This window comes from Dromiciops gliroides, chromosome 1 (genome assembly GCF_019393635.1).
Source record: "Dromiciops gliroides isolate mDroGli1 chromosome 1, mDroGli1.pri, whole genome shotgun sequence".
Taxonomy (NCBI): Eukaryota; Metazoa; Chordata; class Mammalia; order Microbiotheria; family Microbiotheriidae; genus Dromiciops; species Dromiciops gliroides.
Genome location: NC_057861.1, coordinates 146,063,238 through 146,135,326, shown reverse-complemented (window position 1 = coordinate 146,135,326; position 72,089 = coordinate 146,063,238). Strand labels below are relative to the sequence as shown.

Genomic DNA, 72,089 nt, shown 5'->3' with positions numbered 1-72,089 from the left:
GTTCAAATCTGGCCTCAGACACTTGACACTTACTAGCTGTGTGACCCTGGGCAAGTCACATAACCCTCATTGCCCCACCAAAAAAAAAAATAGAGAAAAAAAAATAAGAAGTGACCTACCCTACTTGGAGATCCTTCATAGTAGCATATGTCATAGGATGCTATAGGAAATATGTTTTGATGGAATAGACCAGTTCTGGGCCAGCTTCAGAAAAAAAGGGGGAATTACAGAGACACAGAAGAAAAGCTGATATGAGGGACAACAAAAGTAGGCAGCCTCCTTGGAGTTGAAATTAAGAAACACTCTATACTTTTTTATTTAAATAAACATGTCTCTTTTTTTTCTTTTTTGTATTCTATTTGTGGGTTTTGTGAGTGTGTGTGTGTGTTTTGTTTTGTTTTTTGGGGGGGCAATGAGAGTTAAGTGACTTGCCCAGGGTCACACAGCTAGTAAATGTCAAGTGTCTGAGGCGGGATTTGAACTCAGGTTCTCCTGACTCCAGGGCCAGTGCTTTATCCACTCTGCCACCTAGCTGCCCCCTATACTTTTTTTTTTAATAAAGAACCATATCTTAGTCATAGAAAATTCCACTCTCCATGACACACTGGGTTTTATTTAGTCTCATGTGTCAAAGTAAAAGCTAAAAACCTCTAGTGAATGATCACATAGGGAAGCAAATCTGAAACCTTGTCTAGGCTGCACAAATGCCTTATTATGGAAGCCACACCAGACTTGGAGACAAATAAGTAGCTAGAAATGCAAGGAGAGAGAAGCATAAGAAGAGAGACACAAGTAAAGATGGCAGTCTATTATTTAAGGACTAGAGAGGAAAACTCTTTCTAAACTGATACCTCTTTTATAATTATAATGTGATGTACTGGATGGAAAGCCAGTTAAAGAGCCAGCAAGACTTGAGTTCAAGTATAGCCCCTGACACATACTCTCTGGGTGACTCAGAGCAAAACACTTAACCACTCAGTGTTCTAGGCAACTCTAAAATCATAAGTTATAGAGAAGGCACTTATGTGCACTCTTGAGGAAGTTTTCTCATCCAGGAGTCCCCTGTGCCAATGAATAATAAGTTCAGCCACTCTCCCTATCTGACTTACATGACACCTCCATCCTCTCTATTGGGACCCCTTCTGACTCTAGATCTAAGTGCCCATCAGTAATAAAATGTTACCAAAAAAATGATTAATGCTACCTGACTGAAAATTAGACAAATATGACAGCAGGCAAACAAAAAGACTTCATTCATAATCAATTGTAAAAATATTTCACTTATCTAGAATTTCTGTCTCCAAGATCTCCAGCAAGTCTTCTTCCATAATCATTCGCCCAATAAAATGCAAGGTACTTGAGAGCAAGAACTATCTCATTTTTGTCTTTGTATGTGCCTACTATGTGCTAAATGTTTCTGGGGTTAACATTAATTTAAATGCAAATTATTAAATAAAGTTGGTCAGAGACCAACAATATAAATAACTTGTTGCCCCTGTTTTCTGGATGGAAAAACTAAAAAAAGCAAAGTATAGAAAATTACTTTGCCAAAGTCACTCAAAAATTCACTGGGAGAGCTAAGGATTGGTCCAGTTGTTGCAGTCCCATGTTCCATCAAACTATGTCAGTATTTGTCAAGAGCATAAGTGATGGCCAGATTGCTGGTGAATTTCATGTTATCAACACAAACTTTTGACTGCTGGATCCCACTGTTGAGTCTGTACCTTTTGCTTGTTTGTGTTTGTTTTTAAGAAAACATACAACCCCTTCTGCCCCTCACTCTACATCCCGCACAAAAAGAAGTTCCCTCTTGCTTACAAAAATCACATAGCTATGTTATGAGGACCAATAAAACTATTAGCTGCTGGCTCAAAGCCAAGAATCCATTAATGACAGACTGGTATCTCTCCAGGAATGTAAAATGTTTTACTAAATAAACAGTAAAGCAGGAAACATTCAACTTATGTCATTTTTGTCATTATGTAAAACTAATTGTTATTCTTTCCTGAAGAAAAAGAAAGAAAAGGAAGGAAAGGTAAGAAAAGGCAAGGCAGGAAGGAAGGAAGGCAGGCAGGAAGGAAGGCAGGCAGGCAGGCAGGCAGGCAGGCAGGCAGGAAGGAGGGAGGGAAGGAAGGAAGGAAGGAAGGAAGGAAGGAAGGAAGGAAGGAAGGAAGGAAGGAAGGAAGGAAGGAAGGAAGGAAGGAAGGAAGGAAGGAAGGAAGGAAGGAAAACATTTCTATCGAACAACATTTTTTAGCTCCTTGGTTGTGAGAGGAACCAACAAATCACAAAGTACAGTATTCTACAGGGGTTTAATATTGTTGTTGAATAGCCGCAATAGTGGTATTTAAAGAAGAAATGAAAGCCGGAGAGCTGTTTAGAAGGAAGTGGTGTTAGCCACCGGGGATAATGGTTAGTAATTAAACTATAATGACTGAGTTTTACAGCTTCTCTTGGCTATGCAAACAAAAGATTAAGGCTAATTGAAATATAAGATTAAAATACCCGTTATTATTTGTTACTTGGGACTAACTGTAGCTTTCTTCTTTCTTTCTTTCTTTTTCCTTTTCTTTTTTTTTTGGGGGGGGGGAGGGACAGCCATTTCTTTATTAAAACAAACTTATATGAAAAAATTTACCAAAAAAATTGTAATCAGTTCCCCTAAGGTACAAAGCAAAATAAAGAGTAAAAATAAATCCTCACTCCTCTAAACAAAGGTGTGCCAAAACAATTACTTTTCCATATGAACTTTTTCTGACTCCAGTGTCAGTTTTATTGAACATTTTTCTTTTTGATAATACCTTAGGTATTATTAGATTTCATCAGAGAATTTCACATTTAACTGGCTATGTAAAGACCAGAAAAAACCCAAACCCAATAATTAAAAACAAATTTTCAAAAAATAAATTATTAATGGGGAAATCTACAAATGAACAATGAAGGACATTTGCAGAAACACTGCAAAATTCTGTCACCAGGGAATTTTTAAAATCTTTCTCATGAATGGTATTAAAGAAGACAACCTGACTCAAAAAGGGGGGGGGGGCTCATTTAACTTGAAAATATCCAGTTTGCAGCTTCCCCAGCTTAGCCTTTCTCCTGTCCTCTAAGATTGAGTCTGTCATCTAATTTTGTGCTTCTCTCCACATCTTTCATCCTCAGGAAACCAAAGTGAATGGTAGGAAGATGACAAAGACATGAACTCCACTCTTAAAAGCACCTTCGATTGTCAGTCAATGATGACCCAGCTCAGACTTCACTTTTTGTAAGGCAAGGCCATTTTCAGGAGATAGTTTTTCAACCCAGGTTGTCAGATGAAAGCCCAGTCACATGCTGTATGACTTGTAGGAAAATGCGGCACTTAGGTACAGCCTTCAGACCAAAGAAATGAAAGGGAATCACACAAAACGTCCGGACAGCAGCTATAGCCCCAGTTTGACAGCAAGGTATGGCCCATTAAGTAGCTAGGAATTTAAGGGGTAGTTCTTTAGAATGCCAGGGTCAAGTTACTAAAAGTAAGACCCTTGATCTTTTAAATATTGTTACCACCTGTAGATAACACACAAGCAGGAAAAGCTCTGTGTGATGGCACTGAACAAAGGTCACTGGCATAAGAGAACTCACCTGAATTATTTTGCTAAACTCTCTCTATTCCTCTTACAGAGTCTAATTTTCTGGAAGTTTTTTTTAATTTTTAATTTTTTAATAGTCTTTTTTTAACACACCATTTCCAAAAAGGAATATGAAGGATGCTATCTGCATCTAGAGAAAGAACTGATAAATAGAAATATGTATAGAATAATTTTACACACACACACAAACACATACCTATTTGTATCTAATGGTGGCTATCTCTAGGGTAAGGATGGGAGGAGGGAAGAAAAAAGAGAAATTTACATGATAATTTTGTTGTATACTTGAAAGGAATAGCAAGTTTATAGTAGATTTGCAGTTTTGTGTACTATGAAAGAAAGATAAAGACTGAAAGAGAGGGAAAGAAAGAAAAGAGAGAGAAAGAAATTGTACTGTTATGGAAATGCTTGTTTTATTCCATGAATTAAAAATAAAATTTATAAATGCCATTTCCAAACATATCTCTGCTCCATCTTCCACACAGCAAACCATCCCATGTAACCTTTCTTTTTAATTGAGGCCAACTGGGATACAGTTCAGTAAAACTAACCAACATATCAAATAAGTCTGGCAGTATATGTGATATTCTATAGCCACAGTCTCCTACCTCTACAAAGAAGGGGGAGAGAGGAATTTTCTCTATTCTGTGGGTTTAACTTGGGTGTTATAATTACTCAGCATTTAAGTTTGGTTTTTGTCCTCATCTCAGTCTCCTGGCTTAGTTTAAGTGCCAGCTAAAATCCCACCTTCTGCCTTTCCCCATCCCCCTTAATGCTAGTACCTTCCCTCTATGATTATCTTCAATCCTGTGTATATTTTGTTTGTGCACAGTTGTTTTCATGTTGTCTACCCTATTAGACTGTGAGCTCATTGAAAGCAAGGACTGTCTTTTGCCTTTTTTTGTATCTCCTGTACTTAAAACACGGCCTGACATGAGAGTAGGTGCTTAATAAATGCTTGTTGACTTGCCTTAACTTGTTCTTTCCATTTATTGTTATAGGGCAGCTAGGTGTCGGAGTGGATAGAGCACCGGCCCTGGAGTCAGGAGTACCTGAGTTCAAATCCGACCTCAGACAAATAACACTTACTAGCTGTGTGACCCTGGGCAAGTCACTTAACCCTAATTGCCTCACTAAAAACAAACAAACAAACCATTTATTGTTATAGCTGGAATTTTTAATGAATCTTTTTTTAATGCTGTGCCAAGAACACATGCAAATCTTTTTTGTGAGCTAAGGTTTTTACAATACTCATCAATTTAAACTGAGGGAGATAAAAGCCTGAATGGGGGGGGGGCTAAATTACAGATTTTAAAAAAGAAAGTAAATGTTTTCAATTCTTTCAGATAAGTATAATAAAGTAATTATAAATTTCACAGTGTTTCCAAATAAAGGTGCTATCTGCTTGATTTGTCAAGAATAAATAACTCAAAGAAAACCTAGAAGGAAGCAAAAAGAAAAGGCTGAGTAGCTTTGAAAACAATGTGTGGTATTTATTACATAGCTTTTCTTGAAATGGAAATTTATTGTTTTATACTGAAGTCTCTCATGTTCTGCTGTGTACATGGCAATGTTTTTTCCTTGTTTTCTATTTAAGTATAAAATGAATAAAAACTTACACCAAAAAAAACCCTTCATAATTAGTAGCATCTATTTGCATATATGTGACTATAGTAAAAACCTATCATGAATCTGAAACCTCTACTAAGCTCCCCCCCCCACCGTTTCCCCACTCTTATGAGAAAAGACAATCACAACAAAAAACAAGCTTATACCCATGACTTATTCAGAGAAAAGATGTCCAGTTTATATCTTAGAATACTTTCTGCAAGCACACCTACAGTCTAATCACATACTATTAGACATTTGTTAAGTACCTACTATGTTCAAAGGAATATGCTAGATACTGGGAATACAGGGCCAAATCAAAACACAGTCCCTGACCTCAAGGAAGTTACACTCTCCTAGAATGGACAAAGATTGCTGCTGTTCTCAACTATAGCCCTGAATTCTCACAATCTTGTCAAAGGAATATTCACTTATGCCCAATGTTCTCAAGTGGCATTGGAAGGAAAATATTGGGAAAGTGGATTAATTCATTTAAAAAATATCTTCAACAAAAGCAGTTGAAAAAACAAATGGTGGGGTTTTTTGAGACTTTGATTAATTGGAAAGTTAAATTAACCAGAGCACTTCCCTCCATGTAAAAAGCAATTTGTTCTCTGAAGATACTCTCTACAATTAAAGATACTCTCTATAATTTTGTTTCATTTGTTTTAAGGAGTAGTTAATTAATTTGCTTAGCAAACTCATCCTTCATAAAAAGTGCAAAGGTAAACTTTTGCTTTGGTGGGAGAGGGAGTTATTTCAATACAACATGCAAGATGTATCAGCTAAGGGAATTATCAAAAATTCAAAATTAACTATATTTTATTTTTAAAATTCAATTTGACCAATCAATTGTTAGGTACCTACTGTGTGACAGGTAGTGTCAGAGGTGTGTATGGGTGAGTATAAAGACAAAAAGCAGGATTGGGAGCAAACAATCTTTACCCTCAGGAAGTTTACATTCAATAGGGTGTGGGGGTGGAAGGGGAGGGTTGTTTGGTAAATGACTGCACCAAAGATTTTTCTAATCAGAAACTAGTGTGTTTGCACACATACAAAACCACATACATATACATATATGTGCGTGTACATATATGTGTATGTATGTACCATTATCTCACTCATACTTAAGGCAGACTCAAAGCTGAATGAAAACTGACCAAATCCTGTAACATGTTCAGGGTACCTATTTGAAAAGAAAAGAAGGAAAAGGCAGGACAATAACCTGCCACTCTAAGAATAATACCAGAACTTGGGGAGGATAGGTACTGTTTTTGACAGGGTACAAGAATTGGCAGTAGAAAAGTACAATTTTTAAAAGGAAAGATTAACCTAAATACCAGGAAAACCTCTTGACAAGAATGCCTGTTTAACACCAAGACTGGAAGCAGCCTTGTCATCTGAAACATCAGGGTAAAAAAGAAAATACAATTCTATGACACAAAGTAGTTATGGAACAATTCAGAACTGACAAGAGGGGCGAGGTCGCCTAATTAGTTGGTTTTTTTTTTTAATCCTTAATGGCTCTGATCCAACTATTAACTCAAAAGCAACATTTAACATACAGATGGAAAAAGAAGTATGTTGTATACGGATGTGAGGCATGGATCGATGCCATGAGGTCGTTTTTTGTTATTGTTGTTTTAATTATTCACATCAGAACATGCATAAAAGACTTTTTGCTGATGTTATTACATAGGAAAGCCTTTTGTGAGTATGTGTGCATGCACATGAGTGTGTGGCTAAACACCGTCTTCCACAACTGGCCAAAGTGTTCCTAAAACATTTGGAAGCTAAAAATAGGAAAAGTGAAGGGGGAAAAGAGTGATAAAGTCCTTATGACTCCTCTTAAATAGAGTTAAGACCTATTAGGTCAAATCCCGCTGGGCAAATAAACTACTCCCTGGTGTAAATTGGAAACTTTTGGAGATGCATTAACTTCTTCTGGCCTCTAAGGTACTATTTAGTAAATTACTGCTTCAGTGAATTCAATGATACCCTAGGGGTCTGAAAGAAGTAATACACCTTCCAAAAATGAGCAATTGACTCAGTTCTCACCAGTAGGACATCACCCACCTGCATGCCCTTACCTCATCCCATCCCACATTACCCTGACTTAGTGAGCAGACACCTCACCTCCTGGTAAAAATAAAGGAGGTGGGGGTAATGAGTTGTTAATTAATCAGCCAGAGAAATAGTCCGTGAGCTATTTATTTATTGAAAGCCTATCATGTGTCATTATTGTGACCTCAAACTAAATATGGAAAGAATTCCCTCCAACTGAAATTACTTTGTATTTTCTTTGCATATATTTTGTATTTCTTATCTATGTACATATTTCCCACCCTCATTCCCTCTTGGAATATCATTTCCTTGAGAGCAGGAACTTTTTTTGTCTTTGTATCCTTAGTATCTAATATAGTATCTGGCTCATAATAGGTCCTAAATGTGAATTGAATTAAATTGAAACTATACAATAGGAAATTAAATCCTAGTAACTTGTGTCCGTGATAGCAGTTCTAATACTACATATCTTCTACAGTTTGGGAATCTTACTAAAGTTCAATTCCAATGGCTCATCATGGAGGAGAAGTAACCATGGATTCTCCAAGACTTCAACAGTGGAGTGAAAATTCAGACAAGGTTTACCAAGCTAGAATGTTGTCAAGTATAATCCCAGTGATGATACATTGTCATCTCCAAGTAGGCTCATTAACAGAAAGTTGGCCACAGGATGCAGATTTGGTTGTTTAGCCCCAGTAACGAAATGAGGACTACAAACTACAATGTATAAGAGTTGGCAACTTCATTGGGAAAAGGCATAACCCTGTAAGCAAAAAGTATAGACCCCCAAAGTATCAGAGAAGTATGGAATTCACCCACCCTTCCCATTATTCTCACAATATCACATATCAGAATGCAGAAAAATAAACTGGATGACAGTTGCTAGGTAGATTCAATAGGTAATCATTGCTGACCTTAAAGAGGTAGGGGTGTCTCTAATGATGTGCTAATTGGACTCCATCCTTGACCCTATTTTAGCCAACATCATTATGGATGATTTTAATGAAGGCATCGATGGCAAGCCCGCCAAATTTGCAAGTGGCATGAAACTAGAATGGATAAACATTACTTGGGATGGAAGAATAAGGGCCCCAAGAGATCTCAGGATGAAACGGAATACACTAAAGATAAATCAGATGAAATTTAACAGAGTCTAATATAGTCTTGCACAGTTTACAGGAAATATCATCATAGAAAGGATATGCAAAGGGGCACCAAGCTTGACAAGAGTCAAAAATGTGATGGAAGCCAAAAGAATTAATGCAAACTTAGGCTTTATTGAAAAGGGTCTTGGGTCCAGAATGAAGAAGGTGATCATTCTAATTCATTTAGTCCTACTCAGGCCACATCTTCAGTCTTGTGGTCAGCTCTATAGGCCACTATGCAAAAAGAACATTAACAAGCAAGGGTTCATCCAGAGAATGGTGAGGGAACTGGAAAATGTGCCTGACAAGAATCAATAAAAACAACTAAGGGGGGCAGCTAGATGGCGCAGTGGTTAAGCACCGGCCCTGGATTCAGAAGTACCTGAGTTCAAATCTGGCCTCAGACACTTGACACTTACTAGCTGTGTGACCCTGGGCAAGTCACTTAACCCCCATTGCCTGCAAAAAAAAAAAAAAAAACAACTAGGGAGGATTTTTTTTTTTTTTTTACCTTTTGTTAAAGAATGAACCCTGGAAGATCTATGATCACCCTCTTCATGCTTGGGGAGATTGGGGGGAGGGGGAAGCTATCATGTGAAATGAGAACTGAACTTGTTCAGCTTTTCTCCAGAGGACAGAATTAGGAGCAATGGGTAGAATTAGATCATTGTCTTTTTTCATATCCCCAGAGCTTAGCATGGTTTGAGGAACATATAATAGACACTTAATAAATATTTATTGATCAATTGATTGATTAAAATTCTAAAGAGGCAGATTTGGGCTCAAAATAAAGAAAAACTTCCTAGCAATTGGACTTGTCCAAAAGTAGATTATTATTATCATTATCATCATCATCATCATCATCATCATCATCATTATTATTATTATTCTAATGGTAACTACTACTTCATGGGGTTGTTGTGAGGACCAAGTAAAATAATGTATGCAAAGTACTTTGCAGACCTTAATGTACTATATAAATGCTAGTTATTCTTATCATTATCATGTCCTGGAAAAACAGTATTTACCCATAACAATGACCTACTCAGAACTTCTATGAGCAAAGAGCAGCCTGAGGGTCCAATGTTGCTGTTTAGTCATTCCAGTTGTGTCTGACTCTTTGTGACCCCGTTTGGGATTTTCTTGGCAACAGATGGAAAACTGAGACAAACAGAGTTAAGTGACTTGCCCAGGGTCACAGGGCTAGATTTGAACTCAGGAAGAACTCAGCAATGATAACTCATGTCTACCCAATTAACAAAAACTTGAATGAAATTTCTGGTAGGTGCTATCTCCTCTGGTAGGATCTCAAAGCACACAAATTTCTTTAAACTCCTCAAGTATTCAAAACTGTGTAATTATTATATCTTTGTTACTGAAAGTAGTTTAAAAGCTTCAAATAAAATATGAGAAGTCTCAATGGAGAAGTAGAGGAGGGGACTATTTGAACAGAATGTTACATCAGAGGTGTCAAAGTTATGGCACATAGGTGGCATACAACCCCAATACTCCTGGAGAATCAGATTAAAATGTAACAGGGAAAGATTTAACAAAATGAATTTTTAAAAATAAAATGTTGGGGCAGCTAGGTGGCACAGTGAATAAAGCACTGGCCCTTGATTCAGGAGAACCTGAGTTCAAATCCAGCCTCAGACACTTGACACTTACTAGCTGGGCAAGTCACTTAACTCCCATTGCCCCACAAAAAAATAAAATAAAATAAAATGTTGATAATGTTCATGTGTGGTTTTCTGAGTCAATGTGCACCCTATATATTTTACTTTACGACCAGTGGTATATACTATGAGATGCTATCATCACATGGAACTATTTCTTTGTACAATTCTCAGGACAGAGGAAAGACTGACAATATCTGAAAATTACTTGTGTAAAGGAAAGGGGAAATAATGAAACTTATTCTTAAATATAATGGGAGAGTATGTCCACATGCACAAATAAAATGTATATTACAGGACATAAAGATCCTTGAAATGTTGTGCTTATTATTCTGATAATAAGTTATAGACCAACAGTGCATGAGGAACTACAAGCACAAAGTACCTGCTGTATGCCAGATGCCATCATAGATATTGAAGATACAGGAGAAAAGCAAAGGCAGTACCAACTCTCAGTGAGCTTATAGTCTAGTTTAGTCTATCTAATCTAGAGAAGCAGATAGCCCTGATGATCTATGATTCCTGTTTAGTATTGTGTACTTGTGTGTAATTTAAGATTCTAAATGTGGATTCTAATCTGTTCCCCCAGTTTTGGGGGAAACTGACTAAAATCACTGATAAAACGAGTTTAGGTTTGTAAGGGTTTATTGGAAAATAGAAAGAAAAAGATTGAGAACAGAATTCCAACAGCCTGGCATTCCTATCTTTCCTCAAATTTCCTGTGAAATCCTCTGCCGCCACCACCATCAAGTCAGGAACCCAAAAAGCCCCAGAGCTCTCTGCGCAGGCTCCCTTTCCTCCTTCCTGTCTCCTCCCAGACCATAGGAGGCTCCTCAAGTTGATTGGCTGGTAGCCTTGATAGACAGCACCCATGAGCAAACGTTATTTCCAGACGCCAAGGAAAAGTCACAATGCCTCTGAGGCATTTTCCTCATGGTGGAGCTTTCCCACAGCAAGTCTCCAGTAGGTGGCATCATTCCAATCATTACACTTGTATTATAAATTTCATTTATTCATTTAAAAAATTTAATAAAATCATGGTGAGGACAGAGCATTGTACTAGGTGCTGAGGAGAATAATGTTTAGATAAGACGTGGTCTCCATGGGGGCAGCTAGGTAGTGCAGCGGATAAAGCTCCAGCCCTGGATTCAGGCAGACTTGAGTTCAAATCCAACCTCTGACACTTGACACTTACTACCTGTGTGACCCTGGGCAGGTCACTTAACCCCCATTTCCCCGCAAAAACAAAACAAATAAACAAGACATGATCCCTGCCAGGAGATATATACACATGCATATACATGTACATATACACATACATACATGCGTACAAGTGTGTATATACATTTGCACGCACATATGTGAACTATATGTGCATGTATATGAACTATATGTATAATGTATATATTCACACACATACATGTACACTATATACACATACATACATATAATTTGGAACTCAAAACTTTAAATAAGAATATTTATTATTATTTATAAAATAACAATAAATATCCTGGAAGAGATGATGAAAGAGTTTTCAGTGTGGGGTAAGGGAGTTAAGAGTTTTAAAAAATTTTAATTAAATGAAATGAGAGCACTAGAAGAAAAAGCAGGAAAAGAAATGAGAGGTTATGGAAGAAAGCACTAAAAAGGAAATTAATTGTTTGACACAAAAGGTAAAAAATTTTGCCAAAGTAATAAATTCTTTGAAAAATTAGAATTGATCATATAGAACCTAATGACTTAAGACAATAATAAATATTCAAACAAAGTCCAAAAAAGGAAGGGAAATGTAAAGTATATCTTAGCAAAAACAACTGACCTGGAAAAAAGAGGAGAGATAATTTAAACATCATTGACTACTTGAAAGTCATGACAATGAAAGGAGCCTACACATCATATTTTAAGAAATAATAAAAGAATACAGCCTAGATCACTTAGAAGCAGAAAGGGAAAAAATGTAAACAGAAGGAATTCCAAAGCAAAAACTTCTAGAAACATTAAAGCCCCAAACTAGAGTTTTTAGGTCAAAGAAAAAATTTCCAAGCAACTGGAAAGAAGGAATGCAAGTACCAAAGCACAAGAATCAGGACCACACACAATTTAGAAGTCACCAGTATAAAGGAGCATAGAGTTTGGATTATGATTTCCCAGAAGGCAAAGGATATTGGCTAAGAAGCAAGAAAAACTTACCCAGCAAAATTATGTATAATCCTGCAAAAGTATAAAATGAACTTTTAATAAGAGGATTTCTAAGTATTGCTGACGAAAAGACCAGAGCTATGTAGAAACTTTGACAGGCAGACAAAGGTGTCAAGAGAAATATAACAAGGTAAATACGGGCAAAAAAAAACATATGGGATTAAGCAAGAATAAATTTTTTACATTCTTATATAGGAAGATGATATATGTGCCCTCAGTATTCTATTATCATTAGGGGTCATAACGGGAGTCTAATTAAAAAGAGGGTCTGAAAGTGGTTCTGTAATGTCTTAATGATCTAAAAAGAAGAATGGAGAGAGAAAGAGGTATACATTGGGGGTGAGAGGAAGTAATGTTGGGAAAAATGAGGATGTGCAAGGAGAGATATATACAAAGAGGAAGGTTTGGGGTAGTGGCTGACACTTGAACTTCACTTTAATATGACTTGATCAAATGAAGAAAGAATACACACAGAGAGAGTTGGGTACAGAAAGACATGGTCCAAAAGTAATATATTTTCTAGAATATGAATAAGAATCCAATTTTAGTCTCACACAATTCTGTACAAACAAAATATCTGCACCATAGATTGGGGATAATCTAGGGAATTACTGTATTACCATTAAGGAGGATCAGGGAAAGAAAAAAGGGTGAAATCTCAAGGAGAGAACACTGCAGTCACAATCATTGCATCTATAAAAGAGAAAATGAAAATACCACTAAAATCTCCAGAGTGGTTTAGATGTAAAAAAGGAGATATAAAGGAAAGTCTGGCATTCACAATGTTGGAATTGTCACTGCTCAATTATAATAAGATATAAAATAAAAGACTGGAATGTGACACACTGAAAAGCAAGAGAAATCAGTCTGGAACTTAAAATTACCAATCTTACAAAGGTAAATGTAATCTTTCAGGATAAAAGATGGTTGTTTTTTTTAACAAGGTCAGAAAATTTCATTCTTTTCTACTGAGAAACACTGACATTGGAAGGGCTTTCAACATGCAAATCGAGTAGGAAAGTAGTTTTATTTGTTTTCTTTTCTTTTTACCAGAACTCTGATTTCATCAGTGTAGTGATCTCCTGGTGAGAACTTGCCTCTATCAGTGCAATACAGCACCTTCTCTGCAAAATATAATCTTAAAGGATTGCCTAGCATACTGTCAAGTTAAATAATTTATATAGGGTCACGTTGTCTTTATGTGTCAGAGATGAGACTTGAACCTACTTTTTTCCTAATTCTGAAGCCAGCTCTCTATCCACTATGCCATGCTGATTATCTGTGACACAATGAAAAAAATTAAATTTAAGATGGTAATAAATATTTAAGTTAATTTCTTAACAAGGAAGATAGATTTAAAGGTAAGTAATGAACAAAGAATCATTAAACAGTTATATGTTTAAGGAAAGTGAAGAATCTACTACAGCTTTTAAGTCACAGTTGGTACAGAGTTTACTGAAAGCACAAAAGACAGAAATCTGAGGAAAAAGTCCCTTGAAAGCAGAATAAACAGAACTAGGTCATTTAGTGGAGTGAAGAAGAGAAGTGAAATATTATTTCTTGAAATCAGACACTACAAATAGAGATCAGTCCAAAAGAAATATGTGGTGGGTTGGGAAAAGCAGGTAATTCCTAGATGATACACTTATCTGGGCTAAGCTGACTAGGGCAAATATGTATGTGGGTGTGTTCTATCAGTAAAAGTCATCTGTCTGTTGGTAAAAGAGAACAGGAAGAATAAGAGTTAAACTGTTACAAAGAAAGATAACCTTTACCTGTGTTTGGTTTGGGGGGAGGGGGTCAGGGAAGAGGGGGGGAGTTTTGGGGAAGTAAGACTGAGTAAGACAAAAAAAATAGCTAATACAATGCCTTGTGCTTATGATGGTGGTAATGACAATCATGATAATATAATGGAATCTAGAGGAGAAAAAACTGTCAGGCCAGACAGAGATTTTAAATGACTAAATATGAGGGGGGGAAATAGAACTAACTGCAAAGGAGCTATCAAAGAAAAAAAATCCTAATCCTGATGGATTCACAAGAGAATTCTCCCAAATATCATTAAAAGAATATATTTTAAAACAAGAGTAAACATCATATGTAATAGGGATACAATAAAAATTTTCCCCCAATAAATAAGAGAGTAAAGCAAGATGGCCACTCCCTCTGCTATTATTTGATATAGTTCTGGAAGTGCTAGCAACAGCAATTAGACAAGAGAAAGAAATTAAAGGCATAAAGATAGGTAAAGAGGAGATAAAACTATCCCTACTTGCTGATGATATGATGTTTTACTTAGAACATCCTAGGAAATCAGAAGATCTATTAATTGAGATAATAACTTCAAGAAAATTGCAAGATATAAAAATATTCAAAAATCAACAGCATTTTTATGTAATAATGGTAAAATCCAAAAGGCAATAAGAGAAAGGAAAATCCCTTTCCAAATAACTATAATATTCATATAAATCTGGGGATCAGCCTACACATGCATCTACACATATGTGCATACACATACAAAACAAAGAACTAGTGTTATTCATCAAGGAGAAACACTAGAAGTTTTCTTAATAAGATCAGAATGAAAGCAAGGATGTACACCAGAATCATTGTTTCTTCACATAAAATTGTAAACACTAGCTATAGTCATAAGAAAAGAAAATAGATTAAGAGAATGAGGGAAAAAGGGCAGGAGGGGACAAAATTATCTCTGTGTAGCATATGACTTTCTATTTTAGAAAAAAACAAAGAAGCAATTAAGAAAATGGCTACACCTTTCCAAGTTCTTGGCTCGCAACTGGCAACATGGCTAAATGCACCAAGAAGGTCGGAATTGTTGGTAAATATGGAACATGTTATGGTTCATCCCTCAGAAAAATGGTGAAGAACATTGAAATTAGCCAGCATTCCAAGTATACCTGCTCCTTCTGTGGCAAGACCAAAATGAAGAGATGGGCTGTGGGTATATGGTATTTCTATATGAAAACAGTAGCTGGTGGTGCATGGACCTACAATACCACCTTTGCAGTCACAGTCAAATCTGCCCTTAGAAGACTGAAGAAATTGAAAGACCAGTAAAATCTTCTCCCCATCAAATATCTATAGCCCATAGTCCAACAATAAATGGATTAATTTATGGAATAAAAAAATCACAAAATGCATTAAATATCTAGGAGTGGCAACCTCCAACAAATGATAGAGAAACAGCCTCAGAATCAGGAATACCTGGGTTCAAGACCTACTCTGACACATACTGTCTGTATGACCCATGTCATATCTGGGCAACTCTCCAAGAACTATAACTTGTGAAGGAGGTATTGAGTTATAATTGGTAGAGGGGGTTTCCTTATCAAGTATTTCCTATACCAGAGAAATAAATGCCAATCCCATGTCAGTCTCATCTTGGAGTTAAACTACTAAAACACTACCTAAATACAACAAGAAAACTTTTCACAGAAATACAGGCCGACTTAAATAAGGAGATAGTCAAAGATTGTGTCTAGGTTTTGCCAATATAGTAAAATTGATGATACTGTCCAAATTAATATATAAATTTAATTCTGAACCAATCAAATTATCACAGGGGGCCTTTATATAGTAGCTAAAATAATAGCAAAATTGAAAGGGTAAAACAGATGAAGAATATCACAGGTATTCACTGGGGGCAGCAATAAGAATAAAAAGAGTTTAGCTCTACCAGATCCCAAAGCATATTTTAAAGTAAAAATAGTCAAAACTAGCTGGTACTGAATAACAATTAGAAATATTCATTAGTATAATAAATTAGATAAGAAACAAGTATAAAGAAATGTATACAGGAGTGTACTCTTCATAAAACCCAAGAATATAAATACTGGGAGCAGAACTTTATTCAACAAGAACTCTAGGGAAATTGTTATAATTTTGGCAACAATAAAAAAAAGTATTTAGAACATCATCTCACAGCCTATGCAACAATAATTTCCAAAGTTGTGAATGAACTAAATATAATTCCTAATGTTTTTTAAAATGTAATGACAGGGGCAGCTAGGTGGCACAGTGGATAGAGCACTAACCCGGGAGTCAGGAAGACCTGGATTCCAATCCAGCCTCAGACACTTGACACTTACTAGCTGTGTGACCTTGGGCAAATCACTTAACCCCAATTGCCTCACCAAAAAAAAAAAATGTAATGACACAAAAATATAAAGACTTCAATGAAATATGAGAAGATCTTTATGATGTGATACAAAGGGAACAAAAAATAAAACATACACAATTGTACAACCATGTAAATGAAGACAACTTTAAAAAGCAACAAAGCTCAGGTCAAAATCTTTGGACAACATTTGGTACTAACTTAAAATGCACCTTCCCCTTTCTTCTTTTATAACACAGTAGATTAAAAGTTCAAGACTATGAATTATCGGTCAAAATCACTCTTTTGTGCTTTACTTAACCATTCTGGATTTCTCTTTTGCAGGACATTTAATTTTAATTCTCTTGGGGGTTGTATGATGTGTCAAGGCAATAGTCATCTAGGTTCAAAAGAAAGAATTTTTAAAATTTAACCACCAGGTGGCACTGATAGCTACTCACTATGGAGTCCAACACTCACCCTAGTGGTTTGCACATGCCTTGCTAGTAGGAAAGTGTTTAATAAGAATAAGAACAAGAACAAGAACAAGAACAGTAATAAACATATTCTCTAAGATTACCAGAGTCAGCGACTTTCCATCTCTCATCTGTGCCTCCCTATTCAGAGCTATAACACTAGCTGCTACGTAGAGGTTTATGGATTTGTAGATATACTAGCTTGAACTTTTCTCTGAGCCCCACCCACTAGGTAATCCCACCTCCTTTTGACCAAGCTATATGTTAGTGAGCACCCATCAAATCACATCAGTCACATGACCTTGACATCATAAAATTCATTCCCTCAGGAAGCAGACACTGGAATGCTGCAGATAGTACATCTTGTTGCATAGAATCGGTAAGCAAATAAATAGTGCTTAATGACGAGACAAAGTATAAGGATAAACAATAAACTTCAACCAAGAAACTCTAAACTGCCACTTTTCTAGATCCAAAGAGAACTCCCAGGGACAGGACTTAGCAGTCATGAGTTCGATAATATAAACATGTTGAGTCCTCCCTTGAGCAGTCAAAGCACAAAAACAAAATTCTTAGAAGATGTCAAATTCATATTTCCCTTAGGATTAGTCATTAACTTGTATGAATTGATGTACAGGGAAGGGAGCAGAACCAAGGGAATGTTGTGCACAGAGACAACAATGTTGTTTGATAAAGAATTGTGATGACTTAACTCTTCTCAGCAATACAATGATCCAAAATAATCCCAAAGGACTAATGATGAAGCATACTATCCACCTCCAAAGAAAGAACTCATACTGACTGAACACAGACTGAAGCATGTTATTTTTCACTCTTTGATTTTTCTTTTATTCAAGTTTTCTTGTACAAAATTACTAATACGGCAATGTTTTATATAATTGGACGTGTATAACCTACATCTGATTGCTTACTGCCTCAGGGAGGGGACAGGGAAGGAGGAAAGGAGGGATAGAATTTGGAAGTCAAAATGTGAAATAAAAATGTTTATTATTAGAAAAAAAGAGTAGTCATCAAAGAAAGAAAAACTAGAAATAGTGTCTCAGTTCACTCACGACATGGGGCACAGAACATAAGATCTTGTGTGAGATTCAACTCAAGAGAGCTGGTTGGCAGAGACCATTGACCTCATCCAATCACAGCTAACACAACTTTGGGTAGGGGGAGGGCAATCAGTAGCTGGACCCTTCAAGGAGCCAACACTACTGTATGTTCCTTTCACTACAACCTTGACCACTGCTTTTTTCTTTTATCATTCCAAAGTCCTCCCTCATTGCTCCTTGGAGGACAGGGGTGAGACAGCTCTAGAGACAGATGGTATCACATCCATAAATATAAATGATGAAAAAGAGACTTTCTCAAACCTTGGTTTAAATAACTGGACTTGCTGAATCTGTGCAGCTAAAGACACTTTACTAGATATAAACTGTAAATGAAAGAAAAGGTGATGTTAATAAAGTTTTAAAATAGGATATAAATATATACATATATGTGGAAAGAAGCTATAGAAAGAGCTCACATTTCTTTGGACTTTATAGTTTTTTGTTTGTTTGTTTTTAATTTCATTTATTTATTTATTTTGCGGGGCAATGAGGGTTAAGTGACTTTCCCAGGGTCACACAGCTAGTAAGTGTCAAGCATCTGATGCTGGATTTGAACTCAGGTTCTCCTGAATCCAGGGCCAGTGCTTTATCCACTGCACCACCTAGCTGCCCCCTGCTTTACAGTTTATAAAGTTCTTTCCTCAAGCAATCCTAGGGCATAAATAGTATAAGTATCCTTATCCCAATTTACAGATGCAGAAACAGGTCATCACAAAGTGTCACCGTGTCATTTTAGAATATTTTAAAGGCACACTAAACAAGAGGGGAAAGACACTGACATTGTTTTATGAAGGCTATTATAATGAAAATACAAGAAGCTGAAAGCTTCAAATCCTGTTGCTCTGTCTCTCTTGCTGGATTAAATGACCCAAGAGATACAATTCATATCCTTCAATCCTTTCTTTGACAGGGTACATCGGAGATAGAAAACAATGTTTCCTTGGCCTCCTGAGATCAAAGACCCCACATTCTGCAAAATGCCCTTCTAAACACACCTATCAGTGCCTGGCCTCAGCTTCCAGGTATTCTTCAAATAGGAGAAATATGCAGCAAGCTTTCAGGAAGAATAGAAAACTTAGAATCGGGTAACATAGAATAGATGATGTTTGTGGAGGATCCCATCAGAGCTGAAAAACAAAATTTATAGCCATGCTAAGTGCTACTGGCCTGTTACAGGCTCACCCCCATGATGTTCCTTCAGACTCAACTATACTTTTAACTTTTTTTTTTTTTGCTTTCTATATTGTCAGGTTTATAGCATGGATAATATACTGCAGTTTAATTATATGCTGAACAAAACTGTCTTCAAAGAAAGGAGTTTCCTAATTTACTGGAGCTCTGTTATTTAAAATTTTTTTTAAATGGGGGCAGCTAGGTGGTACAGTGGATAAAGCACTGGCCCTGGGTTCAGCAGGACCTGAGTTCAAATCCAGCCTCAGACATTTGACACTCACTAGCTGTGTGACCCTGGGCAAGTCACTTAACCCTCATTGTCCTGCAAAAAAAAAAATTTTTAATTAAAAAACTAGAAAAATAATCTGTAATTGTTGAAGAAATAATATTTCTATGTTGTTCTAAGGCTTGCAAGCATTTTATATGCCTAATCTCATCTGACCTTCACAGCGAATAATAATATCCCTGTAAGGTTTGCAAACCATTTTACATGCATTATCTCATTTGACCTTCACAAAGAACTCTGAATTTTCAGTTAGAAATCCCAGGTTCAAATTTCTCTTCTGATACTGTGCAACACTGGGAAAGTCACTTAATGTCCCTGGGCCTCAGTTTCCTCATTTGTAAACTGAGTGGACTAGATAGATAGCCTCTGAAGTGCCTTCCAGTTTTAGATCTGTAATCCTAAGAACAACCCTGTGAGGTAGATCTTAACTCTAGACTTGGAGTTAGAGTACCTCAGTTCAATTCTCACCTTTGACACTATCTGCGTAACCTTGAAAAAATCATGGACCTCAGTTTCCTCTTATGTAAAACAAGGATTTCAGACTTCTGAAGTCCTGGGGATCTACCATTCTCTGTAAAACCTCTAGAGGTGGATAATCTCATAAACACCACTTTAAAGATAAGGAAATTTAGGCCCAATGAGAATAAGAAACAAACCAGGAGCACACAACTACTAAGTGTCTAAGATGGAATTCAAATCTAGGTCTCCCCAACTCTCAGTCCAGCACCTTATCTCCTTTCTACCCCATATTGACTCTCAGAGTGGGAATAGAAGAACATGCACGTACAAAGCGGTTATGTCCAAATCTCCCTTCCCCTGACGAGGCCGACTTTATTAGACAGCTAGTTTCACAAGCCGAACAAGTATCTTCTCTGCTTTCACCTTCAGCTCCATCTGAAATGATTGAATAAGCCAGCTATTAAAAGAAATCCTCCCTCTCTTTCTCTCTCCCCCCTATTTCCCTGCTGTCCTCTTGTTATGCTTCCATTCCCATGCCCATTTTTTCCTCTTTCCTTTTTCTCCAATGCCCAGCCTCTCTCAGATTGCAGAGTCTCAGTCTGCCCAGCCATCTCTGCTTTATGTTGCTCAGGTCCACAATCATCAGTTATTTAGCTCCCATTGTTTCAGTATAGGACCACACACTTGGGCAGGGCTCAGGTACCTCTCATTTCAAGGAGGCCTGTGGGAATCTTCCAGAAAGGAATGAAAAGGACAATGATTGAACAGGACTTTGGAGGGGGCAGTTAAATGTCAACCCCGATTAATGATAATGATAATTTAGAATCTACTTATGGTTTCCATTGTTAAAACATTGTCAAGAAGTTGGAACATGCTATTTGCAGAGCCCCACTGCTGGCAAATGATGGCAACTTACTCTGGGGGCTGTAGCTGAGCAGGGCGTGGAACCTTCGGAGGCAATGGCATACTTGACACAGAGTTCCCTGTTATTAAAGCTTGTCCTGTCTGGTCAGGTGGGTCTGTGAACACAGACACGTTAATGTTTGCTATTACCTCCTCTGGAGCTGCTTTCAGGGTGGTAGCTTTTTGGAGGAAAATAAAGGAACTTTATTTATTCCCATTACAAAGGAAAGTTATTGGTTTCTTCCCTCCCACTTTGCTATACTTCCTCACTCCACCCTGTCCAAAAAAAAAAAAGAAAAAAAGACATGGAACACAGCTAAGGTATTTCTATACCAACAAAATGGAGAATCCACCAAGTCAATGGGGATAAATCTCATACCTTTAGTTTTACAGGTGATAAAGGGCCAAAGAGCCCTTCTAGAACAGGGAATCTTAACCTTTTTTTGCATCAACCTTTGATTCCTACAGACCCCTTCTCATAATAATGTTTTTAAATGCATAAAATAAAAGGCATAGGTTTACAAAGGAAACCAGTTATAGTGAAAATACAGGTACCATGGGGCAGCTGGGTGGTGCAGTGGATAGAGCCATTGGCCCTAGAGTCAGGAGGACCTGAGTTCAAATCTGACCTCAGACACTTGACACTTACTAGCTATGTGACCCTAGGCAAGTCACTTAACCCCAATTGCCTCACCCAAAAGAAAAAAAGAAGAAGAAAAAAAAGAAAGTACAGGTACCAAAATATTTTAAAACAAGTTCATAAATCCCAGGTTAACAATTTCTGTTTAACTGTGCATACATTTTGACCCAGCAATACCCCTACTAGGTCTATACCTCCAGGAGATCTTTTAAAAAAGAAAAGGACCAAAATGTATAAAAAATATTAATAGCAGCTCTTTTTGTGATGGTAAAGAATTGGAAACTGAGGGGGCAGCTAGGTGGCAAAGTGGATTCAGGAGGACCCGAGTCCAAATTTGACCTCAGACACTTGACACTTACTAGCTATGTGACCCTGGGCAAGTCATTTAACCCTCATTGCCTCACCCCAAAAAAATTTTTTAAACAATTTTTAAAAAGAATTGGAAACTGAGGGGATATCCATCATTTGAGGAATGCCTGAACAAGTTATGGTATATGTATGTGTATATTTGCCGTAAGAAATGATGAGTGGAATCATTTCAGAAAAACCTGGGAAGACGTCTATGAACTTATGCAAAGTGAAGTGAGCTTGAAGTGTGATACATGGCCCCACAGAGCATGAATGATTCTTTCCAACCAATCACAAAGTATTTCTTATGTGGCATCATCTGCTTTCATCCAATGTTCAAAGCATTTTAGTCCTTCCAAATTAAGAATAGGTTAACACTTTGTCCATACTTTTGATTGACTAGGTCTTTCATTTAATTGGACTGGGGTTGGACCCACAGCCTTACAACTCTCCCCCTCCCTCTGGGCCCCTTTTAAAATTTTGCTGTCCCAGCAAATAAGCTGGAGTGCTTTGAGCAAAGTCCAGTCACAAAATCTGTGCAGCTCTCAAATGACTTGGAGGTATTTATCATGAGCCTTTCTGAATGCCTTCCTCAGTATCTTGTACTAAAGTATTTTAGGAAAGTCTATGTGGCATAAATCTACTGCCACCCCCAAATATACAGGCAGAAATAGCAATTGTCCCAAACACAGAATTATACAGATTCAGCCAACAAAGAACACTTTACAAAGTTCGTCACAGGTTACTTCTTGTTTAGGTGTTTGAAAAAGGCCAACCACAACTCAAAATAAAATGTTAAAAGGAAAAGAAAATCAAGCCTCCCTTCTCAGAGATTCCAGATAACATGGGGCTCTCCCCACAGGGTTAAGGAACTTAGGGTGACTGAAAGTCATGTCTCATATGACAGATGAGAAGCCAAATTGTGCTAGACGAAAACTCTTCTCTGATTTTCTTTACCACACAGGGAAATCCAACTAAAGGTCAAGACACAAATTTTCACTGGGTCTGTGTACCAAAAGGCCCCATGTTTTCCCAAAGGATCCCTGCCAATACATTAAGATGATCCAAATGGAGTTCTTAAGTCAACTCTTACTAGGACAAAAAGGTTAACAATCAAAAGAAAATTTCAGAAAAGCATCAAAGCTCCCCAAAAGGGATTAAGTACTTTAAGGTTGATCACTCAGCTTTTAGGCCAACAGGCAAACCTTATCCTATGGACCTTCAGTCCATAAAGATCTCAGGCAAGCTGTTTGGACTCTTATCACAAAGCAATAAAGTGATACAGGTCTGCTTTAAAAGAAAAAGAGAGTTTCAGGGGAGAACATTAATGACCTAGACACCAATACCTTAGGAGTGCAAAATCTACACTTCTCATAAGAGCTGCAATGCTCATATTATGTATGGTAATAGAACAGATATGAGTAATACACATTCAAACAGTCAAAAGTTTTCTTAAAGAAACTAGTCTCGTTCATAAGGGAACCTGCCAGAAAAGAGACTATCTGATTCACCCTAAAACAAAAGAGAAGGGGGAAAATATGATTTTTCACTAGTTGGGAAAGATTGAAAATTAGAGAGAGATAATTGAGGAGGGATATCTACTAAATGAGATGATGGGAAGGGACAGAGAAGGAGGCTTTGTCAAGCATAAAAGCCACCTCATTATCAGAGATGAAAATAAAGGAAAAGCAAGTAAGCAATTAAAGTCAAGGGATTTTTGAGAGGTGAAAAAAGGGAGAGGATTGAGTTCAAGGGGAAGGCCCCTTTTTCTCTTAGCAGCAGTAAAAGTGAAATCCAATAGCACCCCCATTGGAAGTGCTTAGTAAATATTATTTGATTGTGGCAAAGAATTCTGAGATTCTGATTAAAAGGTACTAAATAATATATTATGCTATATCTGTAAGAATATTTTTCTGCATGGCAATGAAGGTTAAGTTACTTGCCCAAGGTCACACAGCTATGTAAGAATCATCTTAATGAACTCACCCCCCCTTCAGAAGTCTGCTCTAATTCTCAATTGTCTCTTTAAAGCAGCTAATAATAGTCTTCAGTTAGCCTCCCTGTGCCTCAAGTAAGAGAGTTATTGCAAGAGACAAGTAAAGTGGTACAACAGATAGAGTATTGGGCTTCAAGATAAACCTGAGTTCAAATCCTGGCTCAGCCATTTCCTACCTGTTTGACTCTGGGCCAGTCATTTTGACTCTGTGTACCTCAGTTTCCTCATCTGAAAATGAAGAGGTTGGAGTCAGTGGCTTCTTGGGTCTCTTCTTTCTCTGAATCTATGATTCTAAATAGATAGCAGTTTATTACTTTATCATTTAAACCTATTTCTATGATTTAAAATGCTCATCTTTGACTCAGAAAAAAAAAACTGTAACATCCCCTGCTTATAACACATTCACTATTTAACCTTCAAGTCTTTGATAACACAATTTGTCTTCTCCTCCAAAGCCCCTCTTTGTCCACTAGATTATATCCCTCCATGCCTACAAAATATTCAATCCCATTTGACAAATGTTTGTCAAATATTTACTCTGTGCAAAATAATGGGCTAGATACTAAGGAAGACCCAAAGTTTTTAGAAGGCATGTTGCATGTCCTCATGGAGTTTATAGTCTAGTAGGGGGTTATGATATATAGATAATCATAACACAAAATAATATTCAGTCAATCAGTAAATAAACATTTATTGAGCACCTACTATGTGCCGGCCATTGTGCTAAGTGCTGGGGATACAAATACAAATCAAAACAAAGACAATATCTGCCTTCAAGGAGTTTATAATCCAATAACAATTAACAAAAACTGAGAAAAGTGAAACTAAATGGTATGTGACACCCATAGGGGAAAATGTCATTACTAAATGGGAGAAGCAAGAGAATCTTCACAGAAGTGCATTTGGGTTTGGGCTTTAAAAGATGATTTAGAATTCAGCAACTAAAGAGCCAGAAGAGGATGCTTGGGGCAGGGGGTAGGGGGTAAGGGGCAAGGGGGAAGGTGTTCAGGGGATGGAGTTTCCTATTCCTAGTTTGTCTAGAGCAGAGTTTCTCAAAGTGTGGTCCAAGTACCCCTGGAGGTAACCAAGACCCTTTCAGGGAGTCCATGAATTCAAAACTATTTTCATAATAATACTAAAACAGAATTTGCCTATTGAAATACTCCTTCCTTTTCTAACTACAAATGTGTATGAAGCCAGATTTTCTCCTTATACTTCACCTAAAAGAATATATTGCAACAGATTGAATGTAGAAGAGGATAGGAGAATCTAGCTATTTACCATGAAATCAGAAAATAAAGAATTGCAAAAAATATATAAAACAATGCCACTCTTTTCAATGCTTTTTGTTTTGGAAAATAAAGTTATTTGTCATAAATATATTATTTGTTAATAGATAGTGAGTTTATTGCTATTTTTAAATTAATTCATGATTTTTAAAAATATGTTTTAATTTCTAATATGATAAATATCCATAGATATAACCAAGATAAACAAAAGTTCATTAGGGTCATCAACAATTTTTAAGAATGCAAAAGAGTCCAAAGACCAAAAAGTATAAGAATCTCTAGTTTAGAGCATAGAGAAAATGTGGAGAATAGCCATGTGAAATAAGACTAGATGAGTAGCTGTACTGCTTTGCAGTCCTTGTGAAATGTCTCTAGGTGAGACTGAAGTTCTGTAGGGTCCATAGGATTTATTAAACCCTCTGCAGTTTGTGGACTTGGAGAAAAGGTCCAACAAGTGTTCCACCAAGATCAGGGTACAAATACTTCATAGCTTCAAAGGACCACAGGACTACAAGACACTTTAGAGTCCATCTGGTCCAAATCCTTCATTTAACAGTTGAATAATTGAAGCCCAAAGAAGTTCAGAGGTTTGCCAATGCATATGGCAGTTTCATCCTTTCTTGCCCTCAGAGGTGGTGGAATCGATTTTTTTTTTAATCTTTACAAAATTTTAGAATGTAAAGATACTTTGGGACCAACCAGTCAAACTCACATCTGAAAGGAATCCCAACTCTAACAAATAGAAAAGTGATTATTTGGCCTCTACTTAAAGACCTCCAAGAAATGGAAACCCACCCTTTCCTCAGGCAGCTCATTCCACACTTGGACAGCTTTGAGTGTTAGGAATTTTTTCCTTGATATCAAGACTAACTTTGCCTTTCTGCAACTTTCAACCACCAAGATGTGTTGAATTTGAGGTACTAATGGAATGTGGTGGAAGGTGGGGAAGTTATCCTATGTTGTGGATGAAGGTCTCATGCTCTGAAGATTATCACAGTAGAAACAGATATTTCAGAGTAATCGACAAAGAAGTGATAGTTGAAGGTGGGGCAATGAATGAAAGATGAATACCAAAAAAAATGGACAGTTCCTTTTAGAATACTAACCCTAAAGAACTGGTAAAATAAGATTAGAATATTGGGCCAATAAACAAGTTGTGGTATATGAATGTAATGGAATATTATTGTGCTGTAAGAAATGAGGAGCAGACAGATTTCAGAAAAACCTGGAAAGACTTACATGAACAGATGCTGAGTGAAATGAGCAGAATGGGAGAACATTGTACACAGTATCAACAACATTGTGTGATGATAAACTATGATAGACCTAGCTCTTCTCAGCAATTCAATGATCCAAGATAATTCCAAAGGACTCATGATGGAACATATTCTTCACATCCAGAAAAAAGAACTGTGGAATCTGAATGCAGATTGAACCATACTGTTTCTACATTTTTTGTTTCTCTTTTCTCTTTTTTGAGGTTTTCCCTTTTGTTCTGATTCTTCTTTCACAACATGACTAATGAAGAAATATGTTTAATGTGATTGTACATATATAACCTATATCAGATTGCTTGCTGTCTTGGGGAGGTGGAGGGAGAAAAATGTGGAACTAGAAATCTTATTAAAATAAATGACTAAAAAGTAATAAAATACTTTTATGATTAAAAAAAGAATATTGGGCCAAATCTAATAAAGATTAATTTTAATAGGAATAAATGTAGGTTCTTAAACTTATGTTCCAAAAAATGAACTATACAAGTACAGGACAGAACAACTGCTAAACATCAGTTTGTATGAGAAAAGCAACAACAACAACAAAAAACAGCCTGAGGATTAAATGGACTGGAAGCTTTAAAAGCATTAGCAACATTACAAATGGGTCCCCAAAAAGTTAATATAGAGCTTAGGATACATTAGGAAAAACATGATGTCCTGGACAAGGCAAGTAATACCCTGGTGACATAGTTAGCTAATGAACATATATTCTATGAACCAATGAAGGGATTTGAGATGATATGATAATTGTCTAAAGGAGCATGGGTTGTTGAACCTGAAGAAAAGATTTAGAGAGAACACTATAGCTGTCTTCAAGGATTTGATGGACTGCTCTGTGGGAGAGAGATTAGATCTGTTCTACTTAAATTCAAAAGGGTAGAAGTCACAGAGACAGATTTGGATTTTAATATTGGGGGAGCAACTCTGACAATAAGATCTGTCCAAGAGTTCTGTAAAATAGAATGCCTCCCCCACCAAAAAAATGGGTTTCTCATCACTTGAATTAATCAAGAAGAGACCTGGTAACAGTCAGTCATAGTCAATCCATTAAGTGACTACTATGTTCCAGACCCTGTGCTAAGACCTGAGTGACCACATGTTATGGATAACATAGAGGATTCATGTTCAGGTACCATTTAGAAGAGATGACCCTGAAGGTCCCTCCCAACTCTAATACCCTGTGATTCTGACTGTAAAAAAATAAGGCTTGGAAAACCCTAAAGAGATATCTCTCCTGCTTTCTCTCAGATATCCTGGTTATAATTATAAACTCTTGACATGAACAGATTTGGGTTGAGAGGTGAAAAACTTCAGAGATATCCTCTGAGGGCTTTGTTTGTTCAGGACCCATTCTTCTCTCTTCCTCACTCTCTCTGATGTCAGCCTTGAAGGAGCACCAGTTGAACATCCAGCAAGATAAGAGCTATGCCTCCATTAATGAAAAGGGGCAGGGTTCACTAGGAATCAAGGAGTTCTCCACATGGTAAATGGCATGGAGGTTTTGTTTGGGGGCTTTATCTGGCTTTTGATCATTTGGACAGGCTCACAGGAGAAAAGTTAGTGTTTATTTTAAAGTTGAAAATGGCTCTCCCACTGCAGCAAGCAGGCACCACAGCTGCACTTTAAGGAGGACAGAGTAACTGAGCCGGTTTCAGCCCATGTACATAAGCAATTAACAAAAAGACAATTGGATTTCATGTGTCGACAGAAAAGGAACTAGAGTTTCCTAAAAGCCACTTCTGGCTACCTAAATAGACAAAATGTCTGCTAAGGCAACCAGCACATAATATTTCTAATAACCAAAACTTATTTTTATACTTCTAGGAAAGCTACGGTGGCATAGTAGGCAAAGAAATGGCCTCAGGAGTTAGGGATTGAACCCATCTTACTATTCCTCCTTTGCTGTCTTATCAAGTGCTTTTGCTTTGAGCTGATTGTTTTTACTGGATAACTACTAAGCTCTCTAGTGGCAGGATGTGAGCTATAATCTTAGAAATATAGTCACAGAAGAGTATTACTGAAACCTGAGATAGTAGTCATGCCCCTGGGGTCCCAACCTGCAGTCCTCCAATTTGAGTGAAAATTGGGGATGTAACCCAGAGGGGACACCACACTATGGGGCTTCATCCAAGATATATGAGGGTATCCTACAAATCTGAAGGGACTCCCTAGAGAGATTCTCCTTCCCAGACTCTCCTTCATAAATATCCTATTATTGTTGGGATCCATTGGAGAAAAACTATCATTTTTTCGTTTCATTTCCTTTAGACTCCAAAATTCTGCTGACTATAATCTCCTGTCCTTCTGGTTCTCCCTGTGCTTTGTCTCTTCAAAACTTCAGTTCAATCTCCAGTCATTCCACTCCTTTATAATTTCCCTAAAGAGGGACTTTTAAGAGACTAGCCCTAAGATAGTTCAAGAGTTCAAGACTTTGAGGTAGGTAGTGGATATATGGAAGTGACTCCTATTTCTCTACCAGAGGGCTTCAGTAGGGATATTCTCTTCTCCTCACTGGACACCCACTGGCCATGTCATCTTTCAGCAACCTACACACTCAATGAGACACAGTACAACTGGCAAAGATCACTTCAGAGAGTCAAGTAGTTTGAGGCAAGAAACAGTTTCTTTTTTTTCTAACACATTTATTATAATATTTATTTTAAATTATTTAGGTTATCTATTATTTCTTCTTTTAAAAAATAATAAGCATTTTATTAAATAGTTTGAGTTCCAATTCTATCTCTCCTTCCCTCCCTCCCCTACCCCCTCTCCCTGAGGAGGTAACCAATCAGATATAGGTTATGTGTGTGGAATTATGTAAAACATTACCATATTAGTCATTTTGTATAAGAAAACTTGAATAAAAGAAAAAACTGAAAGAAAAAAAAATAGCATGTTCAGTTCTTTCTTTGGAGGTGGATAGTATGCTTCAACATTAGTCCTTTGGGATTGTCTTGGATCCTTGTATTTCTGAGAACAGTTAAGTCATTCACAGTTCTTCATCAAACAATATTGCTGTCACCTGTGCACAATGTTCTTCTAAGAACCAGTTTCAAGGAGCAAAAACTCTAGCAGCACAGAAGAGAGTTGATTGTGTATTCAAAAGGAGATTAGCCCTGCCAGTCAAGAGTCAAGCTGAGAAAAGAGCAAACCCAGGGAGCCCAGTTGAGTGACCCACTTAGCAGAGACATTACACCCAAGGATGAAAGAGTGAGGACACCATGAGAAAAGAAAGGACACTAGGGACATTTCCCTACCAGAGGTGTAAATTGCTTGGCTATGTTGGTGCCTCATTACTATTGTATGTTTCCACTATTCCCATGAGCACTGTGTGTATCTCTGGGAAAAGATATTTTAGTTATCTGGGAGGAATGTTTTGTAGCTAGAATTCTTACTACACCATTTACTAAATGCCATTGTTTTGAGTTAATTGTGTCTACCTGCTGAGTATTAAAGTTAAGTTCATCAGTAGGGGGCTAATGAGTTTTAATTTGAGGAGAATTGACCAACAGTACCAATGATACTCCATTTGAACCCATGGGAATCCTCCCAAGTCAGAAAGTATACCTTGGGAAATGGTGCTATTCTACTTCTGTTCTATCCTACCCTATTCTAACTAAGCTATTTTATTTTAGTCGAGTCTAGTCTAGTCCACATAAAATCAGAGCAACCTGGCCCTTCTTCCACATGTCAAAGAATCACTTCTCCCATGATCTAGAAATGAAGAAAACAAAAATAACGTAGCATGTCTTTAGTTCTCTTGAACAGAAAAGCTCTAGACAAAGTGAATAGGGCTCTGGGCCTGGATTCAGTAAGAGTTGAGTTCAGATCTGGCCTATGTCATATATTAGCTGTTTTGGTTCTGGATAAGTGACTTAACCTTTGTCTTCCCCATTTTCTTCCACTGGAGAATGAGGATGATAGTAGTCCTTATTTTCCAGGGTTGTTGTGAGGATCAAATGAAATATTTGTGGATAGAGCATGACCCTGGATTCAGGAAGACCTGAGTTCAAATCTGGCCTCAGACACTTGACACTTACTAGCTGTGTGACCTCAGGCAAGTCACTTAACCCTCATTGCCCAAACAAACAAAAAAGTTTATGCTATCACATCTTAAATGGGCACTCCATGTTGCATGCCAATCATTTTATTATTCCCTAATCAACTCTCCATCACATTCCCTGCTTACCTCACCATCCTCCCCCCTTCTCAGAAGAGGACCTCACCTCATTATTTACTGAAAATAAAGTAAGGATATCTGTTTCCATCTCCCTCTCTTCACTATATAGTTCAATTTGCTCAAAGGTATTTACCATCCCCTCCTCCTTTGCTCTAGTTTTGGAGGATGAGGTGGGTCTTCTCCTTGCCAAGGCCAACCTCTTGTGTGCTTCATCACATCCCTCCCCTCTTCTCTGGCAGGTTGCTCCTACAGTCATTTCTAGTCTTCCTCCTAAATTTCTACCTCCCTATCAACTTTTTAATTCCCTGCTTCCTTCAAGAACTCCCAAATCTCCTCCATCCTTAAAAACCTTCGCGTGACCCTACCACTCTTTAAAGCCATCACTCTCAATTATTTTCTTCCCTTTTCACAGCCAAATGCCTAGGAAAGGCTCTTAACATTTGATGCCTCCACTATCATACCTCCTCCTGAGCCCCCCACAATTGGGCTTTTTTACCCATCATTTGATTGAAACTTCTCTCTCCAATACCACCATTTATATCTCTATTGATAAATCCAATGGTTTTGTCTCAGTCCTCTTGTTTCTTGACCTCTCTTTGACACAATTGGCTTATTCTGGGTGTTCTTTCCTCCCTAGATTTTCATGACATTGCTCTGTTGAAGTTGTCTTCCTACCAGACAAACTGACTCTTTTCAATGTTCTCTTCAGCAATAGCATTCATGTACTATCCCTATGCCTTGGTGAACCCTCAAGTTGTGCCCAGGCATTATCACCTCTCCTCCAGACTTCTCCTATACCTTTCTCACTGGTTTTCTTGTAGCCAGTCTTTCGCTCTCCAATCCAACCTCTACCTAATGCTACTAAGTGGGTATTTCTAAAGCACAGGTCTGACTATTTCACTGGACAAGAAACGTCAGCAGCTCCTCACTGCATTTGAGATAAAATTCAATCTTTTCTGTTTAGAATTGAGAGTCCTTCGTATTCTGACTTCAGTACAAGGTGAATTGAAGCCCAAGATGATTATACATTACTCCTCCTCATAAAATCAATTTTCCATAAACTGAACTACTTGTTGGCCTCCATACACAACATTCCATCTTTTTCCTCCATGCCTCAGGGCTAGAATTTCCTCCCTCCCCATGTTTGCCTCTTAAAACCTTTCACTCTCTTTCATTCCCACCTTAAGAGCCACTTCCTTCTAAAGGTTTTTCTTGATTCTGCCAAATATTAATAAATCACTTCCCCCCATATTCTGTGTATTTATTTTATATATATCCTTTATTATTCAGCTGTATGAGGTATGCCCTATATTTATGGAATATAAACTTATAAGAATATAAGCTCAGGGGGCGGCTAGGTGGTGCAGTGGATTAAGCACTGGCCCTGGATTCAGGAGGACCTGAGTTCAAATCCTGCCTCAGACACTTGACACTTACTAGCTGTGTGACCCTGGGCAAGTCACTTAACCCCCATTGCCCTGCAAAAAAAAAAAAAAAGAATATAAGCTCATACAATATAACCTCCTTGAAGACAAGGCCTGACTCACATTTTATTTTTATTCTCTTTTTAAAATTTTTATTTTATTTTTAATTCATGGAATAAAGCAAACGTTTTCATAACATCATATAATAAAAAGATGATTGCACATGAAATTGCACATCCATTATGTAAAATTTGCTATTTCTTTCACACATATAATAATCATTTAAATTTATTTTTCCCTCTCCCCATACTCCCACAGCCCTAGATATGGCTACCATTAGACACAAATATGTATATATGTAAAATCATTTTCTACAGACTTTTGTTTATCAGTTCTTTGTCTGTATGCAGATAGTGTCTTCCTTCATATGTCCTTTCTAGTTAATTTGGGTAGTTATAATAGTCACATATTCACTAAAAGTTGTTCTTAAAGCAATATTGTTGTTACTATATACAATGTTCTCTTGGTTTTTCTCACTTTGCTCCTCATTATTTTGTGCAAGTCTATCCATGCTTTTTCTAAGATCATTGGTCTAATTATTTCTTATAGCACAGTAGTATCCATTACAAGCAATTACCACAAATTGTTTAGCCATTCCCCAATTGACAGGCATCTCCACAATTTCCAGTTCTTTGCCACCGAATATATTAATTATTTTTATTCTCAGAACCTAACACAGTGCCAAGCATATAGTAGGTGCTTAATAAATGCTGGCTGATTGATTTATTGTTTCCTTTGAAATGTTCATGATGATTGCTACAATATTTTCCTTTCTTTATTCTTCTCCCTCCTTCCTTCCCTCTCTCTCTCAATCTTCCTTCCTTCCAAATCTACCTGCCTTCTTGATTACTCACTTTTAGTGTTTTTATAACTTTCCACTATATGCTCTGCTTTCATTCCATCCTTTTTACCTTCTCCCTGAATATCAATCACCCCTCTTGTTGCCATACCTCCCCTTGACATCTGTGTCTCCTTCTCTCCCCTCTTGATCCCTGCTACAACTGCACATCACCGACACCCCTGCTCTTCGACACTTTCTTCCTCTTTGTTCTTTCCTTTTTCTTTTACTTCCCTTGGAAACTTCCTAAGAGCTCTCCACACAGTGAGTGCTCAATTCAAATTTATTTACTGATTGAAAAGTCTGGGGCAGCTAGGTAGCACAATTGATAAAGCACTAGTCCTGGATTCAAGAGGACCTGAGTTCAAATCTAGCCTCAAACATTTGACTTATTAGCTGTATGACCCTGGGCAAGTCACTTAACCCTCATTGCCCCACCAAAAAAAAAGGGAAAAAGTCTTCCAGTTTCTAATCTCCTATTATCAGATGCTCTTGTTTCCAGTTTATGACTTTGTTTATGCTTCCTAAGTAGTAGCCTGCATTCAAATTTAGATCCTCTAACTCCAAATTCAGCATTTTTTAATTTATGCATAAACTGAAAAGCTCAAATCTCAGAATATTTGTTGCTGGTGATAGATGGATAGATAGATGATAGAGATATATTGATATATATTGCACATATATATGCAATAAAGGAAGGAATTTTGAATAAAAGATGAAACAGACTTTGGTGGAGGCTGCCTCATACATAGAAGCTCCATCTGGCTTAGCTTTTTTCTTGCCTCTCAGACATTTCATTTCAGACTGAGATATCATGCGAAATTCAAAGGATCTTGAGGAAATTCAGGAAAACTATGGAACCTCAGACCCAGAACCCCCCTTGTAGTTCAATGGGAACAACTCCCTTGACATGATTTAAGCAAGACATAGATTGTCAACTAAGAATTAAACCTGAGTTACAATGACTTTCTAATCCCAAATTAGACTGAGCATGGCCCCTGAAGACTAAGACTCTGGAACTGACAGACCTGCCTCTCCATTATAGAAAGAAAAAATATTTGAGAGATTTTTTTTCCCTAACCCAGTGACAAAGAGGCAGTTAGGTAGTACAGTAAATATAGTACATTACCTGGAGTCAAGAAAACCCAAGTTCAAATCTAACTTTAATTACTTACTAGCTGTCTGAGCATGGACAAGTCATTTAACTTCTGTCTGCCTCAGTTTCTTCATCTATTTATAAAATAAAGGTAATAATGGAACCTACTCCCCAGAGTTGCTCTGAGGAAAAAATGAGATATCTGGAAAGCATTGTGAAAAACTTAAGATGCTGAATAAGTAAATGCAAGCTATTTGTTATCGTTTGTCTTTCTCACTAAAGAGTTGTAGCTTAGTCTAAAAGATTTCATCCTTCCTCCTATGAAGAATATAGCACCTCAGCTGAGGACTCCAGGCAAAATCCAGTAGATGACATCAGCATGAGCAAACCAGCAAAGGAAAAAGTGACAGGAAGCAGCAAAGACTGAAAGGATAAGGCCCAGCAGCAAGAAAGACAAGCAGGGAATAATAACCGGCAAGGAGCAGGCTCAGTAAAATACCATGATGACATCACCAGAACAAATTAACATATGCATATGCCTTAAACACCTGTTCTCTACTGTGTGTCCCTCCACATATGTGCCCTATCACTATGGGATCCTTCTATTGTGACCTCCATAAGTGTGCCCTGGCCATGACACTATGTTTGTGTCTATGTTTGTGTGTCTGTGCATCTATGTTCCCTTAGGAAATGATGGTGTTTACCCCCATGTTGGGGCAAATGCTCTATTGCTATTTTCTTTATTATGCCACTTTAATGGATACCTTTTAAAAAAAAATTCATTGTAACCTATGTTTTAAGTAAATACATCAGTGGGGGCTCATCATGTGCCAGGAAACATGTGCTGGGGATAAAATGAAAAAATCAAAAGCAATCCTTTCTCTTAAGGAGCTTTCAGTCCAATGGGGGTGGGGGGTGGGGACAACATATATAAATTGAAATAACTCTAAATACAGAACAGATGGAGGATAAGGCACTAGCAGCTAGGGGAACCAAGGAAGGCCTTCTGGGAGAGGAGGTACCTGAGCTGAGATTTGAAGGAAGATAAAGATTCTAAGAGGGTAACATTTCAAGACATGGATAAGAGCCTTTGCAAAAGGAGAAAACAGGGTGACATGTCAAGTGTGAGGAGTAGAAAATGAGGTCACTATGGCTAGATTGTGAGTATTTGAAAAAAGAGCAGAATGTAAGAAGATTAGAAGGGTAGAAAAAGGTCAGGTTTGGGGGAAGTGTCAGAGGACTTTATATTTGGTTCTGGGAATAATGAGGAGCCTCTAGAGTTTATTTAGTAAGGGGTGGGGTGATATAGTCAGGCACGTGCTTTAGGAAAATCATTTTGGTAGCTGAATGAAATTGGAGTGAGGAAAGGCTGGAGGCAGGGAGGCAAATTAGAAGACTATTATAATAGTTTTGAATGGCCAGAACATCTTGAACTTACAACAACTTTTCCAGAAGAAAGGGGACCATGTACAATTGGAGATTTTCCCACACACAGTTTAAACTGACAACATTATCCTATTTGCCTGAAAATTTTGCTTCTTCGATTATTCCCTGCCTTTCCTCATCATTAACATTTTTGCTTGTTTCTACTTTCCAGCACCATTCAATATACTCATGCTTCCCTTTTTAAAGAATTGGGAAAACGCATTCTTCTAATGCCAACAGCATGTTCCCTCACCATCCTAACCCATCAACCGAACTACCTCTCCATTTTCATCCTCCCCTTCAGTCCTTCAATTTATGAAGCTATTTCTTCTTCCTCTCACCAATTCTACCTTGTAGTCCCCTTGAACAAGCTTCTGTCCTCTTCCTCACCCTTTCTGCTCATACTTGCTCACAGCAAATTCCAAAATCCAATTTTCAATCTGCTTGTCCTTTCTACCATCTTGGACACATCAGAACTTTCTCTCTGATACTTTCTCCCACAGTTTTCTCTATCTTTTCTTTTCTCTCTGACCACTAAGAGCAAGTAACCCCAGGGTTTTTCCAAGACTGCTGAATCTATTCCCATAACATTAATTAGCATATCTCTCCCTAATTTCTCTGACCCCTCTAGTCCTGTTTCTTCTCTTACTAACTGAAAGTCTAAGGACCTGAGTTTTATATGGCAAAACCTGAGCCAGTGTCCCCATTTATTGCCTACTGCCCTTCTCATTGTTTCCTATACATAGAGTGTTTTGCTTCTAAGAACATAGACAGTAATCAAATCCTTCTAACTCCAATAATCTCACTCTGGTCAATCTCCAACTCACATATTCCTAACCACAGAATAAAGGAATAGATTGATAAATATCAAGAGCTAAAAGGGACCTTAAAGACTATCTACTTTTAGCAAATCTTAATCTTTTTTATTTGTACCAGGGACTCCTTTAGCAGTCTGGTGAAGCTTACAGACATCTCAGAAAAATGTTTTAATGTTTTTCAATTAATGAAAAAAAAGACGTTAGAATTGCAAAGGAAACAAAAGATTAGTGAAAATAAAGATGTAATCTTTTCCCACCTAAATCCATCAAACCCTCAGGCATTGATATATACCTGATAGAGATGCCCAGATCTAATCCAACTCTTTTATTAGGTAGATAAATAAAGTCCAGAAAGGGAAACTGACTTGCCAAAATTACAGAGCTAATAAGAGACAGATCTAAGATCCCCTGAATCTCAGTCTATTGCTTTTTCCACTCTCCCATATTACCTTTTTTGTGTTGTACTTTTAAAATGCTTAAATTAACTTTTTTCTTTCTTTCTTTCTTTCTTTTTTTGCAGGGCAATGGGGGTTAAGTGACTTGCCCAGGGTCACACAACTAGTAAGTGTCAAGTGTCTGAGGCCAAATTTAAACTCAGGTCCTCCTGTTTCCTGGGGCAGCTAGGTGGCATAGTGGATAGAACACCGGCCCTGGAGTCAGAAGGACCCAAGTTCAAATCCAGCCTCAGACACTTAACACTTACTAGCTGTGTGACCCTGGGCAACTCAGCCCCAATTGCCTCACTAAAAAATTAAAAGAAAGAAAGAAATTACCTGTTTCCTCATATCTTATAGCACAATAGTACTTCATTACACCATTTACTAAGTTTGTTTATATTTGTTCAAATTCATCCATATCACTTTAAGGCTAAGTGCCTATCCATTGTTTGTTTGTTTGTTTAAATCACAATGTATTTGTACCACTGTGGTCTTCTTTTGTATCCTCTATGTCTTCAAAATGGCCCATTTTAATTCATTCCAAAATGCCACTGCCAACAATATTTCTTTTGCTTATTTCTAGATTCACATCTTCAAAACTTTTCCATATATCCTCAGAGTTTCCTGCGTTATATTAACAATTTTCTACAAATCTGTCGCATCTAAATCATTTTGTCCCATCTGCTCCTAGAAGGGCAATCTTGCTCCCATTTCTATATCTTGTTTCATCCAGAAACATATGTAGAGTGAGGTGACCAGGGCTTTTCCACAGAATACTGAAATTTGGGAGGTTATGATAGCACTTAAACTCCTTCAAGAGTTAAAAACAACTTTTATTAGCACCTAGTTGGCAAGAATAATGATTTCAACTAAGAAGCTACCAGATGACTTCAATTCCCACCTCAGCCAGTGCCTTGTGCCAGGTGAATTTCCCCTTAATCCACCTTCATTCCCCTTTCTCCTCCATCATCAATCTTGCCACAAGTACCCTGGCTGTAGCCCCATGGTCTTTGCCCATAAGGGTCCAAACAGAGCCTCTTTCTCATCTCCCTCCTCTACCTCAGCTGCTTGCTCTGAGCACCAGAATTGTTAGTTATGTCTCTGCTTCCATCCTTACAACTCCCACTTCACAGCTACTGACTCCCTATTGCTCTTCCTATTCAAAGCTCATCTCTGTATTCAACTGCCCAGAGAATACTGTGCTGAATAAGGAGTAGTGAGACTATTCATGCTTCCAAAGAAAAACATTTGATTCTCCACTCCATCCTCTGAATTATCTAAAAGAGAAAACATAGAGAGGTGATGAATGTTTGTGAATCCCATCTTTTCAACCATTTAACATTCCTTGAAGGTAGAATTCATATCTTTTGGATATTTTAAACATTAGCATAGAATAGCATTCTAAGGATCTTAATGTTTTGATGTGCTTTATACTTTTCACAGCCTCTGCATCAAATGCTGTTTAGCATCTCTATTGAATATACAGATATTGCCATTTTCTGTAATGTCATACAATCCAGAGTATTTGAGAACTTAGGTACCTAACCCGGCATTTGCCTGCATCTGTTCTATCTCCAACATTTAGCAGATTTGTCTCCCTTTTTTAGCCCCCTCTTGGGGGAAGAGGAGTGTAATTGGGGGAGGAAACTGGGAAAAGAAAGGGGAAAGAATGATCTCCCCTTTCTTTGAGCATTCAGAGGTGGAATGTGAGAAAGTTTATATAGATATGGCAAATGAAACAGAAGGAAAAACCATAGCTTTCTTTCCCACCTATCCCATTCCTCCCCCAACATTCAATTATTGAATTTGCATTAATCAGCTCTGGAAGCAGGAGTTTGACCACACACACACACACACACACACACACACACACACACACACACACACACGCACGCACATGCACACGCACACGCACACGCACTTTCATTCCCAGCTCCTTCCCTCAATGGCAAACACCAGTTTCCTTCTCTAAAAAATGGTTGAAGGTCAGCCAGGCTTCCTGATATCTGTACTTCTCCTCTTCAGAACTGTGGGCCCTCCTCTTTGTCAGTTCCACACAAAGAAGCATAGCCAATTTGAAAAGGAAGAAGACGGCAGTTCAGGTCATTAGAAAGAGCTGCCAAAAAGTGCTCAGAAAATGAAGAATTCATTACGGCTGTCAAAACAAGATCCTGAAGGAGGCCAGTTCGATTTCCAGCCTCTCTCCAGTCCAACATACCCAAGGCTTTGTCTTTGATAAAAGATGAGGCGAATTCTAAGAATGTTTGCGATTATGCTGCAGAAACCTCCTGCTTCTCTTGGAATTTAGCAGATATGGGGAAAGGAAGTCAATAAGGAAGGTGACTTTTCATTTCTCATAGACATTCGTTGTCTATCAGGCATGCATGACGACATAGCCTCATTTTTAGTGGGTGGTAGAAAGAATGCTGTATGAAGAGTTCGAAAACCTGCCTATGAATCCAAGCTCCAGCATGATAATCACTAGTCATCATCGGATTCAAAACTAGAAGAATTTTTAGAGTGTTCAGCCTAATTCTCTCAAGTTACAGATGAGGAAAATGAAACCCAGAGTGCCCCCCCCCAGATCACTTAGTAATAAGTCCTGCCAAGATTTAAACTCCAGTCCCCTGACTCCAAATCCAGAGCTCTTGCCATTTTCCCATGTTGCCTCTCTGTTTGGAGAGCTGTAGGTTAGTCATTTAACTTTACAAACTTCAATGTCTTCATCTGCAAAATGGGCATCATAATATTCATACTACCAACCTCACAGAGCTGTGGTGAAAATCAAACAAAACAGTATGTATAAAGTAATTTGTAAACTGTCAAGCACAGTATGAAATATATCCAAAGGCACAGTATATTGTTTCTATAACATAAAGTGGGCAACATTGCTGTTCACATTTCAGAGATAAATTCAAAGTCAACACACACTTATTAAATATCTACACCATGTAGAATACTATGCTTGGTGCTAAAAGAGATATAGAATGTATATGAGATATTGGCCCTGCCCTGAAGGAGCTTATATTTAACTCAACTGTATTGCAAAGATATACTGAAATTCAGTCTACATATTACCTCCTCCAGCATTTTGTTTTAATCCTGGATGCTTAAATCTTTGCCCAGACTTTAGAGAGAACCATGAAAATTGGAGCCCTTGGAGATGGTTCACTGGTAGGCAATAGTTCACTGACTCATTAAAATGCTCTATGTGAATGTGAAAACTGGAAGAAAAAAGGAATCTTTTTTGTTGCTGATTTCCCCCCGTGAGGCTGTAGATGACACATACATAAGGAAAATGGAATTTGAAAACCAAGAGGCATGCTATTTTTTTTAAATCGCTTCTTATAAATGTTTTAAGAAAATGCATCTGTGTCAACATCATAAAAATAATTTCACAACTTACTGGTTTTCTTCTTCAAGCCTTGGGGAAGCACTAACTACTTTAACTCTTCCAAAACTGTTGGGCAAAGTGGGGAAGTTTCCCAACTATTGTCTGTACGTGGTTTCTTTTGGTGAAAATAAACTGAAATTCTATTTCTAGACATCACCATTTCTCACCAACCTCTGTATACCATCTAAGGCTCACTTCTCAACCATGATTATCTGCATAATTCAAGGGAAAAAAGATTGAAAATGCCACTTTTGCCCAAATCATGTGGATAATCTTGCAAGCAGATAGGGAGATGACACAATTATAGATTTAAAGCTCAACAAGAGATTAGAGGTAATTTAGTCCAACCCCCTCATTTTACACATCAGAAACCTGAGATTTATAACAGTTAAGTAACTTCAATTCAGTAAACATTTATTAAGCACCTACTATGTCCCAGATACTAGGTGACTTGCCCAAGGTTACTCCAGAAATATGTGGAAAGAGTGGTGCTTTAGAGGCAGTGTAGATCGAGAGAACCTCTAGTGCAGAGAGTGCCTCTCTGATGAGCTGGCCACATAGCTTGAATGCCAAATGCATGCTTGCCTAAAAGACCATTTTATAGAGAACTCACACAAGGAAGGTGCTCACATGGACGTCAGAAGAAGTGATACAAGGACACTCTCAAGTTCTCTCTGAAGAACTTTTGAATTAATGGATGCTGGCACAGGATGGACCAGCATGGCATGCCCACATCAAGACAATGTGCTCTATGAGTCAAGGAGAATTTCAGTAATGCAAAATAAACATGAGATGCATAAATTTAGATCCATCTCCAAATGTTCGTATGGACTATTTGTATCCGACCTGTGGTGGAGCATTCGAAGCTCCTATTGGTGTGATCAGCCAGTCAGACATACTGTAACTTGACTCGAACACAGTGATGTCTTTTGGGTCTTCTTTGAGAACAGACAACAACCAACCAACCAAGAGCAAGGGAATAAGAATTGGATTTGGAGGACAATGAGGTTAAGTCTTCACTGTATTCTTCTTGGACAAATCATCTCTCTGGCTTGAGTTTCTTCATCTGTAAAATCCCTATTTTGAAAAAGTTGATTTAAAAAACTTCTAAGGTCCCTTCCAAATCTAAATCTGTTATGTTAGAAATTTAAGGGGCAGCTAGATGGCGCAGTGGCCCTGGATTCAGGAGTACCTGAGTTCAAATCCGACCTCAGACACTTAACACTTACTAGCTGTGTGACCCTGGGCAAGTCACTTAACCCCAACTGCCTTACTAAAAAAAAAAAAAAAAAACAGAAATTTAACAAGTAAAAGGGGGAAGGAATAACATCTCAAAGGTAATCTACAGGTGCCTATATTAATAATTAAGATCTGTTAGGAATGTATCTACCTCCTGCTGCGACTTTGTTGTTATAATCTGGAACCAAACTAATCTTCAACATCCACCCTGAGTCATCCAATTAATGTCTTCCCAATGTCCAGGCATCTGGTGCTACCACAACCCTGTTCAAATCCTACTTTGTCAGTGGAAGCCTTTGAGTAGAATCATGCTAAATTGCCTAATGCCTAGGTCTCTACAAACAGAGGCACGCCGTTAATGCTAAGACTCTTGTCATCCATTACTCAACATTAACCACCACCAAAAAAAACATGGAATGCTGAAATCTCACCTAGTACAATAGTTCTTAACTGGAGGTTTGTGGACCCTCAGGTGTACAGTGAATTAGGATGGGTGGAAATACACCTTTATTTTCACCAGCCTCTCATTAAAAGCTAGACTCTCCATTAATTATTTAAAATTATAATTCTGAGAAAGAGTCCATAGGCTTCATAGTCTGCCAAAGGGTGTCCCTGACACACAAAGAGGGTTAAGAATTCCTGATCTTGTCCATTGTACATATGAAGAAACTGAAGGCTTGGAGGTGAAATGACTTGTTAATTCTCATATATTACTTGGGCTAGAATTCAAGTATCTTGACCTCTAGTCCAATGAGGGCTCTTTATGCCACTCTACCCTCTCTGTACTACACAATTAAAACCTAATAAAACATGCCCTGCCCCACCCCTGGTGTCTATAATATCGCCATTTTGTTATGATCAGGTGAGCCATTCTCACTGCACATCTATTGATGTTACACTCCAATTAAATTAATGCCCTATATGTGGTCAAAGAGTAAGCCTTTCCCCCTCCTTCCCCACTGCTCTGGAGAGGCTAGAAGATCCTACCAAGATTTCTGAATTTGAGTTTTTATTAAAGTAGTCCCCAGTAGATCTTGTCTTACTGAAGGGTACTTCTATACCAGGACTAGCACTGGAGAACAGAAAACTCTCAAGTCTTAGGGGACATAATTCTAGGTTCGAGTCAAGTCAACAAACATTGTTAAGTGCCTACTCTATTCCAGGCACTGTACTTATCTTTGCTTCTATCAAACTATCTCCCCATGGGGACTCATGATTCCCACTGTAGAATGTAAGAACTGGAAATCTCAACAAACAATAACTTCTACTCTTGATCTAAATGAAAAGATTTTGGATCACCCGGATGCCTCCCGAACTCTGGAGGCAGGAATCACAGCAGGGAAATAGATAAAGCAAGGAGACTTGGATTATATGGCTTCTGAGGTCTCTTGTATCTCTTACTACAACTGAACAATCCTGTGACTTCTGAGACAGAATAGTGTACACATTGTCAGACTCGGTCACTATATTGGATATTTTTGGCTAATTGGTTTTTTCTCGACACTAGAAGGGTTCGACCTGAAAGAGGAGAATATAAGATAAGAAATGACTCTTTGCAGGGCTATGCTGGAACCAACCCAAACTGGGTTCTAAGAGCTGATTCTTAATTTGCATTGTAAGCACCTATACCTCAGAAATTGGTAAGTGCTACAAACCAGAGCTTGATTTCTTGATCATCAAGAATTTTTGAAAGTGATGGAAAAAATGTTAATAATGCCAATTAAAAAGTGTGTCCTGAGTTTTCAGTACATCACTAGATATAATGGGTAAAAGTAGTCATTAAATTGATTTTTTTTTAAATTTGGTGGGAGAGACATTCACAAAAAATTAAAAGCAGGTTTGCAGGAACTAACAACACACACACACACACACACACACAACTTGAAAAACTTCTGGGTTTCTGGGGATTCCTTGCATACTCATTGCTCGGGCAGGTGCACTGCCACCAAGAATAACCTGGTTGTATGGAATGGAATGACTTATACTTCTGTGATTTGGGGTGGGGCAGGGCAATGAGGTTTAAGTGACTTGCCCAGAGTCACACAGCTAGTAAGTGTCAAGTGTCTGAGGCTGGATTTGAACTCTGGTACTCCTGAATCCAGGGCCAGTGCTTTACCATTGTGCCATCTAGCTGCCCCTCCTTTCTTTCATTTTTAAAAAAAATCTGAGTCTTCTTATACAAAAAGACTAATATGGAAATGTTTTACATAATTGGACATGTATAAACTATATTGGATTACTTACTGTCTTGGGGAGAGGATAGAATTATTTGGAACTCAAAACTTTTTAAAAATGTTTTTAAATTGTTTTAACATGTAATTGGGGAAAAATAAAATATCATATTTTAAATGCGTTTATAGCATATGATGCCAGCCATTCTTGGTTTCTGGCATCCTTCTTAGCTGTAATTACAGTAGCCCTCCAGTCTTTGATGAAGGCTGGGTTTTTTTATATGAATACAGAAAGCTTTGTTTAAGCCTAAACCAAACATCTCATAAGATAAATGCAACTCATTTGTTCTAGATAGCCATCTAAAAGTTTACAAAGAAAAAGCTCTTCTTGATATGGACAAACTATGAATAACAGCCATGAACTGACTACCCCTAACCTAGGACCCATATGCAGTCACTAGAATATGCTCACTAAACATTTATCACAAATGATGATAATCAGAACAATTTATCTATAAGGTCAGTTCTCTTTTTCTGCAGTGGTACAGAGAGAAGGGAGAATTTGGAGTCAAACATTCTCCAAAATTTGACTCTGCTACTTGCTACCTTTGTGACCCTGGGAAAACTACTTATTTCTCTGGACCTCATTTTCCTCGTATGTAAATACAAGGATTGGACAAGATGATTTCTAAGATTCCTTATAGCTTTCAACTTATAAACTACTAAATAAATACAGACAAATCTCTTCCAAAGATTTTATATCTAAAACCAGGGACAAAAGAAGGTCCAGCACTTTAACTGATGCTGGACTCTAAACAAAGGAGAAGGAAACATTCAAGTCTTTAGATAATGGAACTGTTTTCAAGGCAAAAGGATATTTAGCATTTATGGTATCTTTCTCCTAACAATTTGGAGATTATTAGATCTCCTAACAAATTTCACAAATCTCACAAAGAGGTTACATATTAAATAAAAAAAAATTTTTTTAAGTTGAGGCACAGAAAAGTGAATTCTATAGCTCAGTGTTCTCAGTGCTGAGAAACATAGCTGATAGAATGCTGAATTTGAAGAATTTTAGGTAAGTCTTAAAAAGTCTTAAACTAGGGGCAGCTAGGGCAGTGGATAAAGCATGGGCCCTGGATTCAGGAGGACCTGAGTTCAAATCCAGCCTCAGATACTTGATACTTACTAGCTGTGTGACCCTGGGCAAGTCGCTTAACCTTCATTGCCCTACAAGGAAGAAAGAAAAAAGAAACAACGAATGAAAGAAAGAAAGAATGAGAAAGGAAAAAGAAAAGAAAGCAAGAAGAGAAAAAAAGTCAAACTAATATTTGCTCATCTGTAAAATGGCATTAGATTAGATTGTTTTTAAGGTTCCTTTCAACTCTAAATATATGATTATCAGGTCTTGACCGAGATCCTGGCCTCTGGATAATCAAGATATCAGGTTTTATCGACTGCATTCCTACCAAGTACAGTATCCTATTCTTTCAATGTGTCTAGGTGAACAAGAACAGTTTATTCTTTTAAAATTACCATAACATACAGTTCATTTCTTAATTATTTCAAGAAAATGAAAGCATTCCTCATGATGGATTGGTTTCTCACTACTTGTTACTATACTGTTCTTACAGTAGAAAACTGCTCGTCTAGTTCTTTCTAAAATAACTGAGAGTTTTCAGAAAAACACAGATGAACCAAATGAGTGTAATTTGGTTGAACAGTAAAGAGTATGTATGTTCTAGTGCCTCCGGTAACAAGAATTTATGATGTTACTCAGGTCCATTTACTAATGATGCAGCATAGCGAACAGCACTGGTGTGAAGCTCAAATAAAAATGGGGTACATAAGAACCCCTGCAAGGCATTCTTTTATTTAAATATACATCAAATTCATCCCTACCTAAGTGGCTCAGGACTCTACCTCTTTTGTACAATTAAATAGTATATTTTCAATAACTAAATGCCAAATTTTAAATAACATTGAGCTATAAAGTTCACCTCTCTATGCCTCAACTTCTTTTTTTTTATTCATTTTGACTTGCTGTCTACCCATTTCCCTAGGCTACTGTGAAATAAAACCACAAAATACATTTTTTTAAAATTACCATGGGAGAGTGTCCTGGAACTGCTAATGGCACCTTCACATCTTTTAGTCACTGAAAATTATTCAGCAACATAATATAGTGAAAATATAGCTGGCTGTAAAGTCAGAGGGAGTGGATTCAAATCCTGCCTCCGAAGCTTACTTACTCTTTGGATAAAGCTTGGTAAATGACTTAACCAAAATTGGCCATAATTTCCTCAATGAGCAGGATGGAAGGTCCCTTCCATCTCTGGACCTATGATTCTAAACTATATCCTCAATGGCTGTAATCTCCAGGTGAGGAGTAGCAGGGAGAAGTCCTCCAGTAAGCACTTAGGATGTTGAAAGTGGGGGAGAAAAGCTCCCAGCACCAGCTCTTCTGGAAAGAGGTAGTAAATCTACAGAGCTTTGCAGCCCCTGATAGGCACAAACTCAAGAGTTCTAGCAGTGGTAAAAGTCATAGCCCTTCCCCACACCCACCCTGATAATTAGCTGCCCCTGATATTCCTGATTCACCAAAAATTCAGATTTACTGGTATTGGATTCAGAAGAGTTTACAGAGCTGTTCTATAAAAAAATAAATAATGAGCATTTAGTATCTTTTTGCTTCTTGTGTTACCAAGAATATAAATGAGTACTGACATCAACAGTAACTACAGACGTATTGGCAGACTCTTGTCTTCTCTTTCCCTTAAACATTAAAGGGGAAGAGAAGGAAGCCAAGTGATCCTTAGGCCCTGAGATGCTGGAACAGGTCGTATTCTCACGAGGATTTTTCACAGGTTGACATAAGATGAGGATTTAGCCCAGGGAAGAGCAAATGTCACAATTAAAGTTTCATGAAAATACAAAACCATCTTGAATTGAAAGAGCTACTGTATGAGATTAAAAACAAACCAATCCAATGACTTCTCAGACTTCCAAGCCCATACCTCCCCCTGAAATGTGCTTGTACCATGACCAACATTTCCTTGAGAAAGTTTTCTCTGAACAGAACATATGAAATCAGGCTGAGATTTTGAGAAAGGAAGTTTAATAATACAGTAATAGTTGGAGTATCATCCAGGAAAAGTGTACTGTAAAAATGTTTTGAATATTAATTTACCTCAGGTCACTTTAGAGTTGTAAATACTTGCATTATAGTGAGGTAGACAAAAACAAAAATCTCCATTAGACAGAATTTAAATTTTGTAATATTATTTAAGGAAATGATAACATTATGTAAGAATGAAATATCTGATTAATGCGTAACTTTGTACAACTCAAATATAAACTTTAAAAATATTAGAAATTATAACATTTTGAGTGCATATAATGTTTTGTACATTAAAATGAAATGTATGCTGTTCATTTCCTTTTTGCACTTTCAGGCTGCTTAAATAAACAAATATATACAGTCTTAACATGAACAACAGTGCATCCAAAGCAAATGTGCATTTTAAATTATTGCTCCTGGCCAAGTCCTTTTTTTTTAGTTAGTATTTTATATTATTTTTATTATTATTATTATTCCCGTCTTTTTTCGCCAGTTTATAGTTCTGTGAACCAGACAAGCTAACAGGGTTAGACTGAAAGAGAGCAAAACTACACAGGTGGGAAAAAACCCAGACTTTGTTTTCCCTTAGCTGTTCTCTTGATTGAGGAAATTTCACAAGTCAAAGGTGGGAAGCAAATAAGTCCTTTGGAGGACCTACTTCTAGGGCAATGGTTACAAATAATACTGGTGTAGGCTGGGTCGGGGAGGAGGGAGTTCATTTTTTTTTTTGCTATGGAGCTAAGGAATTAAACAGTACTGTACCCAATTCCCTGCATTAAGAAGGCTGATTCCACCATCATCACCCACTGTCCTATTCCCCTCCCCATGTTCAACGTAACATTTTGCTCTTTTCACAGTTTTCCATTACTAAGTTTTAAAAACATAGTCTAACTGGTAATTACAATCCGAAACAATTCTTTTGGGGGGTGCCCTAGGCGATTTCTGGCTGGTAATCTTTCAGGAATGTCAGAGAAAAAGGGAGAAACTTTTCAGATAAACTTCAGAGACAGGCATTTCTATACTCCTGGATCCTTTCTCCCTGTCTCTCCTCCTTTCACTCCTTTTCTCTTCTCATAGCAAGTCTAGACTCTCCCATCTTGCTCTGAGTTGGGTGGGTTAGTTACCACCACCTCCCCTGCAAATCTGTCCCTTGGCTTTCCCTCCCCCCCAACCCTTCCCCTCTCTATTCTACCCTCTCTCAAATAGTTCTCTCTCTCCCTCTCCCACCCCTCCCCCTCTCTCCTTTCACTTGATTGTTTTTTGTACTTGGGAAATTGCCTTCACCTTAGAAGGAAACCTGGATCATCAGATAATCCTGAAAGAAAGAGTCAGCTAAGTGGGGGAGAAGGGGGAACAGCTTCACTGGGGGGGCCTTTGCCTCATTTCTCTCCTGGCTCTGTCCATTATCCTAAACTATCCCTGGCTTGAACTGATTCTTGTCACTCTATCAGGCATGAACTCCCCTGTTCCCCCAACAATAAAAAAGGAAAGCTTGCAAAATAACCCACAGTCGGATTCTGATAGTACTGAGAAAGGAACGGTGGGCAGTCATGGGAAGCTGGCGGGGGGGGGGGGGGGGAAGTGTCAGATTGAGTAAGAAAGATATTCAGGCCATTTGAGTTACTTGGCCCACTTACACTAAAATTGTCTTGGAAGGTGGTGCTTTTAAGGGAAGAAGATTCGGAACAAGGCTTCCGGGTCTCTTGAAGGGAAGGGGGAGGGTGCGACGGGAAGGGGGAAAGATTTTGCTGTTTTAAGATAATTCTGTTTGGATGGCTACAGGGAGAGGTGACTTCACCCAGAAAGGAAATACAAAACTCAGCATGGTCCAAAGACAGAAAAAGACCGGGATGTGGTGAGACGTGAATCTCCTCCCCGCCCCCCCCACCCCAACACCCCGTTTTCTTTGTAAATAATAATTTTCAATCCATGGGACAGCTGTGAAACACAGGGCTGTTTCCTCTCCCCACCCCTATTAAAAACCCGCGAGACACACAGGTGCTTCAAGGAAATTGAAAAAGCAATGACAACAAACACGAAACAAATCCTCGACTTGTTTTCCAGGGTCGCCAGGCAAGGTGTGAAAGTCCATTTCCCTCTCTCTAGGTGAAAGGAAGTGTCCGAGGTGGGCTCCGATGCGGTCAGGGCCCCAAGGCCACACCACCTCCCACCGCTTCCCTCACCCCCCCGCCTTGTCCTCCTCCTCGTTCTCGTCCTCTTCGTCCTCGTCCTTCTCCTCCTCTCCTGCAGTCTTCCAGGTCCATTTTTCGGGGTGTTTCCCCCCTTCCATCGGGCACCTCTCCGTTTCCCTTTTGCAGTCCTCCCCTCCCGTCCCCGGACCGAGACGGCGGGAAAGGCGGCGCTACCTACAGCCGCAGGACTCCACCACCATGTCCTCGTACTGCTTATAGACCACGTTGTTGCCCGCGTCGATGTAAAGAATGCTAATGGGAGTCAATTTGGTGGGCACGCAGCAGCTGGGCGGGGTGGAGCCGGGGTCCATGGAGTTCATGAGGGTCTGGATGATAGCGTGGTTGGTGGGCTCCAGGTGAGAGCGGAGGGGAAAGTCACACACCCCCTCGCAGTGGTACGCCTCGTACTCCAGGGGAGCGATAATCCAGTCGTCCCAACCCAGCTCCTTGAAGTTCACGTGCAGGGGCTTCTTGCTGCAGCGGAGCCGCGACTTCTTCCCGTGCCGCTTACCGTGGCGGCTGGCGAAGGCGGTGCGTCGCCGGCGGCGGCCCTGTGAGGCCGGCCCCCAGCCCACGTCTCGCTCGCCCGCGGGCGGCGACAGCGGCGGGGGCGGCGGCGAGGGAGGCAGCCACGCGCCCTCGTCCCCCGCCGAGGCCGAGGCCGAGGCCGAGGCCGTGGCCGTGGCCGTGGCCGTGGCGGCGGCGGCGCCCAGCTGCTCGCGCATCTCGGCGAACAGGTTCTTGCGCTTGGATTTGGTGAACACCACGAGCAGGGCGCGCTCCTGCGGTGGCCGCACCCTCCGGCCGAAGCCCAGACTCCGCAGGTCCAGGGGTGGCTCGGCCTGGGGCGGTGGGGACGACTGCGGGGTCTCCCCGCCGGGCTCCCCCCAGGCGACCCGCAGCTCCAGGCAGAGCTGCTTCCAGGGCTGGTGGCGGCGCAGGCCCTGCCACACGTCGAAGACCTCCCAGCCGGCTTGGGGCGCCCCCTGCGGGTCTAGGGTCCGGGCGTCCAGCATTCGGGGGGACAGGCAGGAGAAGAGCTGCACGTGGAGCGGGCCGCCCGGGGGCCCCGGGGAAGCCGGGGGCGCCTGGCGAAACAGCCGAAGCTCCGCGCCCACCAGCTCTTCTTTGTCTGAGAGCGTCGACACATCAAACAAATACTTCTGTCTCCTGAGAGGAGTGTGCGAGAGATCGTCTGCGAGATAAAAAATAATTACAGTCAGTTTCACTTAAGGGGGAAATCTTCCCAGTTCTCTCTGGCAGCCCCCTGGGAGGAAAAGCAGGGGCTGGGGGAGGGAACAGAGGAGGACAGAGGTGGGGGAGGTGAACGAGGCCGGCCCAGGTAGTTGGGCAGCCCTGGGGCCTTACCACCCCCAGAGTAACCAGGCCCTAGCCTGGGAGAGCACTGCGATTGGGTAGGGGGAGAAAGGGTGGCCAGAGATAATCCGACCTCCCAGTCTGCTTTGGGCAGTTTAAACTGGGGGCGGAAGTCAGACAGGAGCTGCAACATCTTCACAGGACTTTTCCCAGAAGGTGGAAAAACCAACAGTTTGCCTTTTGTTACAATGTAAGCTTCTAGAGACAAGAGATGGTTTCTTTCTTTGTATTTGTATCCCCAGCGCCTAGCAGAGTACCTGGGATATAGTAGGCGCTTAATAAATGCTCGTTGCTTGACGGAAAGACTTAAAACCTGTGCAGAGAACTGAGGGTTTTTTCCCTTCTGCTACCTGGATCTTCAGACAAGGGAAACATGAAGCAAAAGAGAGAGGGCTCTTTCCCCCAAATAATTCAGCCCTTATTAAAAAATAAATTTTTGGACATAACAGATCTAGAGCTTTAACAATCCAGATTCATGCAGTTTGCATGAATCAGATTCCTCAGCTTTCGCCTCACTTCTCCACTTAATACCAGAACAGACAATCTGTAACTACCTCCAAATAGAAAGCATACGTGGGTATACCAGTTATTCATTGGGAACCTTAGGTGTACTTAGAATAACTGCGGGTAAGACACACTCAGAAGAGGCTTCATTCATACACAAAGACAGTGACATTTACAACATCCAACCAGAAATCAATCCTCTTGCTTTTACTGTCCAAAAGGTTCTGGAGATGGATTTTTAGGACAAATTCACAACTAGAGTAATGATATTTGGGGGAGCATAAGGGAAGATGGCTTCTACAATCCAAGGAAAATACTCTGGGACCTAGGTAAACCTGGACTTCTTTTTTGACACGTTCGTGCATGAAGCCCAACACCAATCCAATGTGCAAGGCGGAAAGCTAACCAGATTTCCCCCAAACTGCCTTCTCATAAAATGTTTACAACCCAGCAAATACAAAAATCCCCAAAGCCCCAAGCTTTCCCCAGAAGCTAGTAAAGTTTAGGTAGATTTCAATAGTAAAAGTGTCACTGGAGCCTGTGTTCAACCCCTACTGCCTTTCCAAACCCAGCTAGCACCAGAACTAGAAATAGGGACTAAAGAAACACTATGCCGCCCCTTTATACTTTTCAGAGGTTGTTGCTCTCTAATATGCACATGCCCCAACCTGAAATGAAACAGCGGAAAGGGTTAGTGAGGTGGGGGGGAGATGGTGGGGGGGCGCAAGGAGGGGAGAGGGAAAGGTTTTCTGGAGAGGACAGCCACTTGATTTATGGGAGTCGAGACCTTCAGACCAACCAGGGTCACATCAAATTCAACAGGAATTCAACATTTTCCTTTCTGCACCCTTTAAAGGGCCCTGAGTTTGGTCCTGGATTCAGCCACTGATGTAGTCAAGTCGAAGGAGCTCTCACCTGGAGGCTTCATTTTCCTGCTTCAGAAACCCAATCAATTCCTGGCTTCTCAAAGCAAGAGGGATATAGAGAAAGAATAATAAAAAGTGTCTTTAACATGCTCTAAGCCCTCCCTACACGTACTATAGTAATATCTGTAATATCTACAGAAGAGGCATGAAGGAAGCTAACCAAAGCCTTGCGACTTTTCTTTCATGGAAATTACCAAAAAAATTAAATAAAATTTAATAGTGGCAGCATTCCCTTAGGAAATCATTTCCATTTCTGTTTTGTAAGCCCTGTTTGTGATAGGTCAATACCTTGATTTTCATTTATTTTGCACACATGGCAGCATGGATTGGAGAGAACTATATTTTTTTAAGTATAGGTTGGTAAATATATAGGCTTCAACACTGAATGAGATCTTCATGGTTTGAACCATCAAGAGTAGAACTCATGGGTTTTTCCTCATTGCTCTGATTTTTCTCTTATAACATGACTAATACAGAAATATGTTTATATACATATATATATACATGTGTGTGTGTGTGTGTATATATATATATCCTATATCAGATTACCTGCAGTCTAGGGTAGGGGGGAGGGAAGGAAGGGAGGGAGAAAAATCTGAAATTGGAAAGCTTGTATAAACAAATATTGAGAACTATCTTTACATGTAACTGTAAAAAATATTTTTATCAGAAAAAAAAGAGTAGAACTTGGCTTTGGAACAAAAAATATTTGGTTACATGGTGGATCAGTAATAGTACTTCTCCTTTCTGTTCTGTTTCCCCTTCAGTTTTTGTCACTGTCAGTCATCAGGTGATGAGTGACACTGAACACATTCTTTGTGGGTCCTTCAGAAAATTTAGGACAACCAAATACACTCCTCTACCTGTCTATAACTGTTGTACTACCCTACAAAGTGAATTTCTTTAATCTGGGGTCAACAGAGTTTTGAATCCCTTTTATCCTTGTCAGAGGGAGACATCCCACCCTGATGCCACGGAGTTTTGTGATTTGGCACTATAGTTATTCTATTAACTATTTTAGGCAGTGTTGTTGTTGGGTCATGTCTGACTATGTTACAAAGTCCATGGGGTTTTCTTGGCAATGATACTGGAGTGGTTTTCCATTTCTTTCTCCAGCTCATTTTATAGATGAGGGAACGGAGGCCAAAAGGGTTTAGTGACTTGCCCAGGGTCACTTAGCTAGTAACTGTCTGAGGTTGGATTTAAACTCTGGTCCTCCTGATTCCTAGCCCAGTGTTCTATCCACTGCACCACCATGCTGCCCTTTGGGCAGTATAGTATAGGGAAAAGACATAGGTCCTAGTTTCACCTGTCATTTGTTACCTGTGTGACAATCAGTGAGTCATAACTCCTCCAGACCCTAGTTTCCTCATCTAAAATATAAAAGGGTTGACCTAGGAACAAAAGGAACAAAACAAAACTAGGGCTGTGGGTTGTAAGGTAACATTCTCCTCAATCCATCTTGAAACATTACCCTTACTCTTGGATAATTACTCTTATAGAAGTGAATCTTCTGCTTTAAAATTAATTAAAATGTAATTAGATCATTAAGTCATAGGGGAAGTGCATTTTTTCTATTTAATTTAACATTAACATAGTTTTGGACACTGAAATGCCTCTAGCTAACTAATAGATTCGTTGTTTGAGGGGTGGATTCAAATTCTAGACTCAGAAGAGGAGCAGGAAGAAGAACTGAATTCATACTGCATATCTGAGGGAAATTCTTCAAAAATAAAAAAATTTTCATTTGAAACAAAACACCTAGGTGATGTAGTGGATAACACGCTGAACTCAGGAACACCTGAATTCAAAATCTGCCTCTTATTAGCTATGTAACCTGGTAGAAGTAATTTACATTCTCTCAGCCTCAGTTTGCTAAACTGTAAAACGGAGATAATAGGAGCAGCTAGGTGGCGCAGTAGATGGAGCACCGGCCCTGGATTCAGGAGGACCTGAGTTCAAATCTGACCTCAGACACTTAACACTTACTAGCTGTGTGACCCTGGGCAAGTCACTTAACCCCAATTGCCTCAACAAAAACAAAAACAAAAACACGGAGATAATAGTACCTATATTACAGCGTTGTTATGAAAATCAAATGAGATAAGGTGTGTAAAAGCACTTTGTAAACTTTAAAGCTAGGTGGTACTGTGGATAGAGCACTGGTCTTGGAATCAGAAAGTCTCATCTTTACAAATTCAAATTCAGCCTCAGACACTTACTGGCTTCGTGACCCTGGCCAAGTCCCTGCCCTCTTTGTCTCAGTTCCCCATCTTAAAATGAGCTGGAGGAGGAAATGGCAAACCACTCCAGTATCTCTGTCAGTAAAACTTCATATGGGATGGCAAAGAGTCAGATAAAACTGAACAACAAAACTTTAAAGCAATATAGAAATTTAACTCATATTATTATTAAATAAATTGATTCCCTTTTGGATAAAAGGAAATCAAAGTCAGGACTCTTGTACCTCACTGTGGTTTGGAGCAAGGAGTGTCCCATACCCAGGATTCAACTCACTACCTCCTCCCACTCCCACCCCCTCCCCAGAGGAATGTCCCCTGAGGTCACTCTCCTGCCTGGAAAACTCCTAGCTCACATCAATATTTGTGGGGTTTTGTTTTGTTTTGTTTTTTTGAGGCAATGAAGGTTAAGTGACTTGCCCAGGGTCACACAGCTAGTAAGTATCAAGTGTCTGAGGCCATAGTTGAACTCAGATATTCCTGAATCCAGGGCTGGTGCTTTATACACTGTGCCACCTAGCTGCCCCCCACATCAATATTTGTTGAGGAGACACCAACATGCTTATATACCTCTCTACCTCCTCATCAGATGCCTTGATCTGTCCCAGCTTTCCAACTCCCCTTTATATATTGTCTTGACCAACAGGATGCACTGATGGCGCTGAGTTAGAGAAAAAAAGTCAGCAGAAGGAAATATAAATGAAAGAAAAGGAAGAAGAAGGGTAGAAGAAGGAAAGAAGAAAGGACAGAAAGAGGGGGAAGAAAGAAATCAGTGCAGAATCTCAAAGTGACTGTGAACATTCTTAGCATTTCTCCACTGTGACTAAATTATCCATCATGCACACAAAATTGATTTTGAGTTTCTCTCTGCTGGGCCACTGCTCCAAAATAAGCCACCACTCGCAAATGGTGTAATGCAGTGCAAAGAGGGTGCAATTTGAAATTTTGAAGTTATGGGACCTGGGTTCAAAATTCAGCCCTGCCACTCATTACCTTGGGCAAGTCACCTAATCTTTTGAGGCCTCAGTTTCCTCATCCAGAAAAGAAGCAAATCTATGAACCTATTATCCTACTATGTGTGTGTGTGAATATACGTGTGTGTGTGTGTGTGTGTGTGTGTGTGTGTGTGTGTATGGGGCAAGAAAGCCAGCAAGGGGCAAAAAAAACCTCTCTGGTAAACAAAGAGTCATTACAATACCTCTTAATGCTTCTTTTGCCCCATGACCCATCTCTGGTTTGATCTCTGAATATTCAGATGGTCTAAGAGAGGCAAAATTGCAGCTCCATTTGGGGCTAAGTTCCTTTGGATTTAGTTTGTAGGGGAGTGCTAGAAAATTCACTTGAACATAATCAAACAAATCTTTATCTCTATATTTCCAAAATTTTTGGTTGTGACTTTATTGGGAGAAGGGAGCAGGGGCAAAGGCAGGGAACAAAACATGAGATGTGATGTTCCAAGCTATTGCTGAGATATGTGGTCACAGCACAGTCTGAGTTTTTCTTTGATGGATTTACACATTTTCTCTCTTACCACCTGACCTATTCACATGTAGGCAGTAGAGGCTGCAGGCTAAAACTCCCACCATACTTGGGCTCATGCTTTGCTGAGCTGAGCCAGTCAGCATTTCCCATATCCATCCTTCCTGCTATACTGGATGCACTCCTCATTTGTCTACAACAGGAGAGGACATTTCTATGAAAATTATGGCTGCTCCATTTTTGAGATATACTAGCTTTTAGTGGGCTAGGGAGAGGTGCAAGGGAGTAGAGGGAAACTAAGGTGGAAATGGGAAAAAGAAAGATGCTTTAAACAAAATCAGAACCCAAGGCTTCAAAAACCTCTTCCCAACTTTTAACAAGTAACATCACCAAAGAAACTTCAAATCTCCACTTTGCTTCAACTGTCTTTTGTTTTGTTGTGCTAAGGAAGGAAAGGAGGCTGTGCAATTTTGTTACTGATTCATTCTCCAGCTTCCAGAACTGAGAGGTGACTTAGACATCATCTAGTAAAATTCACTCATTTTACACAAGTGAAACAGTGAGACACAGAAACTGGGACTTATCAAAGATCACACAGCTAGTTAGAAGCAGGGATAAGACTCAAACAAAGATTTTCTGATCAGAATTTGGACCAGGGGAAGACAAAAGCACAACATGTGGGAGGGGAGAGAGCTGGGGTAAAGGTGGGAAGAAGTTAAAATAATGGATATCTTTACAATAATTTTATAAAAGCATTAGGTATTCATTATAATGAAGCTCTTTGGAGGTATCTGAAGGGCAGATATATGGAAAAAGGGTCACATTTGTGCTTCTAGACTACATAAGATAGAACTTGGAGCAATGAATGGAAGTTGCAAAGAGGCAAATTTAGGCACAATGTTAGGGAAAACTCTGACAATTACAACTATCCAAATGGAAAATGGAGAGAGTGCATTGCCCCTCACTGGAAAGTTTCAGACAAAATTTGGGAGAATGACCACTTGTCTGTTATATTGTAGAGGTAATGCATGGGCTAGATTATCAACCAATCAATAAGCATTTCTTTTTTTTTTCTTTTCTTTTTTTTTTTTTTTTAGTGAGGCAATTGGGGTTAAGTGACTTGCCTGGGGTCACACAGCTAGTAAGTGTTAAGTGTCTGAGGCCGGATTTGAACTCAGGTACTCCTGACTCCAGGGCCGGTGCTCTATCCACTGTGCCACCTAGCTGCCCCAATAAGCATTTCTTTAATGACTTCATTGTACCAGAAGCTGGAGATTAAATAGTCCCTGCCTTCAAGAAGATAACATTCTATTGGAGAGAAGACCAAATATGCATATAAGCATTTATAAAAGATAGGGATGGGGTGGGGAGCTAGGTGGCACAGTGGATAGAGCACCAGCCCGGGAGTCAGGAGGACCTGAGTTTAAATCTGGCCTCAGACACTTAACACTTACTAGCTGTGTGACCCTGGGCAAGTCACTTAACCCCAATTGCCACACACACACACACACACACACACACACACACACACACACAAATAGGGATAGCGATTAGACCTGTGATTTCAGTGATACAGGGACCATCCTTATGAAGAAACTCTCCACATACAAGTAGGTGGGAAATTTCTCTGCAATTTGGAGTGTCAGAGAGGTTTTAAAACCTAATTTTTTAACTTAATTTACCTAGAGGTTTATTAAGTGACTTGTCCAGAGTCACATAGCCAGCATATGTTAAAAGCAGGGATTAAGGCCAGGTCCTCCTGGCTCCAAGGCCAGCTTCCTATACATTAAGCCTCTTTTGTGTAGAACATATTCACCCCACACACACACACACACACCACACACACACACACACAAATATGAGACAAATTTAGTGCAGGAAACACTGGGGGATGAAAGGATCAAAAAAGGCTTCACAGAAGTCATCTTTTAGTTGACCATGGAGGAATCCAAAAAATTATAAGAGGCAGAGGTGAAAAGAAAGACTTCACTCCAAGCATGATGGATACCCTGACTAGATGCTCTGTAAGGTACCTTCCAACTTTTTCTATGAAGTCATAATAGCTCTTATGGAAGGGTGGAATGACCTCCACAAAAAAAAGGGCGGATTTTTTTTTCTGGTTAAAGAATATTGAAAAATTTCCCAATGCTCAAGGTACCCTCTCCATCTCAACAGAGGACAATTAATAGATCATGGGCCACTGGGCCAATGTCTTCTGTATCCCAGCATTCCATAGTCCACTAGATTGACTCTGCTGTGCTCCAAAGGGGATAACTTGGACCAAAGGGTAGAAGGTACAGAGAGGCAAAGTGCAGTTTAATCAATATAAGAGAGAATATTTACAGCTTTACAAAAATAAAAGAAACTGCTACATAGGTTGATAAATTTTCTGTAATTGGAAGGTCTTCTAGTGGAAACTAGATGACCAGTGGTTGGCATGTGGTCCATAGGGTCCCTGTTTCAGTTAGGGACTCCAACTCCAAGTCTTAAGTCACATGTGCCACCACTAAGACTCAAAGTCTCCAGGGGACAATAACTGAGGGTGGGGGTGGGAGGGAATGTAATTTTGAAGCTCTTCCTCAATTCAGCATTTAATGGGGGGGGGGTCAGCATCTAGAAAGAAAATACAATTGGGGAGGCAGTTAGGTGGCTCAGTGGATAAAGCACTGGCCCTGGATTCAGGAAGACCTGAGTTCAAATTTGACCTCAGACACTTGACACTTACTAGCTGTGTGGCCCTGGACAGGTCACTTAACCCTCATTGACCCACAAAAACAAACAATTAAAAAAGAAAATACAATAGGGGACATTTTGAATATTTTATTCATACTACCTGTTGGTTTGGGGGGTGGGGGGTTGTGGGGCAGTGAGGGTTGTGACTTGCCCAGGATCACACAGCTAGTAAGTGTCAAGTGTCTGAGACCAAATTTGAACTCAGGTCCTCCTTGAATCCATGGCTGGTGCTTTATACACTGTGCCATCTAGCTGCCCCTCATACTACCTATTGGGCTAGTGCCTCTAAATTTAATCTCTACCTTAAAGTGGCCTTCATTCACTCAATCAATAAACAATCCTTAACTTGCCAAATGCCTATACTATATACCAGGCATTGTGCTAGATAACTGGTATACAAAAACAAAAACAAGACAGTCCCTTCCCTCAGGGAGCTTATAGTCAGTCTATCAAAAGAAACTTATGTTCACAAATAAATGATGCAAAATGTATGCAAAGTAAATACAAGGTAGTTTGGGTAGAAGTATTAGGAACCAGGGGGAAGAGGAAAGGTCTCATGGAGGAGGTGGTGCTTGAGCTGAACTTTGAAGTAAACTAGGAATTCAAAGAGTCAGAGGTGAGGAGGGAGTGCATTCCAGCGACGGGGAATAGCCAGTACAAAGACACTGTAATGGAATTTCTTGAATGAGCACAGCAAGTAGGTCAGTTTGGCCAGGGGAGTGATATGTAACAAGCCTGTTTCTGATCAAACAATTTGGGCAAGACCAAGGGGGCAAGCAACAATGGTGATCAAGGATGAGAAAAACCAGTTCCTCTCCACAGTTCCCATAAAGTATCCTGAGGCTTTTGAGATGGGTGAGGGACTGGAAAGAATCTTGGCCCCAAGCTTCTCTTGAGCCTGTGATATTCCTGGAATGCCCATTTTTTTTCTCTACAATGCATCTTAAAGCCCATCCTGCTGGAAGGAGTCTTCTGCCTGGTCAGGTGTAGTCTAAGAAAAAAAAAATCTAAAGTTCTAAAGTGTTAGCATGCTGTCGAACATTATGACTAACTTCTTGAATTATTATAGTTTAGATAGAATAATACACAAAACAAGGCAGATATTTCACCTTATTTGTGAGGACATAGAAACTGTAGCTGATCAGGCTAGGGATATTTCCTGGAATATCCTTCCATCTACTATAGGCTTCTGACAAATGTGAACATATGACCACATAAGTTCAGCCTGGTACCCTTATGAGAAACCTGATGATGGCTTTATCTCTCTCCATCTTCCTGAAGGTTGAAGTCACAGTAGGCTAGTAAGAGGAAATTTGGTACTGTAGGAAAAACTGGATTTAGCATCAAAATGCCAGGAGTCTAACCTCAGTTCTGCTATTTACTAGTTGTGTGACCTCAAGTAAGATTTTTAATTTCTCTGGGCCTCAGTTTCCTCATCTGTAAAAGGAGAAGAATGGTCTAGGGATCATTAGGTAGTCTAGTCTCTAGACTTCCAGCTTCAAAGCCTATAATTGAATCTCCATGCCCACAGTCTAACTACCTAGCACCAGGAGAACTAAAATGCCCCAGAGGACAATCAGGACAATCAGGCAAACTTGGCTTTTTTTACAGGGTGAGTCAGAGGTCTCTTTGAGTCAGTATAGTCTTTTTGAGCGCATCTCTCTGTCTCTCTGTCTCTGTCTCTGTCTGTCTGTCTGTCTGTCTGTCTCTCTCTCTCTCTCACACACACACACACACACACACACACACACTGGTGGAGAAGGGAGCAACAACCCTTCACGCCAAAGGTCTGGCATCCTGGGAATTTTCCCAGATTGCTTTGAGGAAATAGTCCAATCCTGCCCCAGGGAAGAAATTTCCAAAGGTTCATTTGAAGGGTAAAAGTGTGATGCAACAGAAACCCCCTCCCCCCAAGAAAGACGCCTCTCATTTTCTGCTATAGTTCTTGGAACTAAGGGAAGAAAGGAGGAAGAATTTCCCCCACCTCAATGTTTTTCTAAGCTCTAGTGTCTGTCACAGTTTCAGAGGCCACCCAGCTTCTCTTCTCTTCTGAAATATTGGTGACAGGGTTTTTTTGGGGGGGGGGCAGTTTTGGAAAAGGAGGGAACCTAGGTTCTAAAGCTCAGATTCTTGCTGAAAAGACAAAGGCTTACCCTCTCGTCTTTCTATCCTTCCTGGGGTCCTCGACCAGTGGAAATTCTCCCCCCATCCCAGTCTATCCCTGCATCATCAGTTGGCCCCACCTGGCCTTTTTGAGTAGAGGAGGAGGCAAAATTCCCAAGTCAGAACTCCATTCAATGGAAGGCAATATCATCGACCTACTGGATCTGGCAAATATCCCGCCTGCTCAGCCAAAAGGCTTTTCATCAATGAACAAAACTGCAGCAGCCACAATAACTCAGCACTACATACCCACACAGCAGCACGCCAGCCCCGGAAGCTAGCAGCGGATTATCCGTAGAGCAGACATAGAGTGCTCTTTCTATCCAAAGTCACACCTACACGGGGTCTGACTAGGTATTCCTGTGTTTCTTTCTACATGTGTCTCTTTCTCTTTCCTTCTCTTATCTTCCTTTCTTTTCTGCTTCCCTTTCCTTCTTCATGCTCTCCTTCCTTTTCTCTTTTTTGTTCTTCCTTCTTTCCTCTCTTCCTCTCTCTTCCTTTCTTTGTTCCTTTTTTCTCTGTCTCTGTCCGTCTGTCTGTCTCTCTCTGTCTCCTCCTCCTCCTTCTCTCTCTCCTTTCTCCCTTCCTCCCCTCCCCCCATCCTCAGGCTATACTTGCCTCTCCCAAAGAGTATCCTGGGTCCAATCTACCTATCCCATTCCCTGTCAATTACTTCACTATCCTCCACAGTGTTGATATGCTTCGTGTTTGTTTCCTTTGGTTCCCTAGATCTAGACTTAAGTCCTGTTTAAAAGCCAAACATTTTCAGGTTTAGTCTACGTGACCGTGGGAGATGGGTCCTGTAGTGGCTATCGAGGCAGCGCGACGAGAATTCAGCACTTTGGGAAAACGCAAACAGGAAAACTTCCCGGACCCCCCCCCCCCCAAAAAAAAAATGGGCTCTTGGTTCATTTCCCAGAGAAGGCGGTGATGCTGCTGTTACTGGAGTCCATTCTGTTCTCCAGGCGTGTTCTCCTTCTTCTGCCCTGTAATCTTTCCCCTTTGGGAGGAGATTCAACCGTGGGAAAGCCTTGGAGAGGCTTCTAGTGCGCTAACTTACTTAGCACTTTCTGCAGCAGACTGGAAAACTGCACCACTTCCCTAATTCTCTAATTCCCTAACTTCCCAACTTCCTAACCAGCCTGTTTCTTCCTCGCAAGAAAACGGCCGAAATCCAGCCTGTCATTCCCACCCGCACCACCCCCAGCCAGCCCTCCTCAGCCCTCACCAAGTATCTGCTGGCCGCTGCGGCCTGTCTTGTCCTTCCATTCCCCAGACTGGGTCCTGGGTTTCCCGCCTCCGGGGTTAGATGAAATCCGAGGTTGGGATGTCTCCCTGACCTCCCGCTCTGAAACCCTTCCCTTGGCTCCACTGCTTCCCGTGAGTGGCAGGAGGTGCCCCGGGAGGGAGGAAAAGCCGGGGTTAATGAAAGTTTCCCAGTGTTTCCCCTTCGCACAGTGGATCAGGTACTGGGCTCGCGGCCAATTCATCAGGGCTCAAATCTTAACTTTACATCACTGCAAATTACACCCAAACCACAACCTGTAGGGTTCTCCCCTTCCATCATCCCTCTCCCCTCCTCTCCAATTCCTGCTTCGCTCTGCCTTCTCTAGCTCACTTGAAGCCCACCAGCCCGTGCCAGAAGTTGTATTAGAGATGGGGGAGGGCTGGCGGGGGGAGCTAATGTTTGGTGTGTTAGGACTTTTCATTTAATTTCTTTTCAATTTTAACCCCAAACCTATATCACAAGGCAGTTTCCAGCTGCTGTGAGCCAGCCGCCCCTTGGACGCGCAGCGGAAATGGTTCAGGGGGCTGCTAGACCTTCCAGCCGCTGCCTTGGTGTGTGGCCCTCCTCTGGGCAGTCCAGGCGTCTGAGCTCAGCCCTGCGCTCTCTTCTCTCTTCTTTTCTCTTCGCTGCGGAGATTGCGGCCCTCTCCTCCCTCTACTAGAATAGGAAAAAAGACTTCATTGACTCCCTCTCTGCTACACCTTCCAAACTGAACCAAACCGGCAGAGGATAGCATTCTACATAGTTGAAACTCTTAGCGCCTGAAAGTGTTCCGACCGGGGCCTCAACTTTGGCATCGGAGTTATAATCCTACTTATATCTTCCTTTCCATCGATGGCCCACACACATCCTCCCCATCAGTTTTAAGATCTAAAGCTCGGTGTATCTAGGGAAATGTAAGGGTGGTTGGGGGAGGGGAGAGTTCAGTTTTTCCTTTTCTGTCAACTAGTATTTATTAAGTGCCTACTATGTGCCAGGCACTGTGCTAAGTGCTGGGGATAGGTCTCTTCTCTCTTTCTCTAGATAATTTCCCTCTCTGTTCTTTTTTTTTCTTTCTGTGCCACTTTCTCTGAGCCTCTCTTTCTCTGTTTGTCTGGGTCTATCTTCCTTTTTAACTTCTTTTCCTCTTTTTGGGTATTTCTCTGTGTCTCTACCTCTGTTTCTCTCCTCCCCCCCCCCTTTTTTGGGTCTCTCTCTTACTTGATATCATCGACAAGCTCCAAAACCAAAGCAGTCGTTTGTGTGTTCCAAACTTACTTCTTTGGGTGAAGTGTTCCCAAACTACAGCTGTAAACACCTACCCAATTTTTTCCTCATTCCCCAACTACTAACCTTGGTGTTGGTTACTCATGGTCTCAAAACTGTCTGGAGACAATTTGATTAAGACTTTTGCATCAGAAAAAAATTGCCTGTCCCAGCTGCATTAGCAACTTTACAACATGCACATTAGCAGGTCCATCTCATGAATACCCAAAATATCAATTCCCCAACAGCGCTAATTGATTCCCCTAGAAAATAGAAAAGCAAAAACTCTGGAACCCATTATGCGAATGAGGAGCTATTTAATTCTAGTAAACAAGAGACTTCACTTAGCAAACACTGAGCTTAAAAATAAACAGCTCGGCCATTAGGGAGTGTAGCAGCAACCTCAAAACCAAATACCACTATCTCTGTGGCCAGCGCTGTCTGTACCCCTCAACCAGCAGCTTCCCACCCCCCCCCCCCTCCAAGCTACCAGAGAGCCTTATTTGCCAGTAGTTAGTAAATACCCGGAGGGGGCTGGTTATCTTCAGTTACACTATACTAACTTTCTTCACTTTGCTTAAAAGACTCCCAGGCAGAATGCTAGCTAGTACTTCAGAGTTTGGGCAAACAGCAAGCCCTGAGAGGAAACAACTGTTTCCTTCCCCACAGGGTCTTCCCAAGCTTCCTTCCTTCCTTGCTCTCTCTGTCTTTGTCTCTCTCTCTCTCTCTTCTTTCTCTACCTCTTTTTCCTTTTCACACTCTCCCTTTCTCATTTCTTTCTCTCTTTCCTTTCCTTCCTTCCTCCCTTTCTTCCTTCTCCCCCTTTGCTTTTCTTCTTCCCTCCCTCCCTCCCCCTTTTCCTTTCTGGACAAAAAAGTAATGTCTAATTTAAAGGACGTGTTGAGATCCTCATTTATGATATTGGGAAATCCAAATCCACGGTCAAACCAATTTTTCAGGTCGCTGGCGCAGAGACTGGCCAGAAAAGACCCACACGATCCCATTCTAATCCAGTAACAGTCATTCCTTTGCTCGTTTTCAGATTCCATTTAAAAGAAGATGGAATCGATGAAACTCACTATGTACATGCGTACATGTAGAGACCACGTTTTTATTGTTGGTGGTGATGAATTGGAGAACAGATTATTTGGAAACGTTTCAGAAGCTTCTAAACCACCCCCACCCCGACCCAAATCCAACCCCCCCCCCCAGCCCATTTCAATCCTGCAAACTTGAAGGCTGCCTGATTTCCTCAGTCAGTAGAAAGGACCCCGGCATTCTTCTCAGATCTGCCTTTCCGAGCACCAAAGGACTGGCCAAGAACATCAAGAGAATTAGGGTGCATTACAAAAAAACAAGCTGTCCAGGTAGCCTGTAGGCATCATTGAAAGTAGATTGCAAGCAGGTTTAGCTTCTTGCTTTCGGAATCAAACGCCCCTTAAGATCTTGGAGGGGGGGGGGGGAGGGAGAGAACTATCCATTGATCTTTAAAGAAATGTCAACCGGATTAAAGGTTAGATTATGGATTTTTTTTCAAGTCTTGATCATCTCACCCAGAAGACCAGATCAGACATCTAAACCTGGCTTCCTTCCCCCTTCTCTCTGACTCTTTCCAGGACCTGTCTGTTCACTACGATTAAAGGAGCCAGACTTTGGGACCAGAATTCTAGATGACACCTTAAATACCCATGTTACGTGTGTTGCGGGCACACACACACACACACACACACACACACACACACACACACACACACACACACACACGCTTGAATTCCCTGAACTCTTTTTCCAAGGCTGCTACCTCTTACCAGGGAAATAAAACTTAGATTGGAACCTTCTGCCCTGCTTCCTCACTTCGGCCGTCTGGTCTGCATTAGTGTTTTTATAAGGGACTCGAACAAATCGAATACAAGGTCACCAAATAATTAACAGTTGTGAATTCCCTCCGTCCCCATTAAAATACTTCCCTGCTTATATTTCATTTTCCTTCTGCCAACGACAACACTGCCCGGGCAAAGGCGCTGCATTGATTACACTATAGCGAGGCTTTAGGTCCACCCAGAAACCCGCTGTTTAGCATAAACATCCCACAGAAGATGAACCTCGATTTGGAATCTCGTTCTTCCCTCCTGCCACACTAACAGCTGAGCAACGTCCAAGGCTCGTCCAAGGCTCGTCCAAGGCTACTTTAGGGCCCCCCTTCCCAGCTTTTCCTAATTTTTTTCCCTTTTATATTGAAAGTAATAATCGGATTCCTAAGTGTCTCCGTAATTTTCTGCCAGAAGAAAAGCAAAATAAAACAAGACAAACACAGAAAGACCCTAAGAGAGTTTGGTCTAGGATTTAGGTCCCCCAAGGAGTTTTAGATCTCCTGTCTCTCACGTTTTTTCCTGCCGTCTACTTGTTTGTTTAGGAGATCCCATTTAAAAAAAAATCTTCATAATTAAAATCTTCTAGGAGGTCCCCTCCCCACTCAATTTAATGTCCATAGCAAATTTCCTAAATAATAATTTTCCTCTCTTTAGACTTAAACTTCGTTGGAATCAGGCTGCTTTTCTCTACATTTTCAACATGTATAACTAAAAACTGTGAGCATCTCTCTCCCTCTTCTCCCCTGTCCTCCCTTTTTCTCCTCCCATTTTCCCTTTCTTCTTTTTCACCTCTCATCTCCTCTCTATTCTTTTCTCTTTCTTTCAGTGTCTCTCTTTCTCAGGCCTTCTCAATGGCTTTGTGAAATCTGTGAGAATTCTAGCCACTCCTGCTCTCCTGTGGAGCTCCAATGGTGGGGGTCCCAAGGCCCTCAGGCACCATCTGCTTTTTAATGAGTTATTTCACGTGCCAACTGTAATTTTCCTACACTCATCCAGTCCTCTATGATATTTTGACCATAACAAAGCATGAGGGATGAGGAATGGAGAGATCACAAACTTTTTATTTTTCTCCCTTCCAAATTCAGTTTCAAGAGTTCTTTTCTATAGGCCTCTCTTCAAGTATCAGAAATCCCCCCTGTTTAATTTTCATACTGCTAAACTAAGAGGAAAGAAAGAAGCAGCAAATGGGAAAATGCTGAATCTCACAGTACCGTACCATCCCCAACTCCCACCTATCCGATCTCCCCTACTTCTACATGCTTAGTGTGTTTCCGTTCACTTTCCTACCCTTCTCCCTGGTTTTCTGATTTGTTAATAGCACGAAATTGAGTAGAACAAGTTACCGCTGTGTTCTTTGACTTTTCACTCATACAATAATAACTCGGAAACCCCCCCCAGAGATTTCTGGCCCTCCCAACTATCTGCCCGGCAAAACCAAATGGCACAAACATTCTGATTAAGATCTTTTGACCACAATGAAACAAGCCCGAAACGTTTAGTTTTTGTTTGTTTGGTATAACTGCGTGAAGAATCAGTCCTATCTGCTTTCAAATCCAACTATACACTGCTATACCACAGCCAAGGTAAGCTCATAGAGAAAAGGAAACAAGACTGCTTCTTTCCCTCTTCTCTCCCACTGCGTATTTTGACCTGGAGTATAGCACGCAAATATAAACATACTTAAAGAAATAGGTAAGTATACCGGATCTGAGATCCTGATCGAGTTAAGCCCGGATCAGAGCAAGACTGACTGATTCTACATCTTCTACTTAGAAACCCATCTAAACGAGTGAGCTCAGGGACCACACTGTCTGTCGGCCAGGGGACTGATGAAGAAGCTTTCTTGAGTTCTGAGCCTTGGGCGGCGGCTGTAGCGCCAACAGCCGACGCCCAGCCCCAGCTCGGCTCTGCAATTAACTGGGCGACAATCCCACCGGGAGGTGGGCAGTAAAAAAGCTACCACTTCAGAGGAACGGAAGTTCTCTTGAAGTTTCTGGGGATGTGCCATTGGCTGAGACCCCTTCATTATGGGAGACTAGACAATATTTGATATGTTATGACATGCACACTCAATTAGATCACTGAGCTGAAATACTCCAATCAGGGACTTGATGCTAAGCAACCCCCGGAAGGTCCAACCCAAGGTCACAGCCTGTGACACTTCAAATCAAAATCAGTGAAGGGAAAGTGAAGCTTTCCCTTCATCAAGCCAGGATTGCTGTCGGCAAATCATTACCACCCCTTCCACCCCTTCCATCCCTCCTCCCTCCCTTTCCCCTCCTTTCCTAAGTCTTCTCTCCCTCCCCTCCCTTCCCATCAACCCACACTAGACCGGCAGTGGAAAAATGTCATATATGTGTATATATACAAACGTATATATACACTCATATACCATACATGTATGTGTATATATGTATATTCCAGTCCCCCCTCCACTGCATGAAGAAAGTGTGTGTATATGTATATGTATATGTGTGTATAATACACGTATATGTGTGTATATTTGTGTATATGTGTGTGTGTGTCTTCACGGCGGGGGCGAGGGCGGGGGGGGGGGGCTGTAATGGTAGCAAGGAAGGGAGGAGGTGATCTAGAACCTATTTTTTCCCCCAGCAGCTCCCGCTTGTCTTTCTTCCTAAGGGATACCCGCCTGGCCAAGCTCCGTGACGTTTCTAGCACTTGCTGGCAGAAGCGCAACTTGTGAGGACCGCAGTCCTGGAGAAAAATTCCTCCCGCGTTGGGAGCTGTGCGGGGACCTCCCCTGGTCCCTTGCCAGCAGGTCTGGAACAGCATCCCACTCCCACTCTCGCTACCCCCCACCAGGCTGGGCCTTTGGCCAACCTCCCTTTCGCGAAGCCTGAAGGCTTACGCGCCGGCCCGAGGATCCCTGGGGGCACCGGGAGCCCCAAAGACGCAGGGCTACACTGCGCTCTACAGGACAAGGGTAAAGAGAAGCCCGCTATCCAAGCCTACTCGCTCCCTAGAACTCTCCACGAAGCAATTCATCTCCCTCAAAAGCCAGGGAGCCCACCACCCTCTGGCTTCTCTGTGGAAAGCACACGTGGGACTTAACTGGAGGCATCCCAGCAAACCGCTCCGAGTCCAGCCAGGAGATATGTGTAAGGGGGTGGGAATTCCAAAGTTCGCTGCTAGGACTCTTTGGAGCTCCGAAAACTTTGGAGCACAGGTTCTCCCCTATCGGGAGAGAAATTTGAAAGCAGTTTCTTCTCCGTTGCTTAGCTAGCTCTCTCTCTCGCTCTCTCTCTCTCTGGCTGACTGCATCTGTTTCTGTCTCTGTCTCTCTCTATGCATGTCTCTGTGTATCTGTCTCTCTCTCTGTCTCTGTGTCTCTGTTTCTGTGCCTCTTTCTCTGTCTCTGTCTCTGTCTGTCTCTGTCTCTCTGTCTGTCTCTCTATCTCTGTCTCTGTCTCTCTCCTCTTAAACGCCAAGTCAAACACAAGTACTGGGGAGCCGCATCTTCTCGCTGAGAGACAGAGACCCGGTGGGGAAGGTGGAGACTCTACACTGAATCGCAACTTTTATGGAAGCTGGGAACCAAATCGTCAGCTCATATAACTACAAAGAAGCCATGTGGCTTTTCCAAGTCGACGTTTGTCCTGAACCCAACATAAAAAACACGAAGTTAATTTGTTGTCTGGGGCTTTCAACAGCTAATGAACCCCTCTGACCCCTCGGCCAAGCTCCACGGTAGGGAACTGAATGGGGGCAGGTTGAGAGGAGCAGGTTCCGCGCGCTTCCCGGAAGGCTGGTGGGCAGGTTGGAAGAGCTGGGGAGAGGAGGAGGTCCGAGAGCGCCGAGGGGGCGGGGGAAGAATTTACGACCCTCATTAAGGGTCAGTTAATTAGTCTGCCATTAGTGGCTCTAGAAAGAGATAAGGCAAAGGCATCTGGGGTGGGGGTGGGAGTTGCTATTTCTCTTTGGAGTCACTGGCTTCTTTAAGGATACCCCTCATCTCGTAACTGTCTTGGACTTCTCGGAACCTTAGTTTTTCAGGTCTTGGGTATCTAGTCCCTGAGCCAGAGATGGGGGTGGGGGTGGGGATCAGACTAGGAGTTGCAAGGAGTCTGGAGAGGACCGGAGAGTAGTTCCCCCCTTTTCTTTTCTCTCCTTCCTTCCTTCCCTCCCTCCTTCCTTCTTCCCTTCCTGCCTCTTTCCCCTCTTCTTTTCCTTTTCTACTTATTCGCTTTAGGGATTCTGACTTCCTGGTAGAACTCCTGAGATGTGTTTCTAGAAGAGTAGACTGGAAAAGGAGCGTGGGTGGTGTAAGGGGGGGGGGGCTTCCACACAGAAGAAACCACCGGGGCGGGGGACCTGATGAAAGTGGCCAAAAAGGTTCTTGTTGCTAGAGTGGAAAAAACATGCAGAGTCCGCCTTCTGGACCTGAGAACCTAGGATGTTTTGTTTTTAATAAAGAAACGCAAAACGCAGCCGCTCCCACCCCCTTCACTCAGTCTTCCCCTGCATCCTCTTTCCTTTTTCTTAGTTCAAGTCAACTAGCTTATGTTGCCACCTTTACAAGATTTACCTGAGCTAGAGTGTAGCAAATCGAACCCCAGAGGAACTAGCTTCTCAGTCTGACTGACCGGTTTCAGACTTATCTGGTAAATCCAGAGAAAAGAACTTCGGCGTGTTCCCTTACAGAGCTAGCGGCCACTTCCAGGCGCTGGTTCGCCAGTCCGTCAGAATTTTGCTATAGGCGCCTCAAACCTCTGCAGACTGAAGCGAAGCGAGACTTTCTTTAAAGGATTCTCTCTCTCTCCCTCTCTCTCTCTCTCTCTCTCTCTCTCTCTCTCTCTCTCTCTCTCTCTCTCTCTCTCTCGCACACACACAACACGCGCGCACTCACACGCGCGCGCACACACACAAACACACTCGCTTCAACAGCTATTCACGATCTCTAGGAGCCCCAGAACTCCAAAGGGATGTTTCTCTGATCATTTTCCTAAACCCTGATGCTGACCTTCCTCATTCAATGCAGGGCAGTAGCACACCCCCCCCCCCAACACACACACACACACACACACACACACACACACACGACTTAGCCTTTACTTACTCCCCGGTTCCTAACAGCCAGTCCACCTCCTCAACCTTTTCTACCAGGGGCTACAAAAGCAATGCAGAAAACACATGCCTTTATGCACGGGAAAGAAAGGAGGGCGCAGGTTGAAGTATCATTGGAAATAGCCCAGATTCAGAAACGAAACAAGCAAACTCTATAGTGTCTAAAATAAGCAGGATCTATCTAGTGTCTCAGGAGAAGGGGATATAAAGGAGAAGGGGAGACATGCCAACTCAAGGCTTCCATAGCCGGGTGACTGATGTGGGGTTGGGACAGACGAGGGAAGAGAAAGGCAGCCAGCCGCCCCGGTGCAAGAGCAAACGGACTTCTTTGTTTTTGTTTTGTTCTGTTTTGTTGTCGTTGTTTTAACTTACCTCGTCCCCTGTCTACAAAACTAGTGATAGTATTGGCAGCCTTGGAGGACTGGAAGAAGCTGGCATTGATTCCCAGTTTTTCTGCGATGGAATAGGTCCTGTAAATGGACAACATGTACTCATGGGGCACCACCCGGGGGTTCCTACCCGGCTGCTCGTGAGCCTGGGGCTGATGCCGCCGGGGACTGGGCTGCTCGGGCTGCGGTTCCTGGCGCCCAGACTGTGGGCGCTCCTGCCGCGGAGGCTCGTCCGCCTGTTCCGGGTGCCCCTGGCCCGCGGCGCTCTCTCGCGGCGCCCGGGACATTTTCCCTTCCTTGCGGCTCCTCATGCCCTTGGCTGAGCCCAGCTCGGCGGACGAGGACGAGGACGAAGAGGATGAGGTGGAGGTGGAGGATGATATAGAAGCCTGCTGGAAACCGGGTAAATCCCACAGGAAACTGATGAGAAAGACGGCCGAGAGCAGGGCCCGGTGAGCATCCATGGCGAGCAGCGGCTGATGCCCCACTCAGCCCTTTCCCCTCCCGTGGGTGGAGGCGAACAGAGCGCGGCGTGGCTTCGGGGAGCGGATCGAGCGGGCTGGACAGCGGCTGCGGGCACGGGCTACGGCAGGGCTTTCGGTGCGGCAGAGAGTGCAAGGATCCCCGGGTCCCAGAGCACTAGCCCCGGCCCCGCCACGCCCCCTCCCGCCCCTCGCCGGGAGGGGAGGGCTAGGACAAGAGGCCAGGGTGATGCGGAAAGGAGTCGAGGAGGAGGTGGAGTGGGGGTGAGGGGCGGGAGCATGTGTGGGAGGGGGAGGCAGCGCCCCCGCGGGACGCGCACTGGGTTGCTCTGGGCTGCGCGTGGCTCGGGGTTGCTGGACACTGAAGCTGGGAAAACGGGAGAAAGGGGCGGAGGGAGAGCGGAGACCCGGCGAGAGGATGTAGAGTCAGCTGCGGGATTGGGGAAGAAGATGAGGAAAGGGTAGAGCATGGGGCGGCCGCAAGGTCCCTTCGGGGGGCCCGAGGCTGGGTGCCTAGCTGCATCCTGCCCGCCTCCTAACTCTTCCATCACCTCCAGCTCTCCCTCGGAGCTGACCCGTTGGAAGGAAGCGAAGGCGGCGCCCCCCAGAGCCGGCTCCAAGGAGGCGCACCTCCAGCCGCAGCGCGCAGGCTGCAAGCCCTAGCTAGTTCTCTGGTTGCGTCCTAGCCCCAAGTCGCCCCTCTTAGTCCTCCCCTCAGGGTGTCAGCTCTGTCCCATTATCTCCCCAGGCCAACTTCATTATAAGAGCCTAAAGCTGAAATTCCCCCTGGAAAGGCTTTCTTTTTCCCCTCAGATGGGGACTGGGAGTGCAGGGGTTGGGGAGGTGATCCCCTGAGGAGCCCCCAATTTAGCCTCTAGAGACAAGGAGCTACATGATGGCACAAGACTGCTACGCTCTCAACATTACCCGCTGCCGCCGTCTGAGCTCTGACTTTCCTCTGCTCCTTCCACTTTTGCTAGAGTCTAGTTTCTCTGTTTCTCAATCTCCAACCACAACCCCAATTCCATTCCCATTTCCCCCTAGGCTCTTCCTCCCACCCTCAATACTTCCTTCTTTCCAAAGTTCTCAGGCATTCATATTTCCCCAGCAGTTTCCCTTGCCCAATTCTGCTTCTGTTCTAGCATTCTTCCCTTCCTTCTCTTTACCACCCATCCTCCTCCTTGTCCTTCCCTTTCGGAAGAATTCCTTCTTTTCTCTCCCACTATTCTATAATATGGTTCTCCTTCGGCCCACCTACCCCACACCCTCTCAAAGACTTCCCCAGCCATCACCACCTATATCTAATAGCCTATTGGAGCTGAAAGGGATATAGTTTGCACCCCTTTGTTGATGAGGAGCCTAAAATCCTATGGATCGCCCAAGCTTAACACGATGAGTTAGTAGGCCTGCTTGAACCCAAGCTTCTGACTCCGAGTTTCCAATGGATACTCTTTACACTACTCCCACTTTCTTTTACCACTTTCCCACTCATTCTCCCTT

At 40.9% G+C, this 72,089-nt stretch overlaps 3 protein-coding genes across 3 annotated transcripts; 2 read left to right on the top strand and 1 right to left on the bottom strand.

Moving 5' to 3' along the window:
• The first annotated feature begins 15,132 nt into the window (after window positions 1-15,132).
• On the top strand, window positions 15,133-15,405 carry LOC122740060 (60S ribosomal protein L37a-like). The gene has a single exon (XM_043981896.1). It carries the CDS (start codon window positions 15,133-15,135, stop codon window positions 15,403-15,405), a length of 273 nt encoding a protein of 90 aa, XP_043837831.1.
• A 33,572-nt stretch (window positions 15,406-48,977) lies between these two features.
• On the bottom strand, window positions 48,978-70,571 carry GDF6 (growth differentiation factor 6). Its single transcript, XM_043979270.1, has 2 exons — window positions 70,091-70,571; window positions 48,978-50,002 (listed from the first exon to the last, which is right to left on the bottom strand). Exons 1-2 carry the CDS (start codon window positions 70,569-70,571, stop codon window positions 48,978-48,980), a joined length of 1,506 nt encoding a protein of 501 aa, XP_043835205.1.
• Window positions 70,572-70,586: 15 nt separating this feature from the next.
• LOC122746612 (methyl-CpG-binding domain protein 2-like) lies at window positions 70,587-71,054 on the top strand. The gene has a single exon (XM_043992359.1). It carries the CDS (start codon window positions 70,587-70,589, stop codon window positions 71,052-71,054), a length of 468 nt encoding a protein of 155 aa, XP_043848294.1.
• The last annotated feature ends 1,035 nt before the right edge of the window (window positions 71,055-72,089 follow it).

Excerpts from the sequence above, each read along its gene's own strand:
- LOC122740060 (XM_043981896.1), top strand. The coding sequence starts at position 15,133 with ATGGCTAAATGCACCAAGAAGGTCGGAATTGTTGGTAAATATGGAACA.
- GDF6 (XM_043979270.1), bottom strand. The coding sequence starts at position 70,571 with ATGGATGCTCACCGGGCCCTGCTCTCGGCCGTCTTTCTCATCAGTTTC. Across the intron at positions 50,003-70,090 it reads TTTTGTAGACAGGGGACGAG|ACGATCTCTCGCACACTCCT; the intron begins GTAAGTTAAAAC and ends TTTATCTCGCAG.
- LOC122746612 (XM_043992359.1), top strand. The coding sequence starts at position 70,587 with ATGCCCCACTCAGCCCTTTCCCCTCCCGTGGGTGGAGGCGAACAGAGC.